Consider the following 69,475-nt stretch of genomic DNA (forward strand, 5'->3'; position numbering starts at 1 on the left):
GGTTTATGTTGGAGGATGGATCAGTCTGAGACTGACACAGACTTGAGCTCTGCAGGAACAGCGTCCTTGCGGTTGGAAACTGTACTCATCTGCCAGTTTTTGTTTTTATTCTGTAAAGGAAGACTGATCATGAGTCATAAGATCATCAGCTCCTATATTTGTCCCACAAGAGTCTGTCATCTTGACCAGTGGGATTAGGATGAAAATGTGAAAGTTGGATTTTGTAAATTAGTGGTTCTAACAGGCGCTAATCCAGACCATTGATTTAAACGAGCTGAGGGATGTGAGGGACACACAGCTGGTCAAGTTTGATATCAAACCCAAGAAAACGTGACTCCAACTGAGAGGATGCATGTAGGTGAGTGGGATGATCCATATTTGCTATGATTTAAGGCTTTTGCCGAAATTGTTTCTTTCCTTTCTGTGTCTGAGGGGGACTGAGAGTTTCCAATCTTTGTAGTCTTTTTTTCGAGATGTCTTTTTCCTGGCAGACTCCCGACACATTCGTGTACCTTACTCACAAAGTTCTTAAACAGGTACAGTTTGCATGTTTTTTCACAAAACGATTGCCGTCATCACAATGAAGCTATATGGGGAGAAACAGTACGGGGATTTTTACAGCTGGTTCATAGAGACGTTTTAAAAGACAGGGACACGTCAAACTAATCTTTCTATTTTGAAAATGTCTCTGGTATAACGATTCATGGTGCTGAAGTGACAGCTCCCCACTTGTGCTCTGTGCACTCTGTCTTTGCTGGTGTAAAAGTAAAGACACGTTTAGCACGAAAGAAAGAAAAATCCAAATTTTTCAAAAGGGGGAAATCTGTTTTCCCTCTTGCATCAGCATGTGGTGGCTCAGTGCCCGGGCAGGAGGATTTGGGCTGCTGCTGCCTCAGTTCCTCCTCTACACACAGAATATGGTTTCTGTGGAAGTGGTTCAATGGAGTACCTTCATTTAATGAATAAAACCCCTTAATTCTTCCATGAAGGGTCAGCTGGAGACATTGTAGATGATGACAGTGTAGCTAAATTTCTCTACACTTTCCATAATTTACTGTCAGCTAATTGAAATTCAGTTGAAATTCTGTGTTACAGTAGGCCTACACTTCCATAGATTCTTATTTGAGGTTTTCTCAAGGTTAGATTCTGGATGTCTGGTTTCAAATTATTTTATAGACATGAAGTTATTGGACACATTTTAATTAATTTTATTATTAGGCATGGTAACATGGAATAAAGCATTTAGAGGCCCATGTGAGCAGAGTACAAACAAGCCATCAAGTAATGTCCTACATAATAAATGCAGTTTGTGAGTTGACATTTACAGCAACATGCCACTTTGGTGAAAACCAAAATTTTGTGGCCCGGTGCCACTGGACTAGCAGCTCTATTAAAGTCATAGCCTATTTTATGTAGTAGTATTTTTAAGCTAGTATTTCATGACATAGATAATTTTTTTGTTCACCATGAGACATCCTCGCACAGCATCTTTGCAGACATCAGTTCCTACGCTTGTCCACTGTGTGATATATAAATCTTAGTTGGGGATAAAGCAAAAGAAGGATGTAAAAATAGAAGGAAGAGTTAAGCAAACCCCGCGACCCTGTACGCAGGATAAGCGGTTGACGATGGATGGATGGAGTTAAGCAAGCAGATGGTTGAAGAAGCATGTCTTTATTCTTTCCTTCCAAGCTTTTGAACTCCACACCCTGGCCTGATATATACATTTAGGGATTCGGCTGAGCGCACTGAGACAACGAGCAGAGACACACAAATCCTGCTAAGCTCTCTCTCTCTCTCTTTCCTTTATTCCTTGATTGAACCCTTACTCGCATACTGTCGGCTTATTTTACAGTCTGGATATTTCTCCTATTCATTGAGGAGGGATTTGCTCTGGCACAAAAGACTAAAGGTAAGACTGATATATTCACTACATGAAATTAAGACACATAATGTAACTTAATTGGGTGTATTTGTCTTCACATTGTATAATTAGATGCACAAATAATCTTTCTATCATTAAATATCATAATGACATGTGTCTCGTGGCTCTCCTATACATAAAGATGGAGGCGCAGGATCAAAAGTGGTAAACCCCTCTCAGCGGCCGCTGCAATCTCGTCAGTGTGGAAACTGGGTACGATACACAGATGGTGGCAGCTTCAGCTCCCCAAACTACCCAAATATGTACCCTCCAAACAAGGAGTGCCTGTATGTACTGGAAGGTAAACAACAACGCACACATGAGCCTGATAATTTCACTGCTGGGAAAAAAGTTGAGCTCCTATTCCAGTTTTCTTGAATGTTGCAGATTTGTCTTGTGAGCTGTGGTGGAAATGAAAGGAAATTCCAAGGAACAAAATGACACTTAAATTTGTGATGACGAAGAAGAATGCAAACTGTTGTGATGTAATGTTAAAATTGCTCATCATCAATTGGTCCCATGTTTGGATTATATTTAAGAATGTTTCCTTTGTGTTTTGATAATATTTGTTTTGGTAACAAAGCCATGGCAATGTCTGAACAACTTAATATGCAATGCCAATGTTTTCCCTCTGTGGCTGTTAAAGTACGAAAGAGCTGGCAGACAATAATATATTAAACTTGTAGGGCAATTTTTACAGAGTGTACACAAACGGTAAAAGCATTTAACAAGTACATGTAAGAAAAATAAAATAAAAGACAAGTAGTAATTTAAAAAGGAATCAACATGGAGGTTGAGGGGAAAGAAAGTGAGAAGGGAAGGGTGTTGCATAAAAAAAAAAATAAAAGAAAGGTAGCTCGTTAAAAATGGAATCGTAAAATGGAAGGAAGGTTAGAGAATAGATGGGGACAGGGGAATGCAAGCTTGAAAAGGTGTTTGCCTGTCGTTTATAACTTTTTCACAGTGCAATCCTGATTACCTTGCACATCAAAGAATCACTTTCTCTCTTTTTATCTATAATTGCTACTGGACCCCACAAAACTAAGACCTGCAGTGATTCTACATAAAAATATCATCACCAATGAGGCAAATCTTTTTCACTGCACTGTCCGTTCTCTGATAGCATTATATCCCTGGATCACCTCTGTGCCAGTAGATGTGATATGCCGCTCTGCTTCCCCCAGCCCAGCCCCGCCAGAGGATAGAGCTCCTGTTTGATGACACCTTTTACATAGAGGAGTCTTTTGAATGTCGTTTCGACCACATCGAGGTGCGGGACGGGCCGTTCAGCTTCTCGCCACTCATCAATCGCTACTGTGGCTCGGCCAGTCCTGGACTTGTCCTCTCCACTGGACGCTTCCTGTGGATCCGCTTCTACAGTGATGAAGAGCTGGAGGGGACTGGCTTCCAGGTCCAGTACAGCTTTACTGCAGGTGATTAAAACACTCTGGGATGGTTCATCGATCCCTGTATGGCAATGTTCATACTGCACCATCCTATTACTCACTTCAATCAAATGCATCTGATAGTGTGATATTTGACTGTCTCTATAATTTCCCCTATGAAGACCCTGAATTTCATCTGCATGTGGGAGGACTCTTAAACCCCATCCCAGGTAGTGTAACCACACAACTCAGCCATCTGAAATAGCTTCAGTTGCACATCTTTAGATTAATAGCTGATGCAAAGCCATGGTTGCCTTTTCACAGTCACCTCTGATCTCCTTTTTCTCTGTTATGTTTTCATTTTATCTGCCTCTTTGCTATTACCCTTTGTCACTGTCTGTGGGTCAGATTGTCAGTTTGAGCTGTCTGGGGCTGATGGCCTGATCCGTTCCAGTCAGGTGGAAGAGGATTTTAAAGTGAAGCCAGACCAGGCAGTGGACTGCATCTGGACTATACGAGCCCCAGCAAACAACAGGGTACGGCATGTGACATGTTAAAGTTGGACATTTATGCCATGTTATCTAATGCACAACAGCAGAATACGCTTTATTTCCTAAAAAAAAAAACAAAGTCTCCACAATATGAAGTTGAGAAGAGGGGATGTGATACATTGACAAATAGTACAGTGGTTGAAAAGATGAGCCTGCAGTGCATTTTACATTCTGCAGAGCCTCCACATCTATTGTGATGTACCGTATTTGTTCCATATCCTCTACATAATCTTAAAGACAAAACATGTGGGTTTCAACTTCATATCACATACACATACACATCATCATAGCAATCAAACATTTACTGACTGTACGAAAGAAGAAAATAACAAAAAGTACATTGTATATATGTCATTGCTTATTCCAGATTTACCTGCAATTCCTGGAATACCAGATGGAAAACTCAAACGAATGTAAGAAGAACTTTGTGGCTGTTTATGATGGCAGTAATGCAATTGAGGACCTAAAGGTAATATATGTCTAATATGCAGTATGTTACTCCAGACTGTAAAATGAAAGCCCCATGATCTGATGTGCTTTATTTGTTGTATACTGTATTGCTTTATACTCTCAGTTCTGAATTTCTTTCTCCTTCTGCTACACAACATGGTTAATCTTTTTTTCCTTGTCATACATGCTCATTTTAACAAGAATGATAAATATGTAGCAACTGTTCTACAGACCTTGGTGTCAATGAGACTACACATCAAACTCTATAATAGAAAATGGTGTGTGGTTTCTTGCAGGCCAAGTTTTGTAGTACAGTAGCTAATGACATCATGCTGGACACTGGTGTGGGAGTAGTGAGGATGTGGGCTGATGAGACAAGCCGTCTCAGCCGTTTCCGGATGCTTTTCACTTCTTTTACAGACCGTGAGTTTCTCCTTCAGATTATTCTTAACCTCTGTCATTTTACATTTTTACCAGCGTCCCTTTAGTTAAGTTTCTGCAGCTATGTCAGGGCAAGTATAGTATGTTGCAGAAATATTTGTAGCAACACCCTCCTGTGGTTTCTAGTCAGTACTGCAGCTATTTTAAGCGTAAAATTGTTGGTAGCAGGCCTGGAATTTCAACATTTTAGGGGCAAGGCCACTTGGCCTTTAGTATTGTCACTCTTTTGAGGGCACAAAGCCCAAATGCCAGAGCAGCAAGCCATCAAATAAAACAATGATTTTTAACTTAAAGGATATTTTGGTATTTTTAAACCTGGGCCCTATTTTCTCATATATAGTATTTTGGTGTCAAAATGACTAATGGATACAAAAGGTTTTGGAATCCGTGCAGTTGATGGCTTTCAGCCAGCAGCCGTGTACTGCCTACAGTGGCTAAAACATATTCCATCGGGGTAATTATGCTGCTTGTTTTTCCCACTGACACTCTCAGACTGTTATAAAAGGTGTCTAACAACATCATGGAAAGGATCTCTTTGAGTGACTCCCGGCCCTTTGTTTTTAACAAGAAACAGAAATCTTGCTGAAGGAAAATTCTCTCTCTGAAATCTCGTGAGAGGCGAGTTGTTGCAGGAAACGCCGGTGGGAATAGAGAGAGTTGTTTGTGGTGTATGTAGAGGAACTGCTAGCAAGGCCTTATTTCCTGACTTTACTCTACCACAACAAACTCCTTTCTCCAACTCTGATTCACATTTCCACCGTCATCTTCCTGCAACAACTCACCTCTCATGAAATTTGACAGTGAGAATTGTCCTTGAGCGACACTTTAGTTTCTTGTTAAAAACAAACGGTTTCACCGGGAGTCACTCATTCGGATCCTTTCCATTATGTTGTTAGAGACCTGGTATAACAGTCTGAGTATTTTATTTTGGGTGTACAGTACTGTGCAAGAGTCTTAGGCCGGTGTGTAAAAATGCTGTAAAGGAAGAAAGCTTTCAAAATAGAAAAGGTAATAGATTATGTTTATCAATTAACATAAGACAAAGTGAGTGAACAGAATAAAAATCTAATTCAAATCAATATTTGGTGTGACACCCCTTTGCCTTCAAAACATCATCAGTTCTTCTAGGTACACTTGTACAAAGTCAAGGGTTTTGCAGGCAAATCAATAATTATACCAAACAGCTGCTAATGATCATAAATTCAATATGTAGGTTGAAACACAATCATTAACTGAAACAGAAACAGCTGTGTAGGAGGAATACAACTGGGTGAGCGCATCAAATATGGATACACACAGGAACCCGGGGTACAGAAAAATAGCAGCAGGTGCTCTGGACTGATGAGTCAAAATTTTACATATTTGGCTGTAGCAGGAGGCAGGTTGTTTGCCGAAGGGCTGGAGAGCGGTTCAAGAATGAGTGTCTACAGGCAACAGTGAAGCATGGTGGAGGTTCCTTGTAAGCTTTTTTATGTTTGAAAGCATTCTTACTTTACAGCATTTTACCACACCTGCCTAAAACCTTTGCACAGCACTGTAATTTTGACCGGAACATTTGCCCTGAAGGATTACGTTGCAGCTGAAGCCGTCTTTAGCACGGATTCCAATTTTTGCCCCTACAAGTCATTTCAACATCAAAATATGTGAAAATAGGGCCCAGGTTTAAAAATACTGAAATTATCCTTCAAGAGCTAGAGATGTTTTTATTTTTATAATTTATTAAGTACTAACTTGTAAACAATCATAGCCATTTATGCAACATTTCGAAAGTTTACTGTAACACGTCAGCCTTTTTTAATGTCCTGCTCTGTCCAGGCTGTGATTGGTTGTTTTACGAAAAGTGTTGTTGCACATAAACTTTATGAAAAGTTCGGATCGAGCTGGGCTATGCTATGCTAAACTTTATGAAAAGTTTATGTGCTCGTCAAATTTTATGAAAAGCAAAAGGCACCTGATATAACTAAATAGCCAGCCAGTCAAACCCAAACCTTGCTTATCTTATCCCTATTGTCTTCTGTCTTGCAGCTCTAGCTACAAAACATTGTACTTGTACAGCTGAACTAGGACTGAGGATCTTAAGGGGGAGTATGTGGGCTGGTGCATAAATATAAGTGGGCTGATGATGCTTCCCTCATGTTTGGGCTGCTTAAGCGGCCCACAGGGCGACCTGGTGCTCCCAATGGCCAGTTTGACTATGGCTTCTTCTCTTATTCGCTAATTTATCAAACGTTCTTTCCTCAGCCAGTCAACTTTCTCTTCTCAGATGTTCACTCAGTCACAGCTTTGCAGCACTGACACATCAGAATGGGTTAGATTAAGTCTCCTTGTTGGCCGGAGCTAGATTAGTGTCAAACTATTGTCAGAAATAGCCAGATTTTGTAGCAGTTTATACCAGGCTCTAAAGAAAACCCACCACTGGTTATGTGCGCTTACTTGATGTTGCCAAATAATAATTCAGTGTCTCAATGAAAGACACTTATGTCTAAAAAGCGTATGGACAGGAAAGAGACAGAGGAGAAAACTGCAAAATCAGGTGGGGCGGTGCGGGCGGGGCGTCAGGGCAGCCATAACATTATGACCAATGACAGGTGAAGTGAATAACACTGATTATCTCGTTACCATAGCGCCTGTCAGTGGGCGTCATATATTTGGCTGCAAGTGAACATTTTGTCCTCAAAGCTGGAAAATGGCCAAGCCTAAGGATTTGAGTGACTTTGACAAGGGCCAAATTGTGATTGCTAGATGACTGGGCCAGAGCATCTCCAAAACGGTCTGTTTTGGTCAGTACCTATCAAAATTGGTCTAAAGTTGTGTTCACACTGAAAGCAAAGTTAATAGTCGCCTCGCTTTATTCGCGCGAGTTTAACCGCTGGACATTTTGAGTGTTCACACACAACGCGATAAGCGAATAAACACAACCCGCGAATACTACAGCTATATGAACCCAAAGTAAACCTTTTGCTGTGATTTAATTGCAATAAAACTGATGCTGAAATAACTACAATATGATGCCGATTTGTTAGACATATGAATTCATGCTTTGTCAGGTCTGTCAGCAGGACAACAACTTTTAAAATGTTTGTTTTCTGAATGTAGTTCGGATCGAGCTGGGCTATGCTATGCTAACTTGTTCACAGTAAAGTACAACAATAGCTGGAATAAAGTTACAGACACATATTTTCTGAACTCACCAGGTAGTTCACCTTCCTCGCTTTCTTTTTTCTAAGTGATGTCCAGTTTTGTCCAGTTTTTATATAAATATGAAGTAGAACTCCGGTGCCATCCGACGCACAACAACAACAACAGTGGAACCGGATGTGCACGGAAGCTAGCTGCCAAGAAGCACGAGTGAAAATAAATCAAGTTGTAATCCTCAAAACTAAAGTAAAAAGCTAATTTAATAACAGCACTTAACTCTGAGCACCTCCTGCGAGTAAACGGTGTAGTTGTCAGAGCATAATCCAGACTGACTACGGGTGTTTATTTGTCAAAAAGCTGCAGCACTACTCCCGTACACTTCCCCGTTCTTTAGCAGCTCTCCGTCGGCCAGCGGATTGTCATTACACCGCTTGCCAGGTCCTTTTCCAAACAATGCTCCGAAGCTGCTGGTGACATTTGGGCAGTCTCACCGCTGATAGGCTTTCGCAACACAGCATCAAGCGTATTTCTCGCCCAAGTTGAAAATTCACAGGAATTCGCATCTTTGCATTGACTTTGTATGTAAACAAGCCGCCCAAAATGCTGGATTTGCTTTCAGTGTGAACACATCTTTAAGGAAGGAAAAGCGTTGTACCACCCACAGGGCCATGGGCAGCCAAGGCTCACTGATGCATGTGGGAAAGATGTCTGGCCAGTGTGGTCCAATCCAACAGATGAGCTACTGTAGGTCAAATTATTGAAAAAGTTGATGCTGATAGAAAGATGTCTGAACAGAGGAGTCCGTGCCTCGACTAGTCAGGGTTCTTTTGATGGCAAAGGGGAGACCTACATTATGACCAGCAGGTGGTCATAATGTTATGGCTGATTGGTGTATAATTTTGACAAGCACAAGGCCAAACTGTGGGGGCATCCATGGCCTTCATGGCTGTTGTGAAATTCCTGCCCTGCTTGGTAACAATTGTAGAAAATGGACTCTAATAATAATTATATGATGTGTTAAAATATAACACTCATGCTGGGTTTCTATGTATCCTTTTAAAAAGAGAGAGAGAATTTGTAATTCAGTAAGCACTTTATTACTCAACTTTAATCGATTAATTTCCTCTGACTGTAAATGGCTTTGGTTGCTTTGTCAGTGTGTTGGCATCCCATACTAATACACCTGTGTTTGTGTTTCAGCACCCTGCGGAAGCAGTGCATTCTTTTGCGACAGTAACATGTGCATCAATACTTCTCTGGTGTGCAACGGCATGCAAAACTGTGTCTTTCCCTGGGATGAAAGCAACTGTAAAGGTACTCCAGTTGTGCCAAAGTACTTTGAAACTATTTCTTTGAAAATGTGCTGTCCTGTATAACAATGTAATATCACACATGTTGTGTCTGGGTCTGTTGTGTCACATTGAGCCTCCTTGAGGATGTGTGGATATGATTCTGCCCTCACACTCTCACAACATAACCCTCCATCTCTACTCTCAAATGTCCCAGCAAGTCTGTGATGTGTCACCCTGATACCAAAGAGCAGTCTATATTGGTATCTTTCAAGCTAAAAAACCTTGAAGGCCCTCGGCTGTGTACGGGCTCTTAAGCACCTAAAATAATTGAGATGGCTGTTTATCAGTGAAACAGGCTTTTAGTGACCACTCTGAATTGCTCCTGGCAACCAAAGATACAGACTGTTCTGATGGGTATGGCAACAGGTGAATGACTGATGTACACTCAGAACCTCCAAGTGTCCCTCACATTTTATCTCTCTGTGTCACTATCTTCTTATCCTTCATCCAGAGAAAAAGACAAAAAGTGTTTTTCACAACATCACAAAGACTCATGGAACAGTAATCTGTGTGTCTACGGGTGTGGTGCTACTGCTCCTCATCATCTCCATCCTGGTGCAAGTCAAACAGCCACGAAAAAAGGTAATTAAGTCACAATGACATTATTTAGTATCATGCCACAAAATATTGGTGTAGAAATAGCTAATGTGTCAAGTGTGTTCAACCATAATTTGAAGGTGTTGGTACGTAAGAATAACCTGTTCCAGCGGGCTGACTTCCAGGAAGTGTTTGACCCTCCGCATTATGAACTCTTTACTCTCAGAGACAAGGTTAGTTTGATTACGTTGATATATTATAAGCTGTACATGGTGATTTTCTTTTAACTTTGCAAATGCAACCACATTAAACTTTTTTAGGAAATGTCTGGGGACCTTGGGGAGTTATCAGAGGAACTCCAGTCCCTGCAGGCCCTCAGGAGATCCTCGTCTGGCTCGCGCTGCATTCACGAACACCATTGTGGCTCCCAGGCTTCTGTTAACTCTAACAAAGCAATTCAAGGTGCACATGGCATAGGCAGGGGATTCATGGAGCTCCCTCCTTTCAGAGGGGACATCCAGAGCACCTTGCCTCCCTTCAGGGACTTGAACAGCAGTCTGCGGAAGAAGAGCTGGCCTAGTATGAAACCAGGCCGCATACAGGGCCATCATGGTATGGGGGATAGAGCACTGTGGCGGCAGGATAGAGTGATGGAAGAGGACGAAGAGGAGGACGAAGATGGAAGATATGATGTGTATGTACGCAGAGCAGGAAGCCGAAGAGGGAATTATGAAATGGACAAACAAAGATCCTTGTCCATGGACTTCTGAAAAGAAAAAGACAAGATTATCATGGAAACTACTGCAGCAGCAACTTTTCAATCAGTGCCACAGTTTGGCAACAGAAGTCTACGTATTGACAAAAGAGAGGAGACTGAGTTTCATTTAACACCACAGAACAGATGTGTCTTACTTACCGTGATCCTTGACTTCTTGGTGAGGTTGGGAAGCACATGGTCTGCTACAGAGCAGGGCTCCAGGAGTTTTTAGAAATTCAGGATACTCAAGAAATGCCGACTCTGTTCGGACACTGAAGCAGCCGACGGGGGGCTGTTATCCTATTTGTGATCAGCGTAGAAGTGAAGACGGATAATAAAGCTGTGTATTGTTCTGATTATCAGTGTATTTTTGTAAATACATTTTACTGTAAAGCAAATAGATTTTGTTGAAATTTGTTTTCAGTGTTTATGTTCTGCAAGAATGTTTTAAGAGGAAGCGTGATTACATTTTAAGCAAACTATGGAATCTTTTATCACCTGTATTAAAGAATAAATATCTACATTTCTGCGCCATTGGCTTAGGAAAAGTCTCCTAAATCTTGCCTTTGAAATAGAGTCAGTTTTAACAATACATATAAAATTAACATTAGCAGTTCACCTTCCCAGGGAGGTGTGTGTTCTTCTAAAAGGTGTGTCACACTCTACTGGTCGGAAGTTTCCATATAAAATTATTAGTTAGACTTTATTGTCCCCGCGGGGAAATTCTTTTTCACAGCACTGTACATGTTAAACCCTTAAATAGACAGGGCTCTGTTTGGCAACCTCATTCTTCCTGGTGCTGGATTTTTTTAAAGTTTCTTTTTTCCAGACAGCAGCTGGTACTCGTGTACCGTACATATGCACAGCACAGACTCCACAGCAATGATTACATCACAAATGCCTACTGTGTCACTCAAAACTACAATATACTCTTTTTTCTGTATAAGCAACAATATAAACAAAAACAACAGGGTTGGCCAGAAAGAAGAGTTAAATAATGTACAAAAATGAAAGAGATATCCTTATGTATAAGCCTGACCTATTATCCCTATTATGAGACTCATCATTCCACAAGTGAGTCAACCTGTTTAGGCCTGCCATGGCTGCGGGTACCAGTCTTTTGCCAAAGCGAACCTTTCTGCACCTCAGGAACCTGCGCTCAGAGGGCAGTGCAGTGGAGTGGTGACTGAGTAGTTGTGTGATGCTATGTGTGTTTGCAATGTGCATGATTGCCTTACAATGAGCTCTTACAGGTTGAGTGTGGGGAGACCTATAATCTTGGCAGATGTGTTGGTTGTGCATGTGAGTTTGACCCGTTGTGAGAGACACATTGAAGAAACAGCTGGAGCAGTAGTACAGAATGGGTTGAACAATATTTTGGTACACTGTGTGTTGTGTAATCCGATTATATAACCACTAAAGGCACCAAATTTTTTGACATTGGCATCATCATCAAACACAACTTTTTGGATGAACGCATTGAATATTTAACTGATGGGTTAGCATGTGTTAACTTGTCTAATGCAGAAAACCCAACACACATTGGAATAAACTTTGTTGATAATCAATGTCAACATTAAGAATTATTTAATCAGAAATGGATTTGTGTGAGTGCCAGTAATGACCTAGAATGAACTGGTATGTTTTTTTTCTCATCATGATTAGGATACACCTTTGACAGATGGCTATGATAGACTGCTTTTAATAACGCGTTGTATCCCAATCAAAATGTCGATGACAGTCAGAAAATGTGCTTATTTGAAAATTGTTCATATATTGCAACCAGATAACATAAGTGCTTTTTGATATCCACCCTGTGTTTTCCTATTCTAACGCAGGCACAGCTTTGTGTTCAGCGTGCCAAACTACTTAGATAACCTTGGAGCTGGAGGACAGAACACATTTAGAAATGCAGAAAGTCATTTCTAAGCCTCGGCCTGGCAGTTTAGTCAGCAAAAACATATAATTCATTCATCATATTCAGAAAAGTCACTGGGCAGATAATTAATGGAGCAACTATGCGTACACACAGACAAACACACGAACATGCAGTCTTGTCGCTACAGTATGGGTGATGTTTATGACCGGGAGCCCTGTCACGCACTTGATTTGACCTAAATATAATATAGTATAGTCTAATGTGCTCAAAAATAATTAATACAGTAATAAAAGGTTTTCTCTGGTTGGCTACTTTCTACACCAGCAATCATTGTGTAAAACACACATACATCTTTTTTGTCCATGTGCTTCGTCTGATACCTCTGTAGCTGATGAGGAGCCAGCCTGCTTGAAACGTTAAACTCTTGTTAAATGGATTAAAGAGAAACTGTTTTTGGGAGGGAGCATTCTACAATGTTGTGAGTCCTTGTGAAACATAAAGTTCTTTATACACATGCCGAAATAAATATGACTAAACAACTGATAAATAGTGTAAATGGGTCACTCATAATGACCATAGCAGGAACAAGATTTATCAAATTTGTCTTTCCCAGGTCTTTGCTTAGTGTGGCGGCTTTTTCTGTAACATTGTGATACACATTTTTATCATGTGATATCCCGGAATAGGCAGGATATCTGGGGCACACCAGATAATGGATTGCGCCAAGGAAATGAAGTTAGGTCAACAGGTGAGGATGATAAAGTCTGCATGGTTTGATATTACAGTGAAATGACTCAATGATTTGGATCTGTGATAATAGCTCAACTCATCATCATACAAAGGTGTTTGTTATTCTTTCCTCAACAAAAGTCACAACAAACACAATAGAGAAAAACACAGCTAGTTGCAACAACAATGAAAGTGTGTAGTTGTATTTATATGTTTTCTTTGAATTTCAGTTATGTGTCTGACACACACACACACACACACACACAGAGTAACGTTTAATTGTTTCATTATTATGTTCAAATGTTAGTATAAGAACTATAGGCCTCCCTGAGGGCCCGTGAGGCCTGCACTCTAGGAGTGCCATGTTTCTGTCACCACTGTGCAAGACAAACAAGAACACACATACTTATATTCTGTTGGTGCACATTTACACATTTTGTTAAATTGTATTATGTTCACTACCATGTCACTACTGTGACTGCAGTGCCTTAAAAGAGCTCCAAGATACAGACAGAAATGTCAAAAATGTTATGACCATCCCCGGTCTCCCCCTACACTAAAGCAGAAAAAGGAATGAGTCAGGTGATCACTTACATAAGCACCAGCATGTTGGCCTGCAATCTGTCAACCATTAACAGAGAGTTCAACTCAGAGACAAACACACGCTAGAACATGATGATGGAGTTTAGGATAATATAACCAGAGGTGGAAATGGGGGGGACACTGTTCTGGGAGTAAAAATTGGGAGAGAATGGCATTTCTGCTCAGATTTTGAAAATATATTCAATGTTTTTTATAGAGGGAAATTGCAAATAGCGGTTTTATACTATTTCTAAAGTAAAGCATTTTAATGAAACAAATAAAAAAAATCCAGCTACTGCCTGTTATGGCAGAAAATTGTGTCCTCTTACATTTAATGTTTTATGTATGTTCTATATTATTATGTATTGTGTTTTATCCTTAACCTTTCCTCTCCTATGCTTCTTATGTTAGTCTGTACAGTGTACATATTTACTAGGGTTTAGGTCAGAGCTGTGAGATTGTTCTTGGTGCTTTCCCTTTCTTGTTGTTCCTCTCCTCTCCTGGAATGTTCATTCAAGACCGAGAGAGGATCTCTGTTCGCCAAAACATAGAAACCTAGACTGTGTAAATGATGATGCATCCCTTTGCTCGGGGCCAGACATTAGTGACTGTCTTAGGAGACAGAACCTCTGGTCCAGCTGATTTGTGTAGTACTTCTCTGTTTATTCTCTTTTGTTAAATAAATTCTTCAAAGACAACGGTTTGTTGTAACTCTTTGTTGCTCAGCCCCTCACCAGGAATATAATTTCCACGACACTGCCCATACAGCCAATGGTAAGGAGTAACAACAAGGTGCCTGGAACAAGTCCCCAAAGTAGCGTTTCTGTGTCAGCGTTGTCATTACTACCAGCTACAGGTGAGCTGGAAGCTGCAGTGATGTTAATAGGTAGGCTACGCGTCCTGCGTTTCTCACACATTCAAATCAAAAAGGACTGTCCCTATTATCCCTGTAATTCTGCTAATATCACATTGTGACCAATAAATCCGTGTTGAATCATAGAAATCCTGCTCTCTGTAAGCTCCTATACGAACACACACAAGGAGCTAGGGAATGCAATATGTCAGTGATGGTTCCCCACAAAGATAGTGACACAAGCCTGTGTGTATGTGTGCATGTGTGTGTGTGTGTGTGTGAGAACAACCATATATCAGATATACCTCATGTGTGACCTCAGTTGCATAACCACATACTGTACATACATGTACATACTTTTTTACGAACCTAAGTTAATAGTTGTGGTTGCAAAAACACATCACAAAGCAGATATTATTCCTTCTCTTGTCTGCAACAACCCGGCCTTCCTCATTGCTACAACACACTCATACTCCTGACACTGAACCCTATGTCATCGTAGGTGACACGTGCTTCTGAAATTACATAACGGTGACTACCGAGTATGCAACCCTGACTGGTTTTCCATCATTCTTGTCTTGAACTGCAGATTGCTGAGAGACTGTTGCATGACAATAATAAAACAATAGATGTAAAAGCACCTTATCAAACTACACAAATACTGTATATGTGACAAAACATAATAAAAAAGAAACCACGGTGATTCCATAATTCTCTGTGACATTTTTTAAATCTCAATAAAACAGTACATTAATAGCACATAAATATAAAACAATTCTACAATTACTACAGAAGACCCTTTGACCCCATTCATCAACATGGCATCAGTCAATACTTGTTTAAATAGTCTTTGTGTTTCCTTCATCCTTTTCATCTTCAGTCCACAAATGAGAATGTTTTGTGTTTCAGTCTAAACTGTCATGCAGTCATGAAGTGTGCAGGCATGCAGTCAGTCTTCCTCAGTACTGTATGTTGTGCCACAGCATGACAATGTCTCTCAGTGCGTTTACAGTCAACGCTCAAAAGGAGCTCTTCAGTGATTCATCAAAGAAGGCCAGGCGGTCATGTGCTATCAGGGGTGTATTCTCCCCAAGAACGGCCTCCGTGAAGTTGGGCCGTCTCCAGGCGTAAACCATACTGTTCAGGAAGCCTTGCAGGGACAGAGTCGCAGCCTGAAATAAACACAAACAATAGTAAATCTTGCAACTCAGACACCAAATTTTCTTTTTTGATTAGGCCTTGGTCTTCTGAAACTTACCTGTATCACATACAACCAAAATAGGCTGCGTTGTTCAACATTTGTCCAGATCATCAGGGTAGACAGCAGAATGAGTGCAAGAGCTGCAGCAGGAAGATGCACAAGACATCAATCTGACGTGCTGATGACATGTATTATATTAGCTTTAAATGTGCATGTGCGTGAGTGTGTACCTGGTGTCCAGCAGAATAAGATGACCATCACCATATTTCTTGCTGTAGAAAACACTCTTTTGAATCGCCTTCTTGAACGTCCATCTCCTTCCACAGGAAAAAGCCCCTCGTGCGCATGTCTTTCATACCATTTACCAACCTTATAGTAAATGACCTGAAACAAGAAAAAAGAAATGATTATAGTCTGCTTACACATGTGTGCTGTTTATTCTAATGTAAAACTATAAACCATGACTCCAAATTCCTTATGTGATTGCTTATGACTTACAGAGCAAGACCAAAGCACTGGAATCACAACCAGGAAAAGAAAAACTCTGATGAAAATGTCATGGAATATCTCCTGAAAAGAAAAAAAAATCATGTTAGCACAAATGCACATTTCTCAAATACAGTAAAATCATGATAAAACAAATTCCATAAAATAAAACACTGCAAATGAATGAATGAATGTATATAATACATGTCTTAAAAGGAAGTTTAAAGGCACTCACCGTATCAGAGCAGGAATCCCTCCAGACATGCAAGAACAAAATACAACTGAGAAAAAAGAAAAATCACCAGGTCACCAATCAAGAGGTCAACAAAAACACAGAGGGGAGGCAGACCTATTTCTCCTCTCTAGCTTCTTTAAAGCAGTGACTTTAATGGAAGTTAATCATGAAGGCTGTGCGCTTACCTGTTGCAGTATTTGCTGTCATTACGGGCGATCACGTTCCATGATCTGTCAACGACTGGAATCAGCAAAGTAGTTTTTATGAATGGAATGAGCACATATGCCAAGTACATTGCAATGGGGACCAACCTGTGATGTTAGACAAACAGAGATACAGAATTAAATTGTGTACACCAGGGATAAGGCAATTAAAGATGTATTATTTAAAAATATGCGGTTAATAAACTTACCACACAATAGCATATACTGGTATAGCAACTATTTTCTTCCTACACAGACTCTGTAAACCGGACAGATAGGGAGAAAGAAATTATTAAAAATAGTCCTGAGTATTTTTGTACAAATTATAATCTACAAATGCGGTGGACACCTCACCTGTCCACCCTCATTCTCTGTGGGTCTTGCTCTCCACCCTTGGATGGCACTTTTTGACTTCCATGCATAAACCACCACCAGCAGAAATGAAATAAAATAAAATGTCTGGAACAGAACACAGAAACAATGAAATAGGGGTGTAACAATATATTGTGGCACAACAGATAGTGATGCAAAATGTGGCAACGTGCATCATGAAGCTGAAAGACGGATCACTTGAATCTAATCAGTTATGACTTCTCAACAGTACAAATTTGTTTGCATACATGAAATGCTAACAATATTGAGAGCGTATCATGCTGTGAATTCACTTTATCATAACACCCTTAGCAGTCAGGATAAATTTGCTTTCTTGGGCTCAATCTCACTATTTCCTCTATATATATTGTACAATAGCTGCTTGTTCACAGCAGGGTTAGTGAAGTCGTAGCTCTTCTACTATTAAGTATGAGCTACAAGTTTAACTGAACTTTGAAATGTAGACTATATTCCTTTAGTAGTTTATGTTATCTTAGAGATCATTTATTATGTTTACTTGTTGGTTCAAAATAGCTCCATTTCAATGTATATTATAGCCAACAGATTCTCCATCCATATAAAACAATAAAAGCATTTTAAAAGCAGAGGAAATTATAAATTTTAGGCTTGGGGTTACTTTATTTTCATTTCCATCAATTCAGAAATGTAAACTGACCCAGTTAGTTTTGCCTTGATTAAATATATGGACTTTTAAGAGTTTAAATATTTTCCATATCTGCATTTTGAAAGAAACCTCAACTGAATGAAACTGAATGCCACTGCTTTTGTTCCTATTACATTCATTTCTATTTGTTTTATGTAACATCAATATCTAACTCTTATCACTGTAAAATATGATAAGAATTCAGAAAACATATATTTATATTGAAGTTGATTCAGTTTGGAATAGATTTATAGAAACATTTTAACACTTAAAAACTGTTATTAGTGGATTAAACATACAGCACCACCTTCTCAGTCTGAGAAAACAATGCAAACATGGCAGAGCGAAACTGCTTATGTTTTGGCTGCTAGAATGACATCCCACGTTTCAGTTACATTCCCAAGTGACTCAAGGAAAATTCTGCAGTGGTGTGAGCAGACACTGAGATTGTGATCAGGTCTTCAGCACTTCAACTAAGGAGTTCCAAAATCTAGGTGGACACATTTACCCAAGTCTCTCAACTTTCCTGTCTTGTTTTATTAGATTGGACTTCAGATATGACCCCTTCCCCCACCAGGAAATAATCTTGTAAATGGTTCATTTGTATAGCTAACGGCTTTAATAACAGAGTGAAAGTAACTGTTGCTCACCAGTGACAACGGCAGGCTGTATTGGCAGATGGCTACACTGTTGTCAGTGCGAAATTTGTTCATGACACTGGTGGACATCAGGATCAGAGCAGCTAGGAGGTCTGCCAGGGCGAGCTGCACCAGGAGGTGCACCTGCAAACAAATGCACAAAATGGACTTGCTTCGTTGTAAAACTGTGATATGCATAAGAAAACAAAAATCAACATAGTTCCTGCTGCCTTTTGTGTCACTGCAACATTTTGTACCGAAAAACTTTAATCTGACAAGGTGGAGAGCTTCAGCAATTATCAGCTATCAAAAATATGTAAAACAAATATGTGAAGTATGTATAATCCATTAATTAAACACAACATACAGTAACACAAAATCATATGCTGCCAAAAGCACACAAAGAGACATACAGCCTGACTCACCTGTTCCTTTAGATGCCTCCATCTCACTAGTGAAACCACCAGGACAGAAAAACTTCCAATCACACTGCAGTGAATCAGAAATATGTGAAGCATTAAATAACTGTGTAGATGCTGGTGCAAAATGATATTTTAGCATTGCATTCATTTCAGTCAATTTATCGACACTGTGTATAAAATTACTTGCGAGTTACTTGAGGTCGCAAACTTTTGATAATTTAGCTCAGCAACACTAAACCTGAGCCAAGATGGGTTTACTGTACAGGTCAGAGTCTCTGAAGATGAGATAGATGTCTATGGCTGACACATGTGACACCTGCATAAAAAGCTGTTAAATGACACATACGTATATATCAGAACACAGAGCAATACTCTGTCCTCTCTCTTATTGTTTGGCTTTCTTAGTCACAAGCAAAAGAAAGAAACCGAGAGACTCATAAACAAAGACCCAGCAGGAGGGTTCACTGAGGTAAGTTTTTTAAGTTTTCAGCAACTAGCAATAACTTAGTGCTGAATATTACATTTTCAGTAAGCCACATACTGCCAATAGAGCAGAGATGTTATGTAAGAACACTCAGGGAATTCAGAAAGAAAACATTAGCCTGCCTCTTGTTACGTATTGCCTTGTTGGTTTATCAAAACAATCAACAATTAGAAACTGAAATTGTGAAAGCATTATATATAATACACTGTACAAATCATATTTATATGCCATAATCTGGTTACTATACAAACTTACCAGCAACGAATGCCATTTATTTACATCACAATAATATAGCATTCATTGCTGGTAAGGTCAATCAAGCATGAAACGTAAGGAAGCACATTACCTGGGAGTGAGCAACACTATGTACTCAGTAGAGAGAACATCAATCTGAAAAACAGAATTCAAACGTTGTTATTAGAAATGTACCTATTATTTCCCTCCACACAATTTCCATGCGACAAAGCTGTTTTTTGTGTTCACTTAATGTATTCATGCACAGAGAAGTATCACCGGATCTACCTACCTGATCTCCACTCAGTACCTCATTCAGATCCATGGTGAATATCCAATTATTAGTCTATTCAACACGCACACAGCTGAAAAACATGTGTCCATAACAGGCCTTTGTGAAAATGTGTTTCCTATCAAAGCACAGCTCTATAAAAGTCTGCACCTTGTCATGTGACTGCTATTTTGACTCCACCTGCTTTGAGTGTGCGTTTAGGTTACAGCGCTTTCAAATGGGAATCCCCATTCCGCGTCTTACCTCCAGTCCTTCAAGACAGGAATACACGTACAGTGAGGGAATCATGAAAACAGTACAATGGTATTTCCTCTGTACTATCTGGATTTTCCAACAAAATAACAGATGTGGATTCCCTCATTTCAGAATCAGAATATATAGATATATCAGAAAATAGTCTTCTTTATTGATTCCTGAGGGGAAAATCTTGTGTAAAGTTCCTCACTTGCACACCAAGGCAATAAAGGAATAGAAATTGTAATAGAAAGCTGGTAAGTAAAAATATGAAGAAAATATACAAATGTAAAAATATAAGCAGGTGTGGATAGGCCTACACTGTTTTTACAGGAGGCTACAGTATGTGACCGAAGTGTCCTGATAAAAAGCTGCCATACTAAATGTTTATATCTGCTGTCATGATAATTTCTCTACAATGTATAACTTTTTGCATTGACACCAACACCAACTCTCTCAGTGACTCTGAAATAACCAGCTTAAAGAAAACACCAAGCACCCAGGTTACTCAGTATTTTGATAAACCTCTGTGCTACAGAGACATCTAGTGGCAGAAATCGGTCCTCCATTTTACGATGTGTGGGGAAAACAAAACAAAACAAAACAAAAACATGTAAGCAAGACCCCATCTGCTTATAGCCAAACATGACGGTGCAGGTTATTTTTGCATAAATACAACAGCTTAAAGTCTGTATGAGAATTAAAAAAAAAACAGTAGCAAATCATTCCAAAAGTGCTTACTGATGTTGCTGTGTGTTGATAAAGTTGATTCAAACTGATGACGTCGTGGATTCCACGTTGGCCCGGACGTGGCACTCGGCAGTAGCCCTGTGTGGAAATCAGAGAAAACCGACCAAACGTTGCTTGTGCTGTGGCTAATATCAGTGCTCTTTTTCTAGACTCAAACATCCTTGGCCAGTTATGGGGCTCACCATCTCGTCGATCTTCAGCCAGCTCTTTGGCAAAAAACAAATGCGGATTTTGATGGGTGAGTGAAAGCTGTGTTGACGGGCTAGCTTTAGTGAGCGGCACGGTTTGTAGCTTTAGCTAGCGTTTGGTTAGTTTAATGGCAGTACAGTCCTAAACCTTTCCCTATACCTGTCCCAAGTATGAAATTGGGACAGAAGCTGAATTTAAACTCAACAAAGACTCATGTAAATAATTGTTGTTTGTAAAAAAAAAATTAAAAAAAAGGGGTGAAACTAGGTTTCCCACCAAGCATCATCTCATAAATTTCGGGTGCTTGAAGTTACGTTAACGTAACGTCACTGATGCTAACGGCAACTTTATTCCGAAAGCGGCTTAAAGTTTATTATAGAAATTAACGTTTACTATAACTAAGTTTGCCTTTTTACCGAATAGTCACTTCCTAACAGTAACGTCAGCTTCGTTGGGAGAAAACTGCCGTTCATTTTTAATCTATTTGAAGATACATATTTTATTAGTTAACCTAAGTCGTTAGACAGTAAGTCGATATGGCGTAACTCCTAATGACGTGTGATTGTCATTGTGTTGCGTTAATGATCAGTCCTGTTTCCGTATAGCTAGGGAGTCATAATGAATGTCCTCGACGAAGTTCATGTTATATTAATACTGTATTAAGATCAGCTTCAGTAATTGAGGGTTGTTTTCCCTCCTACTAATTGATGAAAATCACTCAGAACAGATCATTTGCTTTGTGCAGTCACGTGTAACGTTAGTGTATTGCCATTGCATGTCCTCTGCTGTCCTCCCTATAGGGAAACGCATGTTATGCAATTTACAGCACCTTGTTATCCATAGGTGTAACTTTTATCCAGTCCTGATATAAATGTTGGTTTTTAAATCACACTTTCCCCCTGTAGTTGGGCTGGATGCTGCCGGGAAAACGACTATCTTGTACAAATTGAAGCTGGGTGAAATTGTAACCACCATCCCAACCATTGGTAAGAGATGCACTAACAGTTACTTTTAAGTTCAGTTTGATCATTTCATGTGTACCTCAACATGTTTGAGTCATGCAACTTTGTGTGCAGTGTTATTAAGACCTGTCCCATCTCTTTCCCCTGTAAAGGTTTCAATGTAGAGACTGTAGAATACAAAAATATCAGTTTCACTGTATGGGACGTGGGTGGCCAGGACAAGATCAGACCCCTCTGGAGACATTACTTCCAGAACACACAGGTATGAGCTCTCAAGTACTTCCACACAGATCTCCAAGGAAAGCTGCTTCAGTAAAAGACTTAAATCACGCTTTGCTAGCTTCCTCTCCTCATTCATCAAAGGACATCTATGTGACAGGTGCTGTTATAAGAGTAGCTTATAACACCACAACTGCTGGAAAGTGAAGGTGGTTAGCGTGAGCTAACAACTCCCTGTGCTTCAGACTCTCAGTCTGAAGGCTGAGCAGAACTGGACGAGGCGGGGTCAAAGTACATGAACACACACATTTACAGGATTAAATAACCGACATGGGGAAATTAAGTCTGTTAGAAGCTCTAAATCTCGGTTTCGATTACTTTTCAATTAATTGTCCAGCCCTAAGAACTCGTGTCATCAAAGTATGCCGCTGAAGCGGCGTCAGCAACTGGAATAGTGTCAAAGCAGCCACAGATTACACTCAACATCATTTAATTTATGCATTTATTTTAACTGAAGTACTTTACAGCACGTTTGTCAAGACTTTAGTTTGAAAGTATGTTTTCCTCTGGCTATATTGCTGCTGTTTGTGAAAGTAGACGAATATGCATTATTAATTAATCTACAGATTATTTTCACAATTAATTGATTCATTGTTTTGGCTATAAAATGTCAGAAAATTGTGAAAAATGCCTATCACAGTTTCCCAGAGTCCAAGAGGATGTCCTCATAAGGCCAAACCCAAATATATTCAGTTTACAATTGCAGAAGAGCAAGGAAAACAGAAATAATTCACATTGGTGGAGCTGGAACCAGATATTTTTTAATTTTTGAAAAATAACTTAAAATGATAATTTCATTATGGATGTAGTTGTTGAATAAGTTTCTGTCAATTAACTAATGAATTATTTGTATAATCATTGCAGTTAGAATTTAGGGAAACTAACCACTTGGATGTTGTTTTTTTTCCTCTTCAAGGGCCTCATCTTTGTAGTGGACAGCAATGACCGTGAAAGAGTGGCAGAGTCTTGTGAAGAGCTCTCAAAGATGGTAGGAGTTTAATATGTTCGGTTCAGAATGGACTGCAACGCAATAATTGTTTTCTGTATGCTGTGTTGAATCGTAATTTGACATTGTCATGACATGTAGAGTAGCTGTCTCATACTGTGATGAGGTTCAATCAGAACAAACAATATTGTTCCTTCCTCCTGGCTCATGCGGAACGACTTTCCCACGCCAGTTTTAACAGAGTCTCATTATGTCCTCAGTTTTAGGCCAAAAACTAATCTTTGCAGGATGCACTTGTGTACCTGTGTTTTTTCGCTGTCAATGGATGACAATCCTTCACACCACCGGGATCTGGGATCTGTATATAGTCAAATTAAAACCTCTATCTCTTTGTTCATGCTCTAGTGCATTGCATGGTTAACCCATGAATTTTGAAGCCACTGGGTAACCAAGCTGAGCAGTGAAGTAATCGGTCACCTTGTGTGGTGCTGCGTCAGTATTACTGACGTAGCCTGTTCATTTTAATGGGTGTGGTCAATGTCTTGATGAGTCACCAAAAAAAGTGTACACACCAGGGTTAAATTTTTTTGATTGATTGTTTTACGCTCAATAATCAGTTCACATTAACAGTCATTATTTTAGCTTGCCATTATGGTTACAAGTCCTTTTTTTATTTTAACATTGAAGTGCTGTAGGTCAGTGGGTAATGAGCATCTGAGTAGAGTTTAGTTTTTTTGTAAAATGCGTGTAAACTGCTTTGTTTAATCAGTCATTCTATTATAATGCTTCTTAAACTGTGAGGATTTGGCTTTTTTAAAGTATATTTTGTGGGCATTTTTGCTTTAATTTGACAGGGAGGGATCATATGCAACTAACGTCCCCGGCCAAGCTTAAAATGGGGATGTTGTGATGACATAGTCAGCGTCACATACCCCTAAGCAACAGGAAAAGCAAATTGCATCTCTGCACAGTTGATATTTTACAAAAACAGTTTTTGTAAAATTTCACTTAGACTTTTCAAACCCTCCACACGACAAACATTTAGTATTATCTCACTGTAAATTCATGTAATGAGATCACAGTTTAATCTGTTTTTAGTGTTTTGGACTATGGCAAGGCATGTTTATTTGTATAGGTCATTTTAACAACAAGGCAATTCAAACCTCCGGTTTGGATGTTTCATAACGTAGCAGAAGATCAGAAATGTATTTTGTCCCTAAACCCATTCAGTGCTTTATAAACCGACTAATGTGAAATCTTCGAATTGATGTTCTAATCTGTTTTCTCTCCCTCTAGTTGATGGAGGACGAGTTGAAAGATGCAGTTTTGCTGGTGTTTGCTAACAAACAGGACCTTCCCAATGCCTTATCAGTCAGTGAACTCACAGACAAACTCGGCCTACACGCCCTCCGCAACAAAACTGTAAGTAATCTACACCTACAGTAAGATTCAGATCTGTAAACTGCCATCATATTTAACTCATTAACATTATCTAATTTGTAATCTGTAATCTCTGTGACCCCACAGTGGCACATTGAGTCAACCTGCGCCACCCAGGGCACTGGGCTGTATGAAGGACTTGACTGGCTATCCAAAGAGTTGTCCAAGAACTAATGAAAGATGGACAGATGAGAGAGAGAGAGAGACACTGAACACCACAAGACAGGAGAGAAGGCACAGACATTCAATCCCGAAACATTTGGTCTTCCAGTGCAGATGTTCACTAAAAAGGACATGGCTGGTGGACAATATAATCATCTTTGGGAAATTTTAGTATCTCTTATTTTTTCTTTTGTTACTCTTAATAGAGTATTAGCGTATTATCTCTTGACATAATCTCTTTTTTTTCTCCTTTTGTTCTTACATGGCAACAAGTTGTAATAACGTATTCAGTTGCATGTTGCGCAAATGGCCTTTTAGGGAAATTTCATGGAAAGAATGTACAGAGAAATGAGTTGTATTTCCACTTGACACATTGGCCCCTGTCTAGGCAGCATTTGCAGTAATCAACCACTTGTATAATTGTTGGACTTGCATTCAGCCATTGTCGAGCCTTGGGTGGGGGATATGATGATAAAACCCTAGAGCTTTGGTGACGAACAGCTTGTACGCTGCCACAAGCTGTTCATCTCCACAACCCCTTGTGGATATTTGACTCCCTTGCAGACCTGACCCTTTGCTCTTCACTGCCTTAGCCCCATGCCAACTCATTTCTGTAAAGGCCTGTACCACGAGATGGAGGAGGATTGCTGTGATTTCACAGGTAGATTTTGTTAGTAGTGTTGAACCATGTGGAACGTTGTGCCTTCTGGTCCCTCTTTACACAAATCTGAGTAATCCTTTCGTTATGCTCTTTGATGTTTTTTTGCTTTTGAAAGACAAAATAATGCAATAAGACACTTCCTTTTGTGCTGCAGCGTATGCTGTGGTGCAGCAGAACAGTGTTGAGTGCTTATTTGCGACTTGACTTTGCAACAGGATTTTATCCTGTTGGAATATTTGTGAATTTGTCCTCACTCCTTTTTTTTTCCTTTTTTTTTTTTTTTTAATAGCCACCATGAAAAACTGATTTAATTATTATTTCAGTGCTTTATATACACTAACGGGAAATCTTTTTAACCTATAAGACGAAGGAAGTGTATTTTCAGTGCAACAAAGTAAAGTAGCATGTTTTTGTTGTTTTTTTGGCAGAGCTTAGTGCTGAGTTTGTTGTACTGTCTGATGGCAAATACTGTATGATATTCTGAATGATTCTACCCCTATTGAAACACAAAAAAACATACCTGCCCTTCAATTTATTCATGTATACATTCCAACCTATGCTTGCAGATGCTGGAGCTGCCACTAAAAATTGCTAAAAATACTTTACTAAAAAGCTCTGAATAAAGCAAATGTTTGAAAAAAAAAATGCAGTTTTTAGACTCCACTCATTGCTCAAGACAGGCAGTTATCTTGGACTTACTGGCTTTTACCCATTGAAAATATATTATTAAAACATTTTATGACTACTGTATTCACAGGTCAAATCCAATCATGCTTTCTTAATTTTCAAAATGTGTTTCATAATAACTCACTAAACAACTGGCATATTTTATTAGGAACTGTGGCTGATAAGGGGAAGTGAAGAAGTGTTTCGCTGACTCTGTTTAGGGCTGTGACTTAAGACAGATCTTATTCCTAGCCTGTTTTTGCTTAAGTTCTCCCTCCGAAACCACTACACTTCCTAAAATATCTTACATTTTGTTATTACATCTTTAATTACATTAGGGAAAATATACTGCTTCTGCAATCTTAGTATGAATAAGAAATAACAGCGGCCATGCGTCTCTCTTAAACTAACATGTGGAGAGTTGAAAGCAATATATTTAAAATGCCCATCAATGCTATGTTTGAGAAAAACATTGAGCCTACATGACCTGCACTGTAGTTTACTTTTTGTGTTTGTTGAGGTCTCTACTGTTATTGCATTTTATATATATATATATATATATATATATATATATATATATATATATATTAGTTATAGCTTGAGAGAACATGTGAGCATATTAATCTATATGGTTCAGTGTATTCTTCATTTTAAGGCCAGTAAATGGTTGTTTACTGAATGAGAGTCTGTTAGCAGTAGATGTTTGCATGGCAGCAACAGTAAACAGGACAAAAGATGCTTTTTAATTAAACTCTATGTAAACTTTTCAGGCATCTGAGGAAACTCAAAATAAATGTCAGTGTCAAAGTAACAGCCAGGCTCACACATGCATGGTTTATTTTCGCAAGTAAGAATACTACAAAAGTACATTACAGTAACAAAAAATATTGTGTGCGTTGGAAAGGCAAAAAGCAACGGCATAAATAAATACAGACCATGTCAAAACGTAATGTAGAATATAAGAAGTGGGGGAACATTTTGTAAAGCAATCAGAGAAAATGTTTCATAATGTAACACTGCTCTATCTTACATTCATATACACAGCACTGTTTGTTTAGTCCAATATTTCCTTTAGCAAAACCTATTTGTATGTACCTGTTTTATAAAACATAATTTTATGGTAATTCTGTCTTTACAACAAAGCATAAAGATGTCTTTTCATACTTAATGTAGACATATCATGTAGGTCTTACCAGATGGATGCTCACCATGGATCCCCAGTATGCCCGCCCTAAATGTGTGACGGTGTTCAAATGTTGAGAGACAAACATTGTGTTTGTAGGAATAACTAATAATTCCTCATGGAGAATTTATATGCTGCCTTTGGTTTCTCTCAATTAGGAGTTTTTTGCGTTTATAAATCATGTCAACAGTATAGGCCATGACTAAGACTTAGTTAGTTATATCCTTGGTAATAATTTGAAGATGAGAAGAGATAGAGATGAAGGGCTCGTTAATTGTAGTCACCTCACTACTTTCATCCCCATCATTATCATTCTATTACCATTACTGCGCTGCAGGGGCCGATATGTCCAGAGACACTGCAGCAGACCATGATATGTGTCAGTTTTCTGTCACGCTTGGTCCTTAAGACATACATTTCATAGACCTTATGAAGTCAGGTTTTCAAATAGTTTTTTTTACAGCTACTTCTTTGATTCCACTCATCTATAATATATTTAAATCTGTTCAGGTGGCTGGTACAGTAAGCGGTGAGGGGAGAGACAGTGCTGGTGTGTCTGGATATAAGACCTAACATGAACAACGTCTTGTTCGTTCAGAGTAAACACAAACCCTACTGGTGCTGATGTATGAAGCTTTAGCTGGTGACAGGTAATTAGGACATTCATACAGTGTTTATCGGTGAAGGTATAAGCATTATATAATTGGCTTGCTATAATGTGTGAATGTCTGTTCTAATGTATTTATGACAGCTAATCGGGCTTAGTGGAGCTGGGTCAGCGCTGTGTGTGTGTGTGTGTGTGTGTGTGTATGGGTGTGTATCTGTAAGCAGCGGGGTGGTCAGCATAGAGGAGCACATGTGAATTCTTCTACTTTCAGCATCCTTTTTCTTCACTTTCCTGCACTTAAACTCTGGAAATACATTAAATGGGATTTACAGCGTCACTACCCTACGCAATCGAAAAGGTAAGTTTTAAATTGAAAATTTATTGATTACATTATATTATACTGGATTATTACAGAACATATTACAGCTCACGCTCAGTGGCAAGGAGGTGACATGAGGTTGCCAATTGGCCCACTTTGGGCACAGTCCTTCACATCTTCAGTGTGATAGCTCAGGCTGATCTTGGGGTTTTCCCCTGGTGCAGGATGATGCCGACCATGAGCTCGCACATACCGGTACCTCAGCCTTCATACACCCAGGCCAGGGAGAACCTGGTGAAGGCTATCCCACCCAAGCTCCTCTGTTTGCTGGGCTGTGGAGGAATAGACTGCCGCTATGAAGGACCAGAGTGCTGGAATCTAAATCAACAGGTCATTCGTGGTCTTTTCTCCTCCTGGTGAGACTATGTGACTCAGTCTCATAGATATTGCTGTGTTGGGAGGAGTAAGCAAGGTTTAGTTTACTGATTATGAACTTCTTCCTATTGCAGGGTGACAGATGACATTATTGCCATGACACGACCATCCAATCATCTGATTGAGAAGTACAACATCATAGAACAGTTTCACAGGTAACAGTTTCTTCTGTGTGTCTGTGCAGTGTGTGGATATGCATGATACACAAAGTGCTTTAGGAATTATGAGCCTTCTTAAAAGGTGTGACAAGGGGCTACTTATTTCACAGCCCCCTGCACACATACAGGTAATTAGTTGAAAACAAAGTGGGTAAACAAATCCAGATGAGAAATGTGTAAAAACAAAATACCTACTGTCAATTCATTGGGTAAAATGAGGATAAGATCTCTGACAGTACTGCTTTTTAATTACTTTTTAAACGAGTAACAAGAAAGTTTACGTTTGAGGCATAAACTCAGCACTAGTGTCACCTGTTGCCTTCAAAATGTATGACTTTTCCCCCAGGTTGAACATCAGATCTATCATCAACATGCAGGTGCACGGAGAGCATGCTCACTGTGGACCACCCCTAGACCCTGAGAGTGGTTTCACATACTCTCCGCAGATCTTCATGGAAAATGACAGTGAGATCTTGATACAGTAAATACACAACATGGAAGTTACAATTAGGTCCTATAAATGTCCATTATGTCCCTAAAAACATTCATGTGTGCACATATTTTTATATTTGCAGTCTACTTTTACAACTTTGGGATGCCAGATTTCGGTGTGTCGTCTCTCGTCGGTATAATTGATGGGGTGAAGGTTTTGGCCTTTGCAGTGAAGGAAGGAAGAGTGGCTGTGCACTGCCACGCAGGCCTCGGCAGGACAGGTTGGACTGAAAATAGATGTGGTATCTACTGTACATGTAAATGCTGTGTTTCAGCTTGTGCACATGTGTTTCTCTGCTGTGTTCTTGCTATTCAACAGGTGTCCTGATAGCCTGTTACTTGATCTACACCCTGCGCATCAGCCCAAGTGAGGCCGTCCACTATGTGCGCGTTAAACGGCCTCGCTCTATTCAAACCCGGGCACAGATCAGCCAGGTGTTTGACTTTGCTCGCCTGCTTGGTACACAGCTGGTCCAATACCCAGACCTCAGCCTGCGGCATGGAACCCCTTTTACCCTGCAGCACTACCTTAACCGACAGACTCTACTGCTGCATGGCCAGGAGGCACGCACCCTCAGACATACACCCAAGGTCAGGTCTTTATCATTATACTACATCTGTCATCAACATACCTGACTGTGCTGTAGAACAGTTTCCCTTTCTCACTTCCTCTCGATCATCTCATTAGGTGGTGTACCTTCTGTGTATGCGTCTCTCCTGCTTAGCCCTGGGCCTCCCTGCTCCTCCAGAGGTCCACGATGAACTGGAGAAGAGGTCAGCACTGAGGACCCTGAGCACAACTGTGAGGGAGACCCTGGTGGCCAAACACTACTTGCCCCTACTAAGAGAGGGTCGTAAGGGCTCGTGGGTAGGCTCGGGGTCAGTATCCTCCTGGGAAGAGCCACTGGGATTTTTGGAGAGGAAGAGAGAGGTGCTGCTGGACAAACGCAGCTACAGCGACTCTGACCTCAGCAAGATCACAGTAAATGTGTCTGATTTCACATTATTTATCCAGAATTACATAAAGTTTCTGAATATTATCTGTAAAAAAAAAACTGGTCATAGAGTCTTTTCTCACTTTGTTGCATTCTGTCCCTGAAGGATCTGGAGTTCAGTCCATACTGCACCCCAGCAGTTGGAAATGAGAGAAACTGGTGTGTACAGGATCTGATGCGACCTGATCTGAGGCCAGTCAGTTCAATCCTTGCCACACTTTCACCAGGCCACCAGACCACCAAAAACGAATATTATACATTCAACATCCCAATATCTGGCATGAGGACAGGCAACAACCGTGCAAAGAGGTTCAAGTGCCCAGCTAAAAAGCCACTTCCCAAATACAGCTCCAACATTGAGGTAACTGTGATTCTTACTGTGAAAACAGCAGATGATGGAGAACACTTTGATGTTTGAGTAAAACATTCTGACCTCTGTCATATGAAGTTGTGCAGAAATCCACATAATCCAGGCCCAACCTCAGTCGCCCGTGCTGTTGCTAAGGCAATGGCAGACCAAGGTCCTCCAGGAGAAACCATTCTGCAAAGGTCGGCACTGCTGCAGGTGACAAACACTGGTGCCAACATGGTTTTCCATCAGAACATGTCACTTGAACATGTCAACAAATGTTGAGCTCTAAAGCCACTGAATGAATACTGTCACTCACCTTTTCAACAGGAGGAGCTGAACAGTAGCGAGTGTGGCTGGGCTCTGCTGGTCACAGAGTCAGATCCTCATGTCCTCAGTTGTCTGTTGTGGACCTGGCTGGACAAGTTAAGGGTAAGTGGCATCAAAGATGAGGACATAATGCCAGTAGCCTATTCCCAATTTTACAGCGACGGTGAAGTAAAAAATGCACCTTGATGTTGAATTTCAATTTACACTTCCCATACCTTGGTAAACATCTTCCTCTCAGTCTTATCTCTGTTTCCTCCAACCTCATCCAGGAGCCTGTTCTGAGTGTAGAGGATGTAGACAGGTTGAGTTGTGGAGCAAACAGCAGGATGCCTCTCAGTGTGCTCAGGAAGGTAAGGAAGCTGATGTATGATCAGTCATCTTTGACTCTTGAGTATTCTTATTAAGAAAACATTGCCTCTAAACCTCTTTGGCAAAGATTTCAAAAATTATTTTCAATATTAAATCAATACAGCCACAGAGACACACCATCTATTGTCTGCTAAGATGTGTGAGTACGGTGACTAGCCTGTGTCCGCACAGAGAGGACGCAGTGCTGCAACGACTGATGCAGAAGCTTACAAGGGTAAGACAAATGTGGATTCACAGTATGTTAACGTGCGTGTGCTGGTGTGCCGTTAGAAGAAGTTGAGTTCAATAATTGTCTATTTTTTCCTTTTTTTTTACCAACAGTGCCCCCAAGAGGAAATGGGAAGCCTTGCAGCTTTGATGAAGGTCCTGAAAACTAGTTTAAGAGAAGTCTTTCACAACTACAGATACCTCTCGAGGTCCTGCAGCACCAATGCTACACTTTGAAGAGCGGCGTCCACAACAGCGGAACAGCAGCAGCTTTTTTATTTTAAAAGATGTGGTATTTGGGCACCTGACTTTGGGCAAAATCAAGAGGTGTAAAGGGCACTTTTCACAGAAGACATTTTGACAAGTCGTAGTGGGAAAAGCGCAGGTGTAAAAGATAAAATTAACAATAGCTAAATTCCATTTAGTTGTTTCAGTTTCACTGTCCTGGTATTGTGCATGTTGGCTCACTGTCACACTGTCATGGCTTACTGGGACACTAGAATAGAACAGAGCCATTGTTAATGTTATCAGTAACACCTTTTTGCTTATTTGCTTTTCCAACGATGCCATATTCAAATGTCTGCTGTGAAAAAGGGCCCTAAGTGAGATTTGGCTTCTGGAGTCCACCTCCACATCTTACCTTCCTCTTTACAAAATATCACACATCTTAAAATGGATTAATTTGATTCGTCAGAACACCTCCACATCATATTTGAATTGATGTATCGTTGAAACCACAATTAAATTTTGTTTAATAAAAAAAGGGTGGGATCGTAGGTCTAATTCACTTACTTCAATAATGACATTGATACAATGTTAACTGTAGGCTAATACATTTTCTTTTATGTCTACTTTCAGTAGTATGTAAGATACTGTATTTTAGTATTAGCAGATTAAATCTGAACAGTGTGACCCTGTGGCCTGTTGTCAGCCTTTCGTACCTAATAAATTATTTACAACATCTGCACACACCGTTTTATGGATTCACATTTTGGGACTTCCTGCGCTGTTTATACACACACACACACACACACACACACACACACACACACACACACACACACACACACACACACACACACACACACACACACCCACCTCATATTAAGCATTCCTGTCAAAGAGTCATCTCCATGGCAACATTGCCATAGTGAAGTTGTCAAGCACTAAACAATCTGTGTTTGGGTTCAAAGCACATGCTGAGTTCCAGGGATAAAACCTGACCTAGAGGCAAAGCAGGATCAAGAACTTTTATGAGGTAAATCATATATCTATTTATTTAATTTTATTAAGACTAAGACTAGTAACTGAACCAAACTGAATGCAGTCACTGACGTCACAAGTTTGGATGCACTTGGCAGACATCTTGTAGTTTTGTTAAAGACTAACTTACTCTGGGTGTGTGATACAGATCACTGGTTTTAGTGTAACACTGGTTTCACTTTACCAACAAAAAAACTGTTGGCCTCTATTGTAGCATAGTAGCTTGCCCAAAATGTATTTCTTTAGATGACCTGAATAAGTGACAGTGACTAACGTTAATGCAGGAACTTTCACAGCTGTGTAAATTAGGTGTAAGTTAAAGAAAATGCTACAATAGATTAGGCCAGTAGAAGGATTTATCATTGACTAGCCTGCTGCTTTATTAAAGCTAACCTGTTAACATGCAGTTTAACAAGTGAAGGAAATAATCAACCAAAGAAACAGAGAGGGGGATATTAATTATATATAATAAAATATAAGCGCTTTAGATGTTTTTATGGTTTTGTCTAAAAGTGTCTTTGTTTTGTTGGCCTTTATACCTTGAATATTTCATGGTGTTTGAAGTAATAAAGTATCAAACAAATAAACAATTCAAACATATGTTAGACAATGGAATTTCAAAAATAGTCATAGTTTAATAAGAAAAATTAGACCATTTTTAACATTATATTTTTAACTTATTTTAGTTATTTACTTAGTTATTTTATATTTGGTTTGAGTAACTTACTGTAAGAATGTTGATGAAGGACAAAACAAATTTGTTGTAACGAGTCCCAGGTATTTGCAGCTCATATTAAGAAGGAATATTTATGTTTAGAGTGGACTAAAATACCTCAAGCACCAGACAGACCCATTAGTAATAATCCAGTTATTGTTCTTTTTCTTTGTAACTTAAAAGTTAATACATATATTTGCTTTTCACAATCCATCTTTCTCTCTTTCTCTCAAAGTAATGGCAAGCACTGAACCTTGGGTTGGGACCTGGAGGCCCCACAAGCCAAGAGGGCCCATAGCTGCCCTCTATGGTAGTCCAGGACCCAAGTATGCACTACCTGGACTCACAGGTACAGGCAAAATTGGCTTTAAGCCTTTTTTCAGCACCATTGACATATAATTGACATTCTCTGTCCTCGTTTCCACCATTAAGGTATTTCTAAACACGACCCTACCAAATACAAAGCACCAATGTTCAGCTTTGGGACACGTCATGACCAGGCCACTGCTGATTGCTCGCCTGGACCAAAATACCTTGTCCCCTCCAATATCACCAGAGAGGGTCGAGACGGCACTCCTGCGTTTTCACTCCACAGCCGTCCAAAGGAGCCAGGATTGTTCCAGGCCCCTGGACCAGGTCAGCTAAACTCCTTACACATTAAAATAGACTTTGTAAAAGCACGTGAAAATTAAACACTGCTGATTATCCATCAAAAGCTGACAATATGCCACTTTACCAGTAAGCAATTTATGTAACTCTCCTTGGTGTTTCAGGCAATTATTCCCCAGAGCGTTCAGGAAAATCAATCTTCCGCTCTGCTCCTGCTTATTCTTTATCTGGGAGGAGCAAAGAAGGCTGCAATAACCAAACACCAGGTAAAACATTGTGTCAACTTTATTTAAGCTGTGGATTGAGAAGAATATAAACTTCACCTTTCGCTCATACTGCAGGTCCAGCCTCCTACAGTCTGCCCCCTGTGCTGGGGCACAAAACTGTGGCCACATCTGCAGCTCCCACATACTCACTCTGTGGTCGCAGCAAAATTGGAAGCTTCCATGAGGACCTAAGGAAGGTACATATCCATAATAAAACTTTTTCCATAAAGAAATCTAGAAATCCTGTGATTTACTTTTGTTCTCTATATTTTTGTTTGCCCTCCAGACTCCTGGTCCTGCTGCCTACAAAGTTGTGGATCCTTGTACTTACAGGCAAAAACCTCCCCAGTATAGCATGACAGGCCGCAACTTCTCACCTGGTGAAACCACAAAGAAACCAGGACCTGGTGCATACTATCCAGAGCGGGTAAGAAACCTCATTATGTCTTATTTGATCATCACAAAGTATTGTACATTTTGTCCATTCACTGACATTTGTCTCTTCGTAGGTGACCTTCACAAGAGCAAAAGCTCCAAGCTTCTCGTTTGGACTGCGTCACTCGCAGTTCATCTCACCCCTTATTGTAGATGTGCCAGAGTTATAGCCCCCTTCGTATTGGTACTTGTCACCTTGTCAGGGTTATAACCACTTTCAAGTAACTGAATAAAAAAAAGTCACCAAACAGCAAGAATTTGCGTCAGGACTTGAAAATTGCTGTTTATGTGCAGCTTGAGCAGTTTATGAGGGAAATGTGCAGTATTCAGATATGCAAAGCTGATAAAGGCCAATCCACACACATATACATATATGTATACATATATACACACACACTCTCACACACACACTCACACACACACACACACACATTTAAAGTGAGTGAACAGAGTAAAAATCTACCACCCTTCAGCCTTCAAAACAGCATAAATTCTTCTAGGTACACTTGCATAAAGTCAGGTGTATGCTTAAACAATTACCAAACATGTGCTAATGATCATAAAATCAATATGTAGGTTGAAACACAACCATTAACTTAAACAGAAACAGCTGTGTAGGAGGAATATAACTGGGTGAGGAACAGCAAAACTCAACAACAGCTAACAAGGTGAGGCTGCTGAAGCAGGTTACTGTCAAAAGTCATACACCATGGCAAGACTGAGCACAGCAACAAGACACAAGGTAGTTATTCTGCATCAGCAAGGTCTCTCCCAAACTATTTTATAGATGCACAAAGAAATGGAAAAGACTGAGGACCCTAGACACAGTGGTCGAACAAAGAAACTTACTGCAGCAGATAAAAGACACATCATGCTTACTTCTCTTTTCAATCGAAAGATGTCCAGCAGTGCCATCAGCTCAGAACTGGCAGAAAACAGTGAGACCCTGGTACACCCTACTGTCCAGAGAAGTCTGGTCAGAAGTGGCCTTCATGAAAGAGTTACGGCCAAAAGGCCATACCTTAGACATGGAAACAAGGCCACGTGACTCAACTATGCATAGACTCACACTGGTGTGCAGGGAAATCACAGCTGTTGCTCTGGACTGAGGAATCAATATTTGAAATATTTGGCTGTAGCAGGAGGCAGTCTGCAGGCAAGAGTGAAACATGGTGGACGTTCCTTGCTTTTTTGCGGCTGCATTTCTAAAAACAGAGTTGGGGATTTGGTCAGAATGAATGGTCTCCTTAATGCTGAGAAGTACAGGCAGATAAATCATGCAGTACCATCAGGGAGGCGTCTGATTGGCCCCACATTTATTCTGCAGCATGGCAACGATTCCAAACATACAGTGAAAGTCATTAAGAACAGAGGTCCTGGAAGGATGGTATGGGCCCTGATCTCAACATCATCACCTTGGAATTATCCTAGATTTAAAAAACAGGTTAAAAAAATCGCCAACACCATCAAATTTAATTTTAGACATGTCAACAACAGAGGCAGCAAACGTTTTATGCAAGCTGTGATCTTTTCCCATATAACATACTGCTTCACAAGCTGATCTCAAACAAACAAAAACACTTGATAGAAAGCCTATAGGTCAATAGCTACCACCACTGTCATATAATAAAAAAGGACAACCTATCCAACTTAGGGAGTTTTAAATTTTTTCAGATTCTTGCCTAATCTTTAAGGTGTTACACAGGTTGCCACCTGTGCAATAAGTTCATTTGTGAAATTTCCTCACTACTTCCACGGTCAACTGGTATTATAACAAAGTGGAAGCGATTGGGACCAACAGAAACTCAGGCATGTCAGCGCATACTGAGGCACACAGTGTGCAGAAGTTGCCAGCTTTCTGCAGAGTCAATATCTACGGAACTCCAAACGTTGTCTGGCCTTTGGATTAGCTCAAGAACAGTGTGTAGAGAGCTTCATGGAATGGGTCTCAATGGCAGAGCAGCTGCATCCAAGCCTTACCACCAAGTGCAATGCAAAGCATTGGATGCAGTGGTGTAAAGCACGCCATCACTGGACACTAGTGGAGCCGTGGTCTCTGGAGTTACCAATCATACTTCTCTTTCTGGTAATCTGATGGACGAGTCTGGGTTGGTCCCTTAGTTCCAGTGAAAGGAACTGTTAATTTCCAGCATACCAAGACATTTTGGACAATTTCATGCTTCAAACTTTGTAGAAACAGGGGATGGCCCCTTCCTGTTCCAACATGACTGCACACCTGTGCACAAAGCAAGGTCAATAAAGACATGGATGAAAGAGTTGTGGAGAACTTGACTGGCCTGCACAAAGTCCTGACCCCAACCCGATAGAACACCTTTGGGATAAATTAGAACGGAGACTGTGAGCCAGGCCTTCTCTCAACATCTGTACCTGACTTCACAAATGCGCTTCTAGAAGAATGGTCAAAAATTCCCATGAACACACTCCTAAACCTTGTGGACAGCCTCCCAGAAGAGTTGAAGCTGTTATAGTTGCAAAGGGTGGGCCAACTCCATATTAAACCCTACGGATTAAGAATGGGATGTCAATAACCTTCATGTGAATATAAAGGCAGGCGCCCCTAAACTTTTGGCAATATAGTGTCATTCAGCACTTTACATAATCTTATATGCTTTTACATACTTCTGTTCACTTTTGTAACGTACTTCTTTTAACGTTTATGTAACGTATTATAAAGTATTTTATTTCTCTTGCAGTAACCTACTTCTTGAAGCAATGTTACAACCTGCTCGGAACTACGGATGAAAATTAGCTTTTTAGCTAACTCCAGTACATTACATTACATTGAAGTGTAAATCACAATGTTGATTAATGTGGGTTGTCCCTGGTAAATAAATGACTATATCTGACTGGGATTATATGTAGAAAGAGAAGCAACTGAGGCTGCCTAAATCCGCAGAAGGACTGTTGGTATTTCTCCAAGATGTTTGGGCCAACCTACCTGCTGAGCTCCTTCAGAATCCATGTGCAAGGGAACCTAGAAGAATTTATGCTGTTTTGAAGGCAAAGGGAGGTCACACCAAATATTGATTTGATTTATAAATATATATATATATCTTTGTTTATTCAATTTGCATTTTGTTAATTGATACATATAATCTATTAACATGTCCATCTTTGAAAGCATTCTTACTTTACAGCTTTTTTTCTACACCTACCTTACACATATGTAATGGGATCTCAAACAAGGGCCTCTGATGGTGGCATGTAGAGGAAGGGTTGCTTTTTTATAATATGGCAACAGAATTTGGGACTTCCGGTGGCGCCATGTGGTAGGAGGCAGCGTGGATATAAGCGCTCGAAAAAAACAATTAAAACAGCTCTTTAAAACTACTTTCAGAACAGAAAGCTAACCAAACCCATGAACATTTGATAAAGAAAGTAAATTGGGAGAGATGGATAAAAAAACGAGGTTTAACAAGAAAGAACAAACACATACTGGATGTACCGACACAACATCGGGAACAACACCGGGCAAGATGCAGCCCGCAGGTGAACAGGACTCGGTGATACTGGCGGAGTTACGCAGGCTGAGACAAGAGCACACAGAAGCGGCTGAGGATAACAATAAGGCCCTGGCTAGGCTAGAGACCAACATGAAGGAGCTCATGGAAAGAACAACCTCACTAGAGCAACAGGTGAAACATGTGGAAGAGGCTGGGAGACACGGAGGACAAGACGGCGCGTCTAGAAAGAATGGCCGCCTTTCTCCTTCATAAGGAGGCTAAGCTGACTGCAAAGTGTGAAGACTTGGAATCAAGATCGAGACGCAATAATATGCGGATACATGGCATTCCGGAGGGCTCTGAGAAAAACAACATGATAGGTTTCGTAACTGACTTTATCCACTCATCACTGCAAATTCCAGACGACACGGACATCCGAATTGAAAGAGCGCACCGCTCGTTAATCGCCAAACCGAAAGAAAGTGATGCTCCCCCGAGAGCAATCATTGTCCGCTTCTTGGACGCACGTATGGAAGAACAGGTTATACAGCAAGCATGGAAACCAAAGACTACATATTACATATTAGGGACGAACTATCTACTTCAATCAAGACTACACGACGGAAATACAAAAGAAGAGGAAACAGGTACGGGACGTCATAAAAAAAGAGAAGAACGTGAAGGCACAGTCCCCATATCCTGCACAGCTAAAAGTGTTTCTGGACTCTGGGATTAATCCATAAGTCCCTACCATTTTCTGTTGAATCAGTGATAAAGAATAATATGGGAAGATATGTAATGGTTGTTGGCTCCATAGGAGATATGACTATATCAATACTCAACATGCCCCGAATGAGTAAAATGAAGCAATCTTTAAAAACATAGCCAATGTTATTTCTAGCAGTGCAAAGGGGATGGTACTGATGGAGGGACTTCAACACGGTACAAAATGGTAAATTAGACAGGCTACCACCAGAACAAGGACCAACTTCTAGAAAAAAAGAGTATTGAATGACGTCATTGAGGAGTTAGGTCTTATTGATCCATGGAGAAACAATAATCCTAGAGAGAAGGATTTTACTTTTTATTCAAACCCACACGGTAGTTACTCTAGGATAGATTTTTTTATGTGTATCACAGCAACATTTACACAAAGTTGTGGAATGTGGTATAGAGACAATAACTATAAGTGACCACGCTCCCATTACTCTAACTGTAGCAATAGATAAAGAATCTTTTTTTAAATATTGGAGAATGAACGTGTCAATCCTATCAGATGAGAAGGTAGTAAAGGAGATAAGAGAAAATCTAAAGGAATATCTGGAAATAAATGATAATGGCGAGGTATCACCAGCGACTCTATGGGATGGGGGCAAAGCAGTGGTAAGGGGAAAAATCATACAAGTAACCTCTAGACTAAGAAAGGATCGTCTAAAACAGCAGAGGGCGCTAGAGAGTAAAATCAGAGATCTAGAAGTAGAACACAAAAGGAAACCATACTCCACGAACTGAAAGAAAACAGACACATATTAGATAAATTATTAACATTCAAGGCAGAAGGAGCTCTACGCTTTACAAATCAAAGATATTATGAGATGGGGAATAGAGCAAGTCGTCTTCTAGCATTCCAACTTTGAAAGGCTCAAACAAGTAGGATTATTTCCAAAATAAAACATCCCCGTTCCAAACAACCTGTGATAAAGCCGACAGAGATAGCGGAAGCTTTTGCAGAATATTATAAAGACTTATATAACGACTTTGAGCTAGACTCCATGGAAAACAAGACTCAAGCGTTTCTTAAAAAATTTAATCTACCATCACTATCGGCAGAAGAGGCATCTGAAATGATAGAGCCAATTACAATACAGGAAATATCAGATACCATAAAAAATCTCAAAAATAATAAATCCCCGGGTACAGATGGGTTTCCAGGGGAATTTTATAAAGTTTTTACAAGGGAGATCACACCAGTACTACATAGAGTCTTTAATTATGCTCTGGCATCAGTTGACTTGCCAAAGACTTGGTCAGAAGCCACCATTTCGGTCCAACATAAGGAGGGCAAAGATCCAACTTCATGTGAGGGATATAGACCTATCAGCTTGCTCTGCAATGATTTGAAAATATTAACAAACATAATAGCACGTAGAATGCAGAGGCATATAACTAAATTGATCAAACCAGATCAGACAGGCTTTATTCCTGGAAGGCAAGGTGCTAACAATATCAGGAGGACATTAAATCTTATCTCATGTGCCACAAACAGATCCCAGCCTGCCATGCTGCTCAGCTTAGATGCACAAAAAGCATTTGATAGAGTAAAGTGGAGCTTCCTTTACCAAACATTAGCAAATTTCGGGTTTCACACAACCTTCATAGACTGGGTGAAAATGGTATACAAAAACCCCAAATCACGGATTAGAGTCAATGGGTGTTGCTCAGACTTTTTCCTACTCAAAGGAGGAGTCAGACAGGGAGACTGTCTGAGCCCTTTACTGTTTGCTGCAAGTATGGAACCACTGGCTGAGTCAATAAGACAGAATAAAGATATAAAGGGAATAAGGGATGAGGGGGGGACAGAACACAAAATATCACTATTCGCAGACGATATATTAACATATATAAATGCACCCTCCACTTCATTAATAGCCCTGGTGAATAACCTGAACGAGTATGGGGAGATCTCAGGATATCTGACCAATGAGGCTAAATCAGTAGCTATGATGCTCTCAGGTCAATGTCCAGCCGATTTAAAGGGGAAATTCAAGTTCAAATGGAATAATATAGGGTTCAGATATCTGGGTATTATTATTACCTCTGCTACGTCACAACTATTTGAAGCGAACTATGGGAAATTGATAACTGAAATTAAAAAAGATTTGACCAGGTGGGAGATTTTGCCTTTGACTCTGATGGGGAGGATAGAAACTGTGAGAATGAATGTACTACCAAGACTGTTGTTTTTGTTCCAGTCATTGCCTATTATGGTCTCTAACTCTACCTTTAAAATGTTAGACAAGATTATATCCCAATTTATTTGGAAAAAGAAAAGGGCTAGAATTAAATATAAGACACTTCTTTGTCCAAAAGAGAACGGAGGGTTAAATTTACCCAATTTAAAAAATTACTATTGGGCTGCTCAACTCAGGGCTATTATTATGTGGATTACTAATGATGCAGATACATTGTGGGTGGGAATGGAACAAAACTCTATAAATGTACCTATAGAGTCGCTTCCATTTTTGAGTGAGGTAACACTAAAGAGGCTGAAGGTGGGTAATGTCTGGATCAGGGGGACAATGAGAATATGGTCAATGGTACGTAAGAAATTGAAACTGTCAAACACCATTTGTAGAGCCACTCGAAACAAACCCAGATTTTTTTCCATCTATGATGGATGCAGGATATAATAGATGGACACAACAGGGGTTAAAATATATTGCACAAATGTTTAGGGGACAAACCTTGAAGTCGTTCCAACAGTTAACACAAGAATTTAATTTACCAGCCCATGATTCCAAGTTTCTACAACTAAGACATTACCTTAAGACACATAAGGAGTGGGAGAAGATCTCTAACACCCCATCGAAACTAGAAGAATTGTTAATGGCATATACAGAGGGAGAGACAAAGAAAGGGATTATATCAAAACATAAGGTACTACAATTGGAATCTAACAATAACAATTTGGATGTCAAGGAAAAATGGGAATTGGAAGCAAATATAATAATAACAGATGAACAATGGGAAGAAACATTCAAAGCAGGGCATAAGGTAACTAGCAGCCCGACGTGGAGGGAGTTTGATTGGAAGATCAAAATGAGGTATTTTCACACTCCATCTATTACATCAAAGTATAGTAATACTTCGGAGAGATGTTGGAGGGGTTGCGGATTGGTAGGGGACTTTACACATATATTTTGGGATTGCCCTAAGATTTTAGATTATTGGAAGAATATTCAAAAGGAAATAGAACAGGTTTTGGGTATTGACTTTAATTTTAATTTAGATCTAGCATTGTACATATTGGGTATAGTCCCAGATAATGCTATAGATAGGAACTTGACTTCCTTACTGAGAATTCTGCTTTTAATAGCAAAGAAAGCAATCACAGCCTCTTGGTTGAAGCCACAGCCTCCCAGTATAACTGAATGGAGAGAAAGGGTAAAAAGTGTGTTCATCATGGAGAAAATCACAGCGAGGTTGCAGCTCAAGTCAGACAGGTTTGATCAAAGATGGTTACCAGTAATACAGACAATGTCAGAACTCTAGTTACCTCTTTTATTGGTTATTTTTTTTATTTTTTTATTTTTCCCCTCAACTTAAATGTAATTTATACTTACTGCAGTACACTTGACAGTGAAGGTATGTACTTATTGCTACAGGTTACTCAGGTTCTCTCCTTTTAAGACGGAGGAAGGAATGTTTGGGGATAGAAGGCGAGGGCATGATCATAGGTTAGAAGTGAAACTGTCAGACCATCTCCTAATGTATATGTTGTTGTATATATGTATGCTTGTCATTTCATGTGAAATAAAAAAAAAAGTAAGTAAAAAAAAAAAAGAATTTGATTGCTTTTACTTTATACCTTAAATGAATGATTTTGTCTTGCAGGCAGGTGCAGAGTTAAGGCAAATAACTTTTGCAAACCCTTACCTTCACTGTAATTTTAAGGCAAATGATGAGAAAACGGTTTAACAGTAAATACATTGAGGCATGCCATAATTTGCATTTGATCATTAATTAATGTAATATCAAGTCTTTATTACATTAACGTGGAGCTCCTTCTCAGCAGAGCCTGTCGATTTACAAACCTGGGATAAGAAACAAAAGGGGGAAAAAAATTGGCTTCATGGACCGTTTATGTTGGTTATAGCCTACCAACTATATAGTTATTCAAATTCAGTGAAATATTGGTCAAATATTCCAAAACATTTTTGTCTTACAGTTTTAAACACATGCATAGAATAGCCACATTTAGTAAACTTGAGCATTTTTGACAGGCACATGTAAGGACAGCGGTGACCATGACGAAGTGGTCCTTCGAGCGTCTCCGTTGCATAGTAACGAAAACGGTCGGGAAAATCATGCAACACATACAAACTTTTAATCTCTGGATACCTATATGAGTAAAGTAAGTCATTTAATGCTTCCTCATGATAGTCAAAAAGAAAATACACACAACTGTCAGCGACATTTGAATCAGCAACTTTACACTTTCGTTAACAAATTGTATTAAATGTAATTTAGTTCGCGGCGCTAGCATCCGTTGTCTCCTACAGGGTGCTAATTGAAGATAACACTAAGAAAGCACTTGACACACAAATGTAATGAATGACCGCCTCTGTATTGTTCTTCGTTTCAGCTAGCATCAATGTTGTTGATGTGAGTATCGACGGACCGGTGAAATGAGCGATATCAAGCCGAACCACATGATGTTAACCTCGGCTAAGCAATGGCAAGCTAACGTTAGCTAACACGTAGTCTCGTTGTCAATAGCCGTCGGATGTTAGCTCCTCACGGAGCTTAGATCCCTTTGTCAGGTATTTATAAATTCAGCTAGGCAAGCGTTGGCTAACACAACCATCTGAGTCAAAACGATAGAAAGTAAAAAAATAAAAAATAGGAAGGAAAAGGAAAATGGCTGGCGACGGTGGCAGCATCCCTGAACTGGACCAAAAGAAGTACGATGCAGACGAACAAGTGAAGATCATCTGTCTGGGAGACAGCGCAGTTGGTAAATCTAAGTGAGTATTAAGTTAGCTGTAACAATCTTAGCTCCATGTAGCTCTTTTGTGTTTCAAAATAGTTTTAACTTTCCTCAGTAGAGTATCTCTAGTCCTGTTTAACATTAATTTATTGTTGTGTTTAGTTATTTTTTTTCTCTCTCTCTTTCTCAGGCTCATGGAGAGGTTTCTCATGGACGAATAGTATCCTTTACCAACCTTAAAAATTATAAATGAAACATGTCAGTCATTTTTTAAGTCCTATTTTATCATCCTACCATAGCCATTACAGCCATTGTCTGCACGTCAAAAAAGCAGATAGTTTGTCTTGAGAGGTTAAGATCCTTAACTCTTTCTACAGTCGTCCACAGCAGTTGTCAACCTATGCTTTGACTCTCTACAAACACACAGCCACAGTAGGAAACAAGACAGTAGCAGTCGGTATGTATCGTACAAATTGCTTTTGTTCTGCTCTCAGTGACAGAAAATTATTTTACCCAGTTGAAAATCGTCTTGTGGGTTTTGTTTTTGATTCACAGATTTCTGGGACACCGCTGGTCAGGAGAGATTTCAGAGCATGCATCCCTCATACTACCACAAAGCACATGCATGCATCATGGTAAAACACACTCTTGGTTTCAAGACTTGTGCCTTTCAGTAATACTTTAGTCTGCCCTTTCTTGCTCCCTGCCAGGAACTTGCTTTGATTTTCTCTGCAATGCCCTTTCCACCTACCCAAGTCAAACTTTCCTGGCACATATACAACCTGCACAGAACGCAGCAGCTAGGAGTTTTAACTAGGACTCATTATAGATCACGCATCAAGGTCATTAAGGTCAGGATTGATTAAAAAGGTTTTATTCACTTATAAGGCACTACATGGCTTAACTCCTGCCAACATTTCTGAGCTACTAACCCCTTACACCACCGGGTGTCCTCTTCGGTCATCCAACCAAAAACCTTTAGCTTTACCACGTGTCAAACGTAAAACAAAAGGCGACTGTTCTTTTTCTGTCCTAGGACCCAGACTCTGGAAAGATCTCCCTCCTCCCATCAGATCAGCTGAGTCTGTGGACTGTTTCAAAAACATTTAAAAACCCTCTTCATTCAGATTGCCTTTTAATAACTCCGATGGTGTGTTAAGGGTGGTGTCTGGTTGCTGAATACTGTCTGTGGTTGTGTGTCTGTTGCGTTTGTATGTGGGAGTATATGTATGACATTTTTAAAGAATATTTTTCTCTCATGAACCTTGTTCTTGTGCGTTATGCAGAAGAAATGATGAAATATCACAATGCATTCTGGTTAAGGTGCACACCTGTCATGAATTGTGATTGAAGATGAAGATGTAAGGCAGTCCTCTTGCAGAGAAGTCAACAAGGAGTTGTTAGATGACTGCTGCCAGCAAAGAAGGCTGAACTGCTTTGTAAACCTTTCTTCTGTCTCTTTCTGAGGTTTTTGATGTTCAAAGGAAGATCACATATAAGAATCTGGGCAACTGGTATAAGGAGTTGAGAGAGTACAGACCAGAGATACCCTGCTGTGTGGTGGCCAACAAAATCGATGGTGAGTTTAGCTCTGCCACTGCACATAACAATGGATGTTCTGGTTTTAAGACTGCATTAATGTAAATGTTGCTGCAGGATAAGTGAACGTGTTTTATTTATTTATTTTTTTAAGCTTGCACCTGTTGTCTCTTTGCTCTGTCCGTTTGGTTAATTGTTTGACCAACAAAATTGACTCTAGATTTACAGATGTTAACATGTTTTTTTTTTTTTTGTCATGTCTGCAGCTGATTTGAAGATAACACAAAGAAGCTTTAACTTTGCAAAGAAGCAAGGACTCCCATTTTACTTTGTATCAGCAGCTGATGGTACTAATGTAGTTAAGGTTTGAAATTCTGTTTATTATCCTGCAGTATTAATGGGAGTGATCCTTACATTTATTTCTTTATACATTTCAAGCTCAGTAGTTTTACAGTTAACTGTGTAACTATGTTGAACATGCGCTTACAACAGGATTGACAGTGTGTCATTTATGAACAAAAGTATAAAATTAATTCACCCTATAATTCAGTATAATCGCATAAATTCAACTGGCCCTGTGTGTGTTGATACTTCTGACTGTAACTGTCATAAAACAGATGTTCAGAGAGATGATCAAGAGGGCAGTGGACTACAAGCAAAACCCCAGCGACTTCATGGATGAAGTGATGCAAGAATTAGAGGTACATCTCTCTGAATACCAAAACACAGTCTGATTACTGATGGGCTCATTTTTTAAGCTGGTGTGGATTTATACAACTGTAACTAAAGGACTGCAAAGAATAAATGTTTTATCAGGCAATACTTGCTCTAAGAAACTCTTAAATGCTTTAAGAGCCTGTCTTTGTTGTTTTTTTACATAGAAATTTTACAGAATCTTAGTCAAAACCTACATTATTTAATTAAAGGAGTATTTGTGCACTCCAACACAAATTTACATTTTAATGACTTTTTTTGTTCATGTGGAAAATGTTTGTGCTACTTTGCTTTCTTTGTGGCTGAAATGATTGAAAACATGTGTGTACTGATGTCATTTGTTGCACTTATCTTATAGAACTTTGACCTGGAGAAGAAGGAAGATAACTCAGAAGCAGATGAAGACGGCTTGAAAGCAGAGAGTCCTGAGTTGGTGTCATAGACGTTTACAGATCCTCAAAACCCTCCTGTCGTCTCATGGATCATTTGTCGTCCTCTGGGGTTGATGCTGTGAATAAATTATTCTTTTAGTCAAAATGTCAGACATCTCTGACCCTCTGTGACGGACACCGTCAACAGGCACATTTTTGGCCCTTGTGAATTGTTGGTCGTCTGCTTTTATACCATTGGTGTGTAACTGTACTGCCAGAGGTTGGCATACAGTCTTTTAGTCAGGTTTTAAGTCACTGCCCTCCATCTGTCAAGTGACATTTGCAGGGAAATACACCTGGTTGAATAATTAGGAATTGTGTTGTTGTAGGTTCTGTTTTTTTCATTGTCCTTCATACTTTGTCTAACAACATCTACTATAATAACAGTAAGGGTAAAATCCTACAATCAGACTGAATGTTTGCTAATTTTGTGTCGTAATAAGAATGTGAATCCTTGAAAACAAAGTCAAAGAGACAACAAAGAGAACATGTGATTATGAACCATATTTGCTGCTGTTCTCGATGTTGGTGTGTAGCATTGTGTGCCGTGCCAGCAGGGCGCTGCATCTGTTGCATTCATTTTATGATGTAATGTTTCTTAGCGCCCTTTAAATGAAAACTTAATGTACCATGTAACCAAATTGTTATCATGTCTCTCTGTGATCCAGCAGTAGCCACAAGATCAACTTCAACATATATTGAGTACACATCAGTTGTATTGAACTCTTGTGAAAGCTCAGCCAGCTGTGACCTTCATGATGGATTTATGATGGTTGTGTGTACATTCATTCATATTAGCAGGAAGTTTGCCGGAAAATTTTCTGGCAGAAGGTGACACTCAATTTAACACACCGTTCAATAATTTCTATATGATGATTATGTTGTGGGCCCTGCGATGGACTGGCGACCTGTCCAGGGTGTACCCTGCCTTTCGCCCAGTTTAAACTGGGATTGGCTCCAGCCCGCCGCGACCCTGTACGCAGGATAAACGGTTGACGATGGATTATGTTGTGCGCAGAAACAATGTGTATAAATTTATGTTTGACTGTTTTTTTGGTGGCATTTACTTACAATAAAATCACACTGGAACATAATTGTAATACAGAAACAGTGAATTAGCAGACTTTGATGCAGTTCATGTTTTAATTATAAATTTATTACATAATATAACAAACATATATCTTTGTGGTGGAGATATCCTGGGCAACATCTCAGATCTTGCCTCAGCCTTCACTGCTGTCACCCTTGCTCTATTTGCATGAAGAATACTAGGTAGCTTCTGGTTAACCTTATTAAAATGGAGGAGGTGTTCTAATGCTATAAGCGTCCAGAAGTCACTGGGAGAAAGGTTGGAGATAATTTGCCTGGTAATCGGATGTTGAGAAGGGGAAGCTAACGTGTGAGACAAGGCTGAGGCGTTGCAGTGATACATCCACCGTTCTAAACTTCACAGTGCAAACAAGGAGAAAACCAACAATGAAAAAAAAAACCCTTTGATGATAAGATCACTGGTTCCAGTGGGTGACCGGACCCCCCAGTGGGTTTTTAAAAAAGTTACACTGCTCCCCCTACACTATGTAGATTGTGCTTTGTTGATTAGAAAATAAGACAAAGATAACCCTTCACTGAACTTATTTGACCTAATGATGTGTAAGTCTGTTACACATTGCTCTGTAGCATTATTTTGCATCTGTATTTGTGGTAAACTTACACACCTATCTGACCTGTTTTCTACAACACGTTCACCTCTTATAAGTGTTTGTATTTATATGGGAACAGTAGTAGATAATAACCTTCATCACAGTAAAATCAAGCAATTGTGATACTTTGTCTCAAAATTTAAATAGAAATGTTAATGCAAAGCTCACAGGTAGATGTATATAGGCTATTCATATATGCGTGTGTGTGTGTGTGTGTGTGTGTATATATATATATATATATACACACACACACACACACACACACATACATATATATGTATACACACATATATATAAATTTAAGCAATAGCCTTTTTTACAAAATAATAACTGACTGTATTTCCACCTGTCAGAAATACAGAAGGATCTAGCAATGTCTGTAGTTCTCAAGATTTCCAGGAGATGGCACCATATTATTGAGTTTTAACAGCTCAAGAATGCTGTAACTAAGATAGTCCTAAAGCAAAGACAAATATACAGTTAAAAGTTAAGTTATTTTTGGCACATTTTTTCTCTGTGTTCTTTGTTCCTTACTGAATCACCTCATATAGCATATCCAAAACTCAGAAACTGAAGGTCTGAAAAAGGAAAAAGGAGTGCTGCCAGACAGAGTGGAGGGTAAAGAGCGCAGATGCCATCTGGGAATGGGTTTACAAAACAGTGACACTGCATAAGCTGTACCTACACAGTTAAAAGGTGAGTTGTAGTTGTCTTTCAATATAAAACATGACGATGGTTTCTTTCAATACCCTGTGGTAACCTCACTCTCTCTGTCTGTCTCTGCCCCTTGGGCCGAGCAGTCCACTTTTTGAAGACGTCAGTACAAAACAAGAATGCAGATCAGTGATCAATCTGGAATAGATCATGAATGTATGCATGCATTTTTCTGTTTGTGTGTAAGTATTGTGTGTGAGTGTGTGTGTTTGTGTGACACAGCCACTGCCGGGAATCTCTGATGGTAAAACAGTAAGGCTATAGTGGACTAACTCCAAAGATGTAAACCCTAACAATCAACCATACCCACTGTCACGTGTATTCTTATTGTCTCTCTCTCAACCAAATACACACAAGAAATGGAAACCTGCACACACGCGCAGTCATACACACACGGTACGCACACAAGAACGACCACACAGAGACATTCAGCGAATCCAGATGCACGCATGCGCTTGGACGTTGGGTGGCTTTTATGTTAGCACCTTGTCACCTTGTTTTGTGCAAATCATCCCCTAGTTCATAGATCAGAGTTCAAAAGTTCAAGAGTTCATAGAAAGAATAAAATCTGCTCACCTTTTCCACAGGTGGTTAACTATGCATATATGCCAAACATTCATATATAGATCTATATACTTTTTGTTTTTCAAAAATTTATATGAAATCTATCATATATACATTGCTTGTGATTAAAAAAAAAAGCAAATTTTCATAGTTTGTTCATTTTTACAAGTGTTAAGTAAGTTTAGAATGGACAGGATATATATATATATTTCTGTCTTTTTTCTGTCACTCTAAAACTCAAATGAGTGAAAGATTTAAGAATCATGTTCCACACGCTACAAAATCTACCCACAGTGTCCGAGGGTAACAAATCAAGAAAGGAAAAAATAAAGAGAAAACAATAGAAAAAAATAAACACAAAAAGTCCAAATGAGTCTGAAGACATACTGTAACACTGGAGTCAGAAGTAAAATGATCAGTGAGGTCACAGTGAGGCAGTGAGTGCTATTCCTACAACCCCGATACAACGTTATATTCACCACCCGCTTTTTACAAACTGTTAGCAAAACAAGAAAAGAAAAATAGATGCACACAACTTCTCGCCAACTGAAATTGCCTCGGCATACTGACGGGATGCTGCTGATGTACAGAGGTTTATAGTGGTAATAGAGATTGCCTGGCCGTCCGTTAGAGAAAAGCTATGGATAAAATGCTTTTTGTTGCGTGAATAAAACTCACTGATTCTCACTGCCAGCAGAAGCTACTCATGAGTACAATTGCAGATTTTGTATTGTTAAAGTAAAATTCAGTTGTTGTTTTATTTTTATTTTTTCTTTACAACCTGGGTGTTAGTTCTGGCTGCCACCATTTATGATAATATTTCACTCACTAAGTAAATCGTAGAGAAAAGAGAAGCAGCTACATTGCAAGACACAGCCAGGTTGTAAAATACTGAATTTTCTTTAAGACCTTACAGAGGCTTTCCCATCCCCACAGCCTGATAAACACATTTCCTGCAGTGGCATTTCAGAAGGGCATATACTTTATGTCTAGCTCATTTAAGCCCATATATGACAAGTTTTTGTTGGTTATACACCAGGTAAAAGCTGCTTTATTTCAACAGTTTCAGCTTAATTTGGGTTCAGGTTCACACACTTGGATCTTATAATAGTGATTTTCTTCTGCAGCGAAAAGGAAATCTGAAAGAGATTACTACTATCTTGCACCTTTCCTTTCCACTGGTGTTGATAAAAAGCCCATTTTGTTTCCCTCTCCTGACATCCTTCTTTCACTATACCAGACCTTGTGCAGCCTGGTCTGAGAAGCATCATCAGTGTCACAGGGATGGAAATTTTACTAGCCCTTAAACATTTTTCAGACTGTGGTGGTGTTAAATTGTCCTCAGGGGTAAGAATCAAAATAGATAATATTAAAACAACAGCCAACAACCTCTCCATGCTAGTGCCCCAAACTTCCATCCCTGAGTGATTAACAGGCAAAAGATGAGGAGCCCCTTTCACCAGTTAGCTGTCTCATTAGGTGGTCCTTACTGTACGCTACTGTGGATAAAGCAGAGTCAGAACCACATCACGTCTGAAGCAGCAGGGATGGGTGTCAACTGTGGTCTCAGCCTCACATTATGGGATGCCCTTTAGTATGAAGGAAGACCGTAAGAAAATAAAAGCAAACAACAAACTCTGTCCAAGACATGATGCAACTTGTCATGCTACGATTCAAGAAAGGGCGACCATAAGGAAAGTTGTATACCTATGACAAAAATTTCATTTCCATATCTATATACTTTTTTAAAATTTCAAATATATATATATTTATTATGTATATAATTGGTAGAAATGAGTAAACTATTGGTGGAATAAATTTAAAGATTTCTCTCTGCCTTCTATACTAAAAACCAAAAACAGGCGCAGATTAATTTATTATAATTCCTTTTTGCAACATTGTCTTTTCTTCTGAAAGCTATATTTAGATACATATATATCATATTATATAATACCTATATATATATATAATATTCCCTTTGGAAAACCAAAATATTGATTATGAAAAAAGCCACGAGTGTTGGTTAAACATTCTCCAAATATAATAGATAGTACAGTCTGGGTACCAAGGCAGAGGGGGTTTCTCCCGTGGTTTACTTTGTAGAGCTCCACCTCTGGGCTCCAGAGTCTTCGGTTTAAAAACAACAGCAGGAAAAGAGAAGACGCACCTTTTCAGAGCAGTCCAAAGTCCAGTGTTCATCATCGCTGATCTCTGTATAAATATTTTGAAAGGCAACTGAGCTTTCTGTTTGGAACGAAAATTCATCCTCCTCCTCCTTTACTCAAACTGCTAAAGGCTTTCAGAGGCCTAATAGATGGAGGGATAGAGGTAGAGAGGAGAGGAGGGAATAGTGTGAGAGAAAGTGTGGGTGTTACTAAGGGAACAACTGAAGCTTTCACAAATCAAATGTTTTAATTGGAGCTCATGCGATTCTCCTCGGCAAAGAAAGTCCAGAGCCCATTTTGAGGTCTGATCTAATTAACTGCAGGCAAGGAGATGGGCAGACACTAAGGGCTGAGTAGAGGCGGACGAATGTATTGACTCCTCCTCTTCAGTGCAGTGCCAAGTGTTGGGTGTTAATGCAGAATGGGAACGTGAAGTGTTGCTAAGGACCACAGGTAAACATTTGTGATGCAGAACATAAAATCAGCCAGAGTAAAAGACGAGCGGTCCCCAGCTTTTCCCTTTCCTCAAATCTTTCTATCCATCTGTTGCTTTGTCTCAGGGCAGGGGTCAGCTCTCTAGCAGCAGTTTTAGTGCTCGTTCAATGTTCATGCGGTGTCCAACTCGTGTCACTCCCAGCTCAGCAAAATCATCCTTGGTTAGAGCCGGGAGGTGAGAGCCTTCAATCTCATGTTCCTGAAACCCTGCTCTGTGCTCCCCCAGATTGATGCTCTCCAGCCAGTCTCCAACATCGTACTTATTCCAGAGGTGCAGGGGTTTCTGGTGGAAGGGCCGGAGGGCTAAAAGTGGTGAGCCCAGCCCAGGGGAATGGGAAGGTGATGGGGATGGGGAGCGAGAGCGGGAACGGGCGCTGGAGCTCCTCATTACAAAGCGGACCTCTTTAGGCTCCTGGGGTAGGCTGAGGCTAGAGGATTTGAGGATGGTTTGTGGCGGTGTAGTCGGTGAGGTTGGTAGGCCGTAGCTTGAGAATCGTCCAAGAGGGTCGCCCCGATCAGGAGAGCCTGAACCTGGGCTTTGGGTGCGTCGGGTGACGGGGTAACGGCTGCCGGGGCGGATGGTGTATGTGGTGCCATAACTTCTCTGAGAAATGGTGTGGAGCTCGCCTAGGCTGCTGAAAAGTCTGGGGGAGACAGGCAGAGACAGAGAGGGTTTCAGAAATGTTAACAGAGGAGATGGCGGTGAACAAAGTGAAAATAAAGGAGAAAAAAGGAGACCTAGATTTGGGTTATATGTGTAAACCGCTGTAAGTTCTTTTAAAGTAAAGTTAGTGTAGGCTAGAGCTTTATGACTGTTAGACAGACCAAGCCATGTCTCACATCACAGCAACATCAAATCAGCAAGCTGCACTCATTGGTTATGAGTTTCTGAAATTATTTACAGCTTTAGATAAAAATCTTTTTACAACTCAATTATGAGACGCGGGACTTACATCACTATTTCAAGCAATACTTTAACTATATACATGGCAGCAAGATGCCATTATTTTCACAGACACCCAACCTACACTCAACACACCTGATGATTAGTGAAATTCTGTTTCCTCTAATGAATTTAACCAAAATCTACTTCCTGTTAAGACATACTGTATTCTTCCCTGAAGTGATTACTGTAACGGACAAACAGCCAGAAGCTTAGCATTAGATTAGAATTACAGTATCAAACAGATTTTGTGTTTTACATTGAATCTGCATAGCACTAACCTGAAGGCACTACTTTAAAATACGACAAATACAGTACAAACATGCACACACACACAAACACACACACACATATATTTACCTACATTTAGACACAGTAGGCAGATCTATAGTAAGAGTAGAATTTGGTTTTGCGATGCACATTCCAATTTGCCTTTTTCTGACAAAGACTTATCGGAGTCAGAGGTGACATTTATCATGTCTTTAGACTTCTGTTAAAGGCCATGTGGAGGTACACAAAACAGCATCTTTTTCCAAATTTCATTTAGTCAAAAGAATACTAATTTACATCTGAAGTGCAGCCAACACCTGATTTAATGCAGTCTACCATTTAGGGAATCTCAGTGACCAACAAACCCAATGTTACCATCTGCAGAATTAAGAGGAATTGCAATAAATTGGCAATAATTCTTAAGCAGTAGGAAACTGCAACAGCAGTCACTCAAGGTACAGTAAATGATGGTTTCATCTACCTTTTTAAGTCTGACCCTCTTTTGAAAAATAATAGAAAACAGTTTAAAAAAGCTATTACTACACTACTGCTCTAATGGAGGAAAGGTGGTCAGAAAGGAGAAGACAGATGTATTAGAGATCAAGGCTAACATGAGAGTTTTATCTAGCTTGGTGCAAGGAGGAAGAAGCGAAAATAGAGGCCTAAATATGGTAAGAGTTAGTATGATGGTGTCTGTTTTATTCATGCATGTTAGTGAGTGTCTTATGTACAAGTGTGGCACAGGTTTTCCCTCTACTGCATGTGTTTGGAAACTTTGATATGGGTGAGATTTGTACTAAAGAGTGTAATGGAACAAAGCTAGCTTGGCAGCGCACAGGCTAGAGAAAGACTACAGGGAGCCGACGGATATGAGATGAGCTCCATGCACACTTACACAGTCGTCCTGCCCTCCTGGGCGCACAGTCAGTTCTAGACCAATCAGATCAGAGCAGCAGGGCGGAGCATGCAAGGTGAGCAGAGAGAGAGCAATGGGAGAGAATGTTAGCATCACTCAATGAGACGCAGCCTGCCAACCAGACTTATAGTCTGCCTCAGCCTAACTCTGCTGTCTGTGACATGCCTTGTGTATGCATGTGTATGCACAGGTGTGTGTATGTGACTGTATGAGCGTGGCTGTGAGTATATATTTTCACACTTTTATTTATGTGCGTGTGCGTGTGATGGTGTAACTGATGTATAAGCATGAGAAAGACAGCAGAGTAGGCTTCAGGACTGGACGGTCTGACCAGTAGGCTACATGAGAGAGAAATGAGCACACTATTCACATATCAAACACTGCACAAACAAAGAAAAACAAATAAACAAACAAACAAACAAAAAGGTGGGCACATGTCCCTTGACATTTGTGGTTGCTTTTGTACTTATTATGAAATGATGTGGACTAAATTATTCTCGTTACAAGTTGTAGATATTAATTCACATTTGTATGTGCTGCACTGCATATAGGGGTTGTGTGTTTTCTGATCAAGATATACAACGTTTTAGCGTGGTCCAATAAGCAAGACAGTCAGGGACCATGGCCATCCTCAACACAATCACTGAAAAACAAAACAAAGTTATGCAAATTACGAAAACAGAGGAGAACAGAAAACCAAAGAGCAAAACTGAAATAAAATGAGTACCACAGGTTTCTAAACCATCCAGAGCTATGATACATAGCATGTGAATGAGGTGGATACAAGAAAGACAAAATACAGCAGCATGTGTGGTTTTTGAAGGGGTTCAAATGAGGCACACAGTGGATGGTCTAAGTGATGGAGTAACATTACAATTAAGGGTGCTGGGATGGCTATGCGGTATGTGAAATGCTCCAGCAGGTGAAGAGAGAGAGAGAGAGAGAAATAATGGTGTGCATGATCATCTTTGTCACAGCCGAGGGTAGTCAACTGTGAGGATGGAGGCGGTGGGGATGACTTTGATTGCATAATCTCAGGAAAGGACGAGCCCAATCAGAAGTGAGTGTAACATGTTGTTTTTGATATCATGATCACCTTTTCCATCCTAGGACCATGGTGTTTTTGAGGCACGAATTGATGACTGATGGTTTAATTTGGCTCAGTGTCACATACTGACTTCATATCTCATTTGTGGTCAGCCAGGCAATGCATTGTCTAATAGTACAATACTGGTAAAATGATGTGGCTGCAAAACATGCTCAAATTTATGCTTTCAAAATTGTTTTCAATTGTTTTATTGGAGGTAAATCCTACATCCAAGAATTCCAGAAGCAACAAGAAGTAGCAGCAGACTTCTGTTGACACCAAACTACACTGTCACTCCCACATAGAGGACAACAGTTACAGTTTAAAAATTCTGCCAATTGCCACCACTACTCAGCACGAAAGGCCAATTACTAGCAGCCCTATGCTGATCAGTTCTAGAAAGATTTTCTATACTTTTCCCCGAGATAGCTATGTAACTAATTTAGTTGACACGTGGGTGGAAACCCCAATGTGAGAAGCCCTCTGACGTCAGTTGTGTGGAGTTGATCAGCTCCTCTTACTGATGTCAGGGATGAGGGGGAACGAGTCTATTCTAACATCTTCTCAATCTTAGATTGTCTCTTGTCTCATCTTTCAAGTCCATTTAATCAGCAGTGAAGTTACATGGAAGCACATTTTTCCACCCTTCTTACTCACATCAACAGAAATGAGGACGAGAGAATAAGAAAGAGAGAGGAGCTAGCTATAAAATCAACTGCATCTGAAGAGTCTAGACTGATAAATTTATGTTTATGAACAACTCTCCTGAACAGCACATTAAAAACAATAAGAGTCAATTTCATGGTTGACTAAAACTACAATGGACAACCGCCCCCCCAAAAAAGCCAGCATTTGTTCTTCGAACATCAGATTAACTTCCAACCTGCCGAGCCATAAAACACCTAAGGAAACATTGAAAGCCAAATCCTGTGTAGATCAAAATAGAAGATTCCACCATTTATTTGACAGTAACTCCATCTCAGGACTTTTGACAAGGTAAGGTCTGGTAGTCATGGCATTGACATGACTGTTAATGCCATGATATTAAGGGGATGGTTTTACAATGACACACCATTGTAGTTCAGTCATGTTCAAATACTTGAAAATACATCCTTAAATCTTTGAGGTTATCACTGATATTACTGCAGGATGGAGGAGTGTGATAAGAAGGAAACTACAGCTTCTGGTCTTATCAAATGTATATCAGTGATGACTGCAAAGAGCTGTGGATATAAGGCTGTATTATGCATCATTTGAACAAGGACTCTGGGAAAAGCTTAAGGAGAAGCTGGAAGGGGAGCAACTAGAAGGGTTGTAGGTCAGAACCCAACAGTGACAGTGTGTGTGAGATTTCAGGAAGTGCATGCTTCCAAGCCCCGTTACCTTGTTTGCACCAAGAGATAATAGACTACACACACACACACACACACACACAAACTGTGTAACACTAACTTATTGACTACTACTGTCTACTGTATGTACCAAACAACTCAGATCACTTAACAGGAGGCCAATGAGTACAACTGTAACTATGGAAACAAGAAGACTACTGTATATCTCTAAAAGCAATCATTTTTCTTGAAATTACTGAAAATATTTTATCTTCTCTTGTTTTAATCAATTTTATTCTGAATTAATCAGGTGATGCAAACAAGGTAACAAATAATATTGAAAAAAAAATGAAATAACGAATAAAAGGGTTGTTCTCGTTTGATGGGATTAGTTGATAGGCTTGTTAGGAAAAATATATTTTAAAAAAAAAAGCTTAGGTTTACCCTAGGGACTATAACCTTATGGTTTACTCTCTTCTGTGTCCTCACACCTGCAGAAATATAAAGGACTTCATTGTACTTTCAGGTATGGTGTGAACCCCCCCACCCACAGATAATACAAAAAAAACAGCACTGTGCATCAGACGCTTCAGATAACCATGGTGTCACTGCGTGAGAGGCAGGTTTGTCTTCACTTCTTTATATGACTCATGGAAAGTTACAGCACATATTAACAATGTTGTTACACTAATAGTGTTAGGGAAGCTAATGCCAGCAATGCTGGTGACCTATAATCTCATTATAACTTACCATCACAGTGGATTGGCTTAAACATGGATTCATTAGCACATAAAATGTGAGTAAAACCACATCATACACAGAACTAAAACTTAAAGCTGCTGTTTTTGACTGTACGTATCCCTCTTTGCAGTGAAATACTATCAGATTTCATACTGAAATAGACTCCAAATCCTGGTCTATAAAACATGTTTGCTTTTAAATAATAAAAGCCTCTGTGTTTGCAATCTCTCTTCCAGTGGGCTTATTGCAAGAACCAAGAGGGATTATCCACTGTAGACATAAACACACAAGAATATTAGAAAATGTTAATGAACCAAATTAAACTCTCTGTCTGACAATCTGCAATTCAATTTTATTTTATTTATTCAATTTAAGATCCTTCTCTCTAAGGCTGGGCACTGAAATTGCTTTAGTTTGCTAACTGTGTCTTTGCCACCATATGAGTAAAATGTATAAATGAAACTTGAAATAATTGCTTTTAATGTTACCATTTGTTCAGTCCCTCAATGTTAATACAGTTTTGCATTACATTTTACTAGCTTTTCTCTTACCTGGCACCTGCCACTGGTGACTTCCTCCCAGGGTCAAGTGATGCTCCCATTGGTTCCTCTCCCAATGACCTAGTGTCTTTATTTAGCTGCTGTAGTCGTGAACTGAGTTCCCCCATAACAGATGGTTTTGCTCCCTCATCTGCACCCAGCCCAAGTCCCAGCCCACCAAGATTGCCCAAACTCCCAATACCTAGCCCCACCCCCGGCCCACGAGGCTCCACTGGGTCCCCCCACAGCTTGGACCTCCGCTGGAAGAGGTAGCGTGGCTTGGTGGGGGCTAGTCCAGTCACTGACGCTGAACCACCTGAGGGCAGCCCAACTCCTCCAGCTGCAGCAGCAGCCAGGGCAGCAGCCTGTTGTTGTGATAGCAGCTCGCTGTCAGAGCTCTGCTTCAGCAGAGGGTCCCTGAAGGTGACAGGGCCTTTACTGCCTCCTATCTGGGACTTGAGCCGGGGCTTGGGAGGCACTGGCGGCTTGTCGAGCACAAAGGTCTGCCCGTCGGCATAGGAGGTGTGCGTGGTGTGTGTGTCGGCAGGCTCGCCGCTTTCTGAGGACAGTGTGGACATGCTGGAAACTGTGGAGACGGTGCTGGTGGTCTCGAGGTGGTGGTCTCGCTCTCTCTCACTGGAGCTGCGGGTATCAGCCTCCTCCACGCCTGAGTCAGCCGCAGAGCCAGACTCACCTACCGGTGGGGGCTCCAGAGGGTCAGAGGGCTTCCCTGAGACGGCTGCTGCACTGGATGGAGGTGGGGGCTGAGGCTGGGTGGAGGTCACAGTTGGGGTTGTGGGAGTTTGGGGTGTTAATGTTGTAGGGGTAGTGATAGAGTGGGCAGGTTTAGTTGGGGACACTGGTGTCCCCTGTGCCTGAGCCAGCAGCCCATTAGCAAACTCATCCGGTGGTGGAACAACTCCAATTTTACGGAGCTCCTCTCTTGTTTCCTCATCACTGGAGGACAACATTGCAGGGGGCAGGGTCACTGTGTACGGATCCACATCCTCCTCTGAACTTCCCTGAGCCAGACTCTTGTCCTGGGCTGGACTGGCAGGACGCTGACTTTGAGGCTGGGCCTGGAGCTGGGCCTGGGCCTGGGGCTGGGAGACTGTGGGACTAGGGGATTTAGCCCGTGGACTTGGAGATTTGCTGGGCTCTGTGGATGTTGGGGCGAGTGTCTGTTCTAGTTCTGAACCCACGCCAACTGCCTGGCCATTACTGGTAGCATGGACCATGATTAGCCCTGCTGTCTTCTGCTGCGACGTATCCATAATACTGATCAACATACTTTTTTTATCCTCTAGTCTCTTCTCCTCCTTTCTCTCCTCTACTCTGGCCTCCATCTCCTGCCGGAATGATACAGGTGATGGTGATGTGGCCCACTGGGGTTTAGTGGGCTGGGGAACTAAAACAGATGCTGGGGGAACTCCATACCCTGCAGCCTTGGCGCCACTGGGCGAGAAAGGGGGAGGTGTGTGTGCCCCTTCCCCATGTGGAGACTCTTTGGTCTGAGGGTCAGTGAATATTACGCCCTGGCCTGCTCGCTCCTGTTTAGTCCTGGGCTCTGGGCTACTAGTTGGGGACTGAGAGGTCAGTGCCCTCTCTCTTGCGGCCAGCGCAAGAGCCAGTGGAGAGTTGGGGTCCAGGGGCTTTCCTGTGAGCGGATGGATAAAGGTGGTCCCACTAGGTGAAGGGCTCAGGGCCAAGGCCGGGGGAGGCAGCTGTCCCAGCTCTCGGGTGAGCATTCTTTCATCGATGGAGTGAGACTGAGTCAGAGAGGGGGCGTCAGAGCTGGTGGTGGACGCCCCTTCCATGGTCCCAACAGAAAGGAAGACAGTGGATTTCCTCCGTTCTTCTAGGCGACGCTCACGATCTTTCACCGCTCCAGCAATCGCAGCAGCGAAGGGACCCTTACCCTGAAACATCATCTCTCCCTGGGCACGCATACGCTCTCGCTCAGCCATCAGCTGCTGCTGGTAGTAGTCTGCACGGCTGGTGTGTGTGTGCCCATGAGTATGTGGGTGTCGTCCTGAGGGTGAGCTCTCTCTGGAGTGGGCAGCAGCTAAGGCCAAACTAGCTTTTTCTTGTGCATCTTCCACCTGCAGTAAGACAAAAACGACAAAAACAACCAAACATGTCAAAGTCAGAGGGTCTTTGACACTAAAGTAAAAAATATAACAATCACAAGACCATCCCCAACATGCAACCTACCTGTAGTTGTTTCACCAGAGGACTTTTCTTCCTCTGGGGTTTGGTGGGTGTGTACAGTCCAATGCTAAACTGACCTACATTAGCATAAGGGTTGTCAATAACCCGACCCTTCCTTTTGATTCGCTCAGGTGGTATAGCAGCAGAAGGACGGGGAATTTCTGTGGGCTCTACAGGTAGATGAGAAGAGTCCTGGAGGATGATCATGGAGCGGGCTTTCTTCTGTCTCTCAATGTGTGTGGCCTGCCGCTGAGCGGCCTCGTAAGGTAGGTCCAAGGAGGAGGGTTTGAAGCTGGAGCGTCCTCCAGGCTCATGGCCCTGACTTTGGGTCCTAGATGGGGGAGGAGGGGGACAGAAAGCTGGGGGAGGACCAGTGTCAAGGTAGTAGGGAGGAGGAGGAGGTGCCATTTGTGGCGGTGGAGGAATGGGATGGGGCTGTGAGTGGTCTCGAAGGCTGTCTGTCATAGAGGAACTGCGGGGAAATCTGTGCTCGCCTGCAAGGGCAGACAGCCGATCCTCCTCAGTGGCACCTGATGAGGGAGGGGAGGGCACAGATCATCTGGTGACGGGGAGTAAGCTCGTAAAAAAAGGGCCTTTTTATTCCAGCCTAGCAGGTCAATAGCTGCTTCATGAAAAATACACTGTAATGCATCCATCTGTAAATCTGTTAACTCACACAGTTAATAATGTATCAGGTGTCGCAAACCTAGCTATACAATATTTAAACAAAAACTAAGTAACTACGTATTTTTGGCTTATTTAACAATTAATTCAACATTCATTAAATGAGTGCACTTGAAAACAGGACAAGTGTTTAATAATACAGAGAGTATTAATAATGTATATCTTCTTTTGAAAGATGTTCTGTACTTGAACATCTGCTCTGCAAACCTGTTTCTGTGAATATCCAATATCTACATTTGCACATTCTGAACATGTAATGCCATGTACTGTAAGTGTGTATTTGTGACCATGTTAACTGTTTGTTAATCTGTCAAGTTTTGACAGGGGAAATTATTTCTGGTCAATAAGAACTTTAAATTGGTTTGATTAGGATGCAGCTTCATCCTCAGTATTTTCTATTTGTTGTAGTCTGCTGCTGTCTACATACATTTACAAAAAAGAATGATGCTTCCTTTTCCTTTTCCTGTCTCTACATGTCAATATATTACCTATAAGTATACTGTACATAAGATACACTATCATTCACCTGATTTGAATATGTACAGGATGGGTGATTGTTTTACCAAAAGACTTGGTCCTGGACATCCCCTTTGGTAGTGGTATGTGACCTCTCTCAATGCCTGGGTGAAGACCTCCATGTAGAGTCATCCCTTGTCTCTCAAACAGTGACTGTAGCACAACAAAACCAAGAATTTACAGTGTTATGGCGCACATTTTTAATGCCTTCACAGCTTCGCTAAAACTCCTAAAATCTGTATACAGAATAGAAGTAGCACAAAGCAGTGAATGCATGTATGTATGCAGGGTAGCGTAGTGCTGTGTAGCCCAGGTGTTTTTGAGTATGTTATCCGTCAGATTGAGTTTGTATGTTTGCCAGCATAGTGGCATATGCTGTCTGACAATGTACTGTGTGTAGGTGCACTCACACTGATCTCTGCTGGTGTTATTCTCCTGCTGGTAGGCCGTTGTTTGACAGTGGCTGCTCTGTAATCTGTCTCTGAAGGCTGAGAACGCAACATAGACTCCTGGGATGCCAACATCTCATCTAGTCTCTCTGTTGAGAAGGAAATGAGCCAGAACTAAATACTGAGACATAAGACCAAGGAAACACTGTGTCATCATTTCTGGTAATGCTAACACATTAGAGAATACAAACTTAAAAAGGCATCTTCGAAATGTAGCTATACACTATGATGTGAGGTCATGCTCTATGGTATTGTACAAAATCAATGCACTATTTCAATGTGTATTTTTTAATGACCGCTAGGGAGCGAGCACTAAGTGTTGAAAGGGTAGAGAGAGAGAAAAAAAAAGACAAAAAGTGGAGAAAGAGTCCATATATTTCAAGTGTTCTGCTCTGCTGTTCTAAATCAACACTGCTTAAAATGACACAGCAGTGATAAATCATCTTTATGACGTTCAGAGAGGTGTCAGTTTCTTGCCTCAGACTCACCTCCTCTTCTCCTCCGAGCAGAAGCTTGGTGGGAAAAAGATTGCGTCAGCAGAGGAGGGAAAATGACAAGAACAAGCCAACAGAAGTGACTACTCTAAAAGTTAGGAGACACACCAAGTTTTAATGACAAAGGGAAAGCAGAAATGTGACAGAAAAGCAGGAAGGGAGTGTGGCGTTTGCTTGCCAACTCTCTGGCACTCACCCAGTTCTTCCAGCTCAGCGGTCATGGACTTAGAGCGAAGTGTCAGGGTGGTGCTGGGAGCTCTTTTGGGTGGCGGGGGTGCTGTGGAGAAAAGGCATGGTGTTGAAGATGAAGTTGAGGGGGATGAAAATCCTTTGGCTTTGCGGCTCAGTGCCCTCCTGGCATCCCCAAGACGTCCAGTCCATCCCGTCTTCACTGCTTTGATCTGGTCAAATTCAGATGAACTGGATGCCTCGCACTTAGCCAGGACCTTGTTCAGGCTACGGTTGGAGCCCAACTTCTTCATGTTTTATTCTCTGTTGGTCTGATGGCTTGTGAATATGTCTTTCAGTTTTTTAGTCTTTGTGTTGCAAGTATTCCTCTCTGCTGAGGAGCCCAGAGGCAGTAAATGTATAGCTCAGTCCTCTCTGTAACATCCCTAGCTTCCTGAATCCTCCCATTACACACAGAACAACAGAATTTGTCTGCCACAAAAGGCAAAATTAATAAAATGAGTGGGGCAAGGAGAAGGAGAAAGTCGTCCATCTTACTTTTAATATGCTGCCTGTTTGGAATTTAGCAGGTGTACATCAGACACCAGCTTATATACACATGCCTGTTCTCCCACATATGGGACCACATGCAGACACACAGAGAAAACTCCCTGAGGGAGGACATAATGCCATGTGGGCTGACAGACGAAGAGATGACAGTAAATTGAAGAGCTAAGGAAAATGACGGGCTGCAGATTTTATACCCCAAAGCCCATGAGAGCCTCCCAATCCTACTATAAACACAAGGCAACCGGGCTGTTATCGTCTCACTCAGAGCGGTAAAACGCATCTACCAAATGTTAGCTCCAAATGCAAACTACAGACTTACAAGTTTCAATAAAAGGATTTAAATCAGGTTAAAAATACCCCAAAATGAGATTATGTATTTAACATGTTAAGTCAGCAGTAATAATGTAATGCCATGCAGCCAGACAGAGACCATAAAGCTACATATAGCAGCAGCCTTTCCGTGCTTTCTCAAACCCAAGTTTCCCAACACTATCCCACAACACAGCTAGATCAGCTCACTCTACCTGATATCGACCAGCTAACACTCAATGCACCACTGTAGAGCGATAGATCTCTAAATCCCACAGACGCCCTAGCGCCTTACTAGAGCCTAACCATCCTGCTGTCGTCAGCGGCTGCAGATCTAGTGTACATACGCCATCCTGGGTACAGTCCATATCAAACATCTTCATTTCCTCACCAGTCTGCACATTATGGTACAGTAGCAGGGAACAGAGGAGATGGAGGAGGATGGAAAAAGAGAGAGGACCAGAGACAGAGTCAGAGGGAGAGAGAGATGCTTTTGCTGTAATGTAATGCTTAATTCAAACATGCAGTGTAGTCACCATGGCAACGGTGGCAGTAGTGAGGCCTGCATGGTGCAGAGAATGTGTGTTTTGTATGTGTGTTTGCCTGCAAGTCTCTGTGTGTGAGTGTGTGAGTGTGCGAGTAAGCGCGCGTCTGAGTATTTGTGCAAAGGTGTGGCACAATATGCAGAGTAAGTCCCACCGGAGGAGCAGCGCAGCAGGAGAGGGTGTTCAAAACAGCTTAGGATATAAAAAAAAGACACTAAGGAGAAGTTTGAAACAAGAGAGAAGAATTCTGTTTTCCCTTAGCTCTAAAACACTAAACACACTCCATCTTGTCTACAGCTGTTTTCACTGTGTGTGTCTCAGCAGTTGAATCTGTCTGCCCATCTTTTCTTCGATTGACAATAAAGGAAGCTTACCAACCTTTGTCTTTTCAGCCTACCTCAAGCAAGACAATGTCTTGGGAACACAAAAGACCAAAATAAATTGATGCGAACCAGTATGGTAAAGCCACTCCAAATAAATGTAATTATGCCTCCGTAATTTTATATAGTTCCAACACATCTACCATGATAGTGTTCCACTGCACAAATGCCTTCATACACTGAAAGCAAGTTAAAAAATCTATTATGTTAAAGGACTAGATTTTGGGATATAAGCTTTTTTGGCGTAGAGTTAAATGATACCAATAATGTAGTTAAATATAAGGCTACAAACAGAGGCATGTTAGCTTAGCTTAGCATAAAGACTGCAAACAGGTGGGACACAGCTCAAAATCCGCCTACCAGAACCTGTTAAGCTCATTACACATTCTTGTTTGTTTTATCCACTCAAAAACTCTCCCTTTTACAGTGGCTTATGTTAGGGACTATTTCTTGGTCGGAACGTAACTGAGAGTGGAGACTAGAGCCAAGAAATAGTCTGGCACACAACCCCCCATTAAATGGCAAATTGTCATTTTTACAAGCAAACAAGACATAATGTTTTAATTAGTGCCCTTTAGTGGTGCTGATAGGTGGATATTGTTTGTTTCTGACAAAACCAGGCTAACTGTTTCCCTCTGTTTCCAGTCTTTGTGCTAAACTAAGCTAACCAGCTGCTGGCTGTAGTCTCATATTTAACGGACAGAAGTGAGAGAGGTATTGGCTTCTCTTCTATTGCTCTACCAGAAAGCAAATTAGCATATTTCACAAAATGTCAATCAATTATGACAACTAAGCGAACACAATCCACTAAGGAAGACCATGACAAAAAAGGTACTAAAGGTACCTTCAGTTAAGATGTTTTTTTGTAATTATATGTTCAATTGTGCATACTGGCATTACCCATATCAAGTAAACATACAAATTAAAATAGCTAGACAGCAGACAAGCATGGGGTGAGAGAGAGACAAACAGAAAGATAGATTAAGAGAGACAATAAGGCCGTGAGTAGCAGCATATTGCTTATACACTACTGCCCCAATGAAACTAGGTCATACTCATGTATATCTGTCTCTGTATCTCAAAAAACGCTCTACCACACACACATACCCACACATACACAACTGCAGTGTACACAGTCCTGAGGTCATAGTGCCAGTACTGTGTGGGAGCTGAGTAATGGCGAGCTGTGGTTGACATGGAAACCACAAGGATTTACAGCAGGGTGACGTGGTAGAAATCAGCTTGACAAAAGAAACACACATAAATTCCATCTGTACATAAAAGCAACATGTCTCCATTACATTACAGTACAGTTCATTATCAAATAATCAAGACATCCTATGAGAAATGGCACGTGCCATGCTAAAATCCCTATGAGCACACAATATACTTTAATTACGTCATTACTATATAATTTGTGGAACATGTTCTATTTAAATCATTCTTCATAGTAATGAATATGTTTAATATAGTTGAGCTGATCCGTACAAAAAGCACATGTGAAGCAGCATTTCACATGATTTCACAGTTCACATGTCTGTCTGTTTTTGTGACCTTTTACATGTGAAAATATGAATTTAACAACAACTCTTTATCTTAAAAGGGAAGGCGCAAAGGACCATATCCTCTGGTTTTTACCTTTCTTGCGAACGACTTCCTCAGACTCAGGTTTGCGTGTGACAGACACCACCTTCATCAGCAGCCTGTTGCCCCCTTGCCGAATCAAGGACACCACCTGCTTATGGCCCACCTTCACTACATTCACTCCATTTACCTAAGAGAAAGCACACACAAATCCACATTGAGACATTGTGAAAAGCCTCTGGGAGCGATGCCCTAAACCCAACAAAAAGGCGGCCATTTTGAATTTAATAGTCATTTTTGGTGTTTGACAGGTTCCGTACTTGAACAAACTCCTCCAACAGAATAAATCAGATTGACTTCAAATTTTGGCTGTCCATGTGCCAATATTCACTCAAAGGCATAGCACCACCTAATGGTAATAGGAAGTAACCCTTTAACCAAGCAGCCCCCGTGCCACGTTTGACCTAGATGAAAGACATTTTTGGGGCACACGTATCATGCCAGGACACACAAAAAAGCCTCTTGGAGCTATTCCCTAAACCCAACAGGAAGTTGGCCATTTTGGAATGAATGTTAATTTTTGGTGATGTTCCATACTTACTCTTAATCTGATTGACATAAATTCTTTGCTGTGCAATCTATAGGCATTGACGATGAAAAGTTGCGCTATCTGTGGGTTTTCTTCGAAGGGCGTATCCGTGGTGTGGGGTTAAAAATCAATGATATGCCATAAAATAGGAAGTTGTTGTAACTTCTGTATACATGTTCACATCTGCCCAGAACACATCTATATGCCAATATTCACTCATAGCCATAGCGCCACCTGCTGGCAACAAGTAAATGACTACTTTTAGGCTGTGTTGAACTACTCCTAGCTGGTTGGCCACATCCACTCAAAAACTGTCTCAGTCAACCCTTAAGACACTGATGATGTTATGTTTTGAAGCTTGTGAGTTTTTGTTTCATGGCATGTCCATGGTGTGGTGGCGAAGCTCCATGCTTTCGCATGAAACAGGAAGTCATTGTAACTTCACTGTACATGCTCTAATCTGTACCAAACTTTACAGGCTTAGCAACGGTCCCGTCCTGAATACATTTATATGCCAATATGCAGTTATAGTCAGAGTGCCACCTACTGGCAACAGGAAGTAAGTCCTGTGTTCTAATCATCATTTGATTCAAATTTTCATCAAGCAGTATCTCATTAATTAACAAAATTAGAAGCTTCACATATCTTCATATTAAAAGATTTCTAATTACCGTCTTTGCAGACGCAGCAAAAATGATGTATTGTATTCTGAAATGCACCATAGGATTATACAGAATCCTGCTGTTGCTATGTTTTCCTACTCTGTTCAAGACCATCACCACTGTGTTCAGTAATGAGATAGATACAGATAAGAAGAGGCAAGTGAAGAGCTGTCCTTCACCTCAATGAGAAAGTCTCCTGTCCTCAGACCAGCCCTCCAGGCCACTCCCTCCACATCCACAGACTCCAGGTACTGAAGGGCAGGGAACGCTGGGGTGGGGGTGAATTCCTCAATGGGCGTCTCGGCTGAAAAGAAACACACAGAGAAAACCAGAACAGTTAAGTTAAATCAATAGCTTGTTTTGACTCATTTTCTAGTAAATTTGATTGCCAATGACCACAACAAGATCACAAACAGAAAATATACATGCTGCAACGAATATTTGGAAAATGTTGTCTGCTGGTTTAAATCTGCCCTTGAGGGCCGTGATACTTCCCTTTCATCTTTCCTGAATTGATTTAATTAATACATTTGCACTGTATTTAGTTGTATTTGTTGACTAAAGACACCTGAGTTTATTAGGTGGGAATACTAGTAGCCCTTAGTGGATGGACTTCTGTTGCCTGCTGCACCTAAACAATATTATTAACACATATAGTTGCACACAATCACATGCTTACACTTAACTACTCAACTACATGTATGTCTCAACAAATAGAAACACAGAGTACACAAGCACACTTTGTAAAGTGAGTGATTTACCACAAACTCCATTTAATCTTGGAGCATATCCAGCTAAATCACTGACACATGAGAGATCTCAGAGGACCACTAAGTGAACTGCAGTGTGTGTGTGTGTTTGTGTGTGTGTTAAGGGTACTGGGGAGTAAAAAACAGAGTGAGTAAAAGAGAGCGGGGTGAGCCAGGATCCATGGTAGTGAGAGATGGAGCAGTAAAGCACACTTAGACTCCCGGCAAGGTGCCTGAGAGGGGTTGCCATGGTAACCAGCCTGAGCAGAGAGGCTGGCACGTGCATGAGTAAAATGACTTTGAGGTGATGGAGATGAGTAGAGAGTTGAATCCCGTAAAATGCGGGAAGGTATGAAAGCGATTGCATGAAAATATTTTGAGAGGATAATAGAGGGGATGGATATGAAGGGGGTGGAGGAGCAAAAACAAGGACAGACAGAGCAAAGATGAGAGAAACAAGAAAGAGGGGAGAGAGGAGTGTGTCTCTACTAACGCTGAACGCCATGTGTGGGGAACAGATGGGACAGCTAGCTGACAGCTCAGCCAAGGATGACGCCACCAAAGGGGCTACACATGCTCTCTCTCACACACACACACATACACACACACACACACACACACACACATACAGTGCATCTGAGTATACAAGCTCAGTGTTGACCAAAGCTGCTCGCGTTGTTGACTCACACAGTAACAATACAGACTGAGCTGCACTCAGTGACTCAGATCAACAAGCTACTTCTCACACTAAAACTCTCACACGCTGAAAACAGGTAAGTAGTGAATGTGTGAATGTTTTTGTAAAGGTGTGCGTATGTGTTTGTACTTCACCTTTTGCTCCCCGCAGGACAAAGCCAAACCCCTCATTTTCTTTCTTCTGTAAAACAGCATTCTTCTCCTCTATGATATAGTCACTGTGAACGAGGGAGCAGAGGGAGAGCATTTATGAATCCAACACCATCGTCACACACACAAAGAGAAGAGAGGGGCGAGGTGAGAGGGCAGGAGTGTAAAAAGGGTTGGTCGAGGGGGTATAGAAATGGGAGGAGATGAAGGCACACACACACACACACCCACCTGTACTGTATTTCCTTTCCTGTTAACCAATCAAGTTAAAAGCCAAGCAAGAAACCACAGCTCTGGATTTCAGGGGTTGTACTAGCATTTTGAGACACACGCACGCGCACGCACACACACACACACACACACACACACCCACCCATAGATAGAGAGACAAAGAACAAGAGTGAGAGTGCGAGAGAGTGAGCAAGCGAGATAGAGAGTCCTTGTGATTGAAGTATCTTTGGGATAAAAACTAAGAGCGAATCAATCTTCCTCCTGATCCTTCGGATGAGACTGCAGATGAGGAGGGTGTGGGGGGCTTCTGCTAAAGAAACTGACAGTGATGGCTC

At 40.7% G+C, this 69,475-nt stretch overlaps 7 protein-coding genes across 15 annotated transcripts in view; 5 read left to right on the top strand and 2 right to left on the bottom strand.

Annotated features, from left to right (window-relative positions):
• Positions 1-24: 24 nt before the first annotated feature.
• Positions 25-10,952, top strand: neto2b (neuropilin (NRP) and tolloid (TLL)-like 2b). 2 transcript variants are annotated; one of them, XM_046037787.1, is made up of 12 exons: positions 25-358; positions 1,856-1,912; positions 2,067-2,225; positions 3,109-3,357; positions 3,492-3,539; positions 3,718-3,845; positions 4,228-4,329; positions 4,607-4,733; positions 9,090-9,203; positions 9,693-9,823; positions 9,919-10,011; positions 10,099-10,952. In XM_046037787.1, the coding sequence occupies exons 1-12, from the start codon at positions 349-351 to the stop codon at positions 10,546-10,548; spliced, it is 1,668 nt and encodes a 555-aa protein (XP_045893743.1). In that variant the 5' UTR covers positions 25-348; the 3' UTR covers positions 10,549-10,952. The 2 variants fall into 2 exon arrangements, with proteins under 2 accessions (XP_045893743.1, XP_045893744.1); XM_046037788.1 differs by having other exon boundaries at positions 324-358; positions 1,882-1,912.
• Positions 10,953-15,359: 4,407 nt separating this feature from the next.
• Positions 15,360-21,209, bottom strand: si:dkey-30c15.2 (uncharacterized protein LOC558938 homolog). 3 transcript variants are annotated; one of them, XM_046037542.1, is made up of 12 exons: positions 20,785-21,209; positions 19,630-19,673; positions 18,803-18,866; positions 18,390-18,521; positions 17,058-17,162; positions 16,913-16,962; positions 16,686-16,811; positions 16,501-16,546; positions 16,278-16,349; positions 16,010-16,163; positions 15,837-15,919; positions 15,360-15,750 (listed from the first exon to the last, which is right to left on the bottom strand). In XM_046037542.1, exons 1-12 carry the CDS (start codon positions 20,950-20,952, stop codon positions 15,598-15,600), a joined length of 1,197 nt encoding a protein of 398 aa, XP_045893498.1. In that variant the 5' UTR covers positions 20,953-21,209; the 3' UTR covers positions 15,360-15,597. The 3 variants fall into 3 exon arrangements, with proteins under 3 accessions (XP_045893498.1, XP_045893499.1, XP_045893500.1); XM_046037543.1 differs by lacking the exon at positions 20,785-21,209 and adding an exon at positions 19,810-19,925; XM_046037544.1 differs by lacking the exons at positions 19,630-19,673; positions 20,785-21,209 and adding an exon at positions 18,983-19,176.
• Positions 20,836-26,077, top strand: LOC123961822 (ADP-ribosylation factor 4-like). The gene is made up of 6 exons (XM_046037546.1): positions 20,836-21,031; positions 21,888-21,968; positions 22,097-22,206; positions 23,140-23,211; positions 24,466-24,591; positions 24,697-26,077. Exons 1-6 carry the CDS (start codon positions 20,965-20,967, stop codon positions 24,781-24,783), a joined length of 543 nt encoding a protein of 180 aa, XP_045893502.1. The 5' UTR covers positions 20,836-20,964; the 3' UTR covers positions 24,784-26,077.
• A 2,355-nt stretch (positions 26,078-28,432) lies between these two features.
• On the top strand, positions 28,433-31,857 carry zgc:77752 (uncharacterized protein LOC393862 homolog). Its single transcript, XM_046037541.1, has 12 exons — positions 28,433-28,623; positions 28,717-28,797; positions 29,147-29,265; positions 29,376-29,513; positions 29,612-29,883; positions 29,981-30,280; positions 30,394-30,648; positions 30,736-30,852; positions 30,967-31,068; positions 31,236-31,316; positions 31,439-31,549; positions 31,657-31,857. The coding sequence occupies exons 1-12, from the start codon at positions 28,433-28,435 to the stop codon at positions 31,777-31,779; spliced, it is 1,890 nt and encodes a 629-aa protein (XP_045893497.1). The 3' UTR covers positions 31,780-31,857.
• An 806-nt stretch (positions 31,858-32,663) lies between these two features.
• On the top strand, positions 32,664-35,084 carry odf3b (outer dense fiber of sperm tails 3B). The gene is made up of 7 exons (XM_046037545.1): positions 32,664-32,800; positions 33,756-33,869; positions 33,953-34,156; positions 34,294-34,395; positions 34,471-34,592; positions 34,682-34,822; positions 34,905-35,084. The coding sequence occupies exons 2-7, from the start codon at positions 33,758-33,760 to the stop codon at positions 34,998-35,000; spliced, it is 777 nt and encodes a 258-aa protein (XP_045893501.1). The 5' UTR covers positions 32,664-32,800; positions 33,756-33,757; the 3' UTR covers positions 35,001-35,084.
• Positions 35,085-43,288: 8,204 nt separating this feature from the next.
• rabl2 (RAB, member of RAS oncogene family-like 2) lies at positions 43,289-47,782 on the top strand. The gene is made up of 9 exons (XM_046036423.1): positions 43,289-43,428; positions 43,660-44,041; positions 44,195-44,224; positions 44,382-44,461; positions 44,560-44,639; positions 45,472-45,583; positions 45,810-45,907; positions 46,161-46,244; positions 46,616-47,782. Exons 2-9 carry the CDS (start codon positions 43,935-43,937, stop codon positions 46,697-46,699), a joined length of 675 nt encoding a protein of 224 aa, XP_045892379.1. The 5' UTR covers positions 43,289-43,428; positions 43,660-43,934; the 3' UTR covers positions 46,700-47,782.
• Positions 47,783-52,809: 5,027 nt separating this feature from the next.
• shank3a (SH3 and multiple ankyrin repeat domains 3a) overlaps positions 52,810-69,475 on the bottom strand; it is a 113,788-nt gene continuing 97,122 nt past the window's right edge. For 2 of the 6 annotated variants that reach the window (XM_046036419.1, XM_046036422.1), the window contains exons 13-23: positions 68,895-68,977; positions 67,494-67,618; positions 66,118-66,253; positions 62,704-62,784; positions 62,502-62,525; positions 61,975-62,102; positions 61,612-61,717; positions 60,368-60,894; positions 58,166-60,255; positions 54,435-54,469; positions 52,810-52,970 (exon numbers count right to left, since the gene is read on the bottom strand). In XM_046036419.1, the coding sequence (XP_045892375.1) occupies positions 52,954-52,970; positions 54,435-54,469; positions 58,166-60,255; positions 60,368-60,894; positions 61,612-61,717; positions 61,975-62,102; positions 62,502-62,525; positions 62,704-62,784; positions 66,118-66,253; positions 67,494-67,618; positions 68,895-68,977 (3,352 nt within the window). In that variant the 3' untranslated portion in view covers positions 52,810-52,953. Of the gene's footprint in view, positions 52,971-54,434; positions 54,470-55,038; positions 55,099-57,317; positions 57,365-57,438; positions 57,885-58,165; positions 60,256-60,367; positions 60,895-61,611; positions 61,718-61,974; positions 62,103-62,501; positions 62,526-62,703; positions 62,785-66,117; positions 66,254-67,493; positions 67,619-68,894; positions 68,978-69,475 lie in introns of those variants that run through there. The other 4 variants (XR_006822688.1, XR_006822689.1, XM_046036420.1 and 1 more) reach the window with 4 other exon arrangements.

This window comes from Micropterus dolomieu, linkage group LG22 (assembly GCF_021292245.1).
Source record: "Micropterus dolomieu isolate WLL.071019.BEF.003 ecotype Adirondacks linkage group LG22, ASM2129224v1, whole genome shotgun sequence".
In the NCBI taxonomy this organism is placed as follows: domain Eukaryota; kingdom Metazoa; phylum Chordata; class Actinopteri; order Centrarchiformes; family Centrarchidae; genus Micropterus; species Micropterus dolomieu.

Excerpts from the sequence above, each read along its gene's own strand:
- neto2b (XM_046037787.1), top strand. Across the intron at positions 4,330-4,606 it reads ATGCAATTGAGGACCTAAAG|GCCAAGTTTTGTAGTACAGT; the intron begins GTAATATATGTC and ends GGTTTCTTGCAG. Across the intron at positions 10,012-10,098 it reads TCTTTACTCTCAGAGACAAG|GAAATGTCTGGGGACCTTGG; the intron begins GTTAGTTTGATT and ends AAACTTTTTTAG.
- si:dkey-30c15.2 (XM_046037542.1), bottom strand. The coding sequence starts at position 20,952 with ATGTTTGAGTCTAGAAAAAGAGCACTGATATTAGCCACAGCACAAGCA. Across the intron at positions 16,547-16,685 it reads GACAGCAAATACTGCAACAG|TTGTATTTTGTTCTTGCATG; the intron begins GTAAGCGCACAG and ends CTTTTTTCTCAG. Across the intron at positions 16,164-16,277 it reads CAGTGCTTTGGTCTTGCTCT|GTCATTTACTATAAGGTTGG; the intron begins GTAAGTCATAAG and ends TTCTTGTTTCAG.
- LOC123961822 (XM_046037546.1), top strand. The coding sequence starts at position 20,965 with ATGGGGCTCACCATCTCGTCGATCTTCAGCCAGCTCTTTGGCAAAAAA. Across the intron at positions 21,969-22,096 it reads AACCACCATCCCAACCATTG|GTTTCAATGTAGAGACTGTA; the intron begins GTAAGAGATGCA and ends TCCCCTGTAAAG. Across the intron at positions 23,212-24,465 it reads GTGAAGAGCTCTCAAAGATG|TTGATGGAGGACGAGTTGAA; the intron begins GTAGGAGTTTAA and ends CTCTCCCTCTAG.
- zgc:77752 (XM_046037541.1), top strand. The coding sequence starts at position 28,433 with ATGATGCCGACCATGAGCTCGCACATACCGGTACCTCAGCCTTCATAC. Across the intron at positions 28,798-29,146 it reads ATCATAGAACAGTTTCACAG|GTTGAACATCAGATCTATCA; the intron begins GTAACAGTTTCT and ends CTTTTCCCCCAG. Across the intron at positions 31,550-31,656 it reads TGATGCAGAAGCTTACAAGG|TGCCCCCAAGAGGAAATGGG; the intron begins GTAAGACAAATG and ends TTTTACCAACAG.
- odf3b (XM_046037545.1), top strand. The coding sequence starts at position 33,758 with ATGGCAAGCACTGAACCTTGGGTTGGGACCTGGAGGCCCCACAAGCCA. Across the intron at positions 33,870-33,952 it reads TGCACTACCTGGACTCACAG|GTATTTCTAAACACGACCCT; the intron begins GTACAGGCAAAA and ends TCCACCATTAAG. Across the intron at positions 34,157-34,293 it reads GTTCCAGGCCCCTGGACCAG|GCAATTATTCCCCAGAGCGT; the intron begins GTCAGCTAAACT and ends TTGGTGTTTCAG.
- rabl2 (XM_046036423.1), top strand. The coding sequence starts at position 43,935 with ATGGCTGGCGACGGTGGCAGCATCCCTGAACTGGACCAAAAGAAGTAC. Across the intron at positions 44,462-44,559 it reads AAACAAGACAGTAGCAGTCG|ATTTCTGGGACACCGCTGGT; the intron begins GTATGTATCGTA and ends TTTGATTCACAG. Across the intron at positions 45,908-46,160 it reads ATGGTACTAATGTAGTTAAG|ATGTTCAGAGAGATGATCAA; the intron begins GTTTGAAATTCT and ends GTCATAAAACAG.